This window comes from Nerophis ophidion, linkage group LG28 (assembly GCF_033978795.1).
Source record: "Nerophis ophidion isolate RoL-2023_Sa linkage group LG28, RoL_Noph_v1.0, whole genome shotgun sequence".
Classification (NCBI taxonomy): Eukaryota; Metazoa; Chordata; class Actinopteri; order Syngnathiformes; family Syngnathidae; genus Nerophis; species Nerophis ophidion.
The window spans coordinates 19,041,937-19,108,855 of NC_084638.1; the positions used below are offsets into that span (position 1 = coordinate 19,041,937).

Here is a 66,919-nt window from a genome sequence, read left to right on the forward strand (position 1 = left end):
CATACGCAAATGTGCGATAAAATAATTGTCGGTGTTAATAGATTGATGAGTTAACGCGTAATTAACGCATTAATTTGCTCACCCTTAATACATATATATATATATATATATATATGTAACCGGTGGTCTTTTCCTCTGCGTTGTGTGTTTTTTATGGATTACGACCGACACCATGGGTTTCTCCACTGCACTTTACTGATAACACAGAATACAATCGTCATCAAAACTTTGTGCCATCGTCGAGCCCCTCTCCCGTTATCGCAGACCAAAAAAAAAGGGCATGCATAGTTACATACACAGTAAAATAAAAACATACCTGATAAAACAGAATACAATCGTTATCAAAACTTTGTGCCATCGTCGAGCCCCTACACAAATATATAATAATGAACAAGAAATGAATTAAAGTTCTTAACAAGACATTTTCTGTCGTCGCATGAACGCCTACCTCTCCCGTTATCGTAGACAAAAAGGGAAGTTGGAGGGCGTGTCTAACGCATATAAAAAGACAGGTGTCACAGTAATTATTGCAGTAGGAGGGACAATGAGACAATGGTTCCACATTGACAAAACATCAAACAATATTCAGGTATTTACATGTAACTTACATATTTTGTGTAATTATAACAATAATAAAACTTTAGAAAATAAATTATCTACAAGACGTAATTGACCCTGTTACATATATATATATATATATATATATATATATATATATATATATATATATATATATATATATATATATATATATATATATATATATATATATATTTATATATATATATGTATATATGTATATATATGTATATATATATATATATATATTTATATATATATATATATATATATATATATATATATATATATATATATATATATATATATATATATATATATATATATATATTTATATATAGGCAAAGATTAATAGATATAATATATATAAAGCCAAAGGAAATTCAAAAAGAACATGAAAACCTTCCACATTCTAAAATAGATTATAAAAACGGAATTAATTAATATACTTTTTTTTTTTGCTTTCCTTATGTTATTGTCATTTCAAAACTTTGAGAAATATTTGAATATTTTTACGAAAATAAGCCGTATGTATTTCTTTTGAAAATTTAAAATGGACAAGCGTACTTTTATTTTCAGAGTAAGTAAATAGTATACAACAAAATAGTTTTACCGTCTGGTTGTAGTTATTTCTCTCGCGAGATCTGGAAAAGAGCTGGTTACTTGTTTCTCTCGCGAGATCTGACAACACTGCGCGCGAACCAAACACGGCGAGGATAAAGCAAGATGGCGTCTGACGGTGAAGACGTTATTGCAGTCGTCATAGATTCTAGTAAATAGTGTAAACATCGTTAAAATCTGTTTGCATCCGGTTATATTAGTCTGAGCGCACTTTGATTCTTCTCGAGCTAGCTTAGCTTGTTAGCTGCTAACAAAGAGAGGCGGAAGTGATCAAAACACATCGCTAAGCAGAGATCAAGTGTGAGTGTAAAGTGTTGTGATTGTGTGAAAATGCGCAAAAGAACGATAGCAGAGTACGAGGAGGAACTTTGTCCAACAAAAGAGGAGAAAGAGCGAAAACAACAAAAACATCAAGTTGTGTTACACAGAACAGGTTTGTTTACTTCTTACTCTCTTATCTTTACTAACTTTATATTTCATTATTAACACTATTATTGAATAGATTGTCTATAGGAAGATGAATTGTCATGTGAGGATGACGCACTGATTGTTTTACATTGTTCATAAAAAGGAGACAGTTTCAGACACACAATATTTATGAGAGGTTGATGTTCCTCTCAGTTTGTAACAATGTGTATCAACATGTTTACACAAAACTCACACAGTCACTGGGGGAATATTCCACAGAGCAGGTTAAGTGCAAAGTCCTGAGTATGTAAAGCTCGAGAGTTTTACCTCCAAAAATAAGAGAGGTAAGACAAAGTCAGAGTCAGTTACCATGGTAACTGACGCTGTAAACCTAGCTTGCTAGCTGGCAGGTTTGACAAGTTATATATGTGTGTAAAAGCTATACTGACCTGCTCTTTCCTTCATATTGGTGCAGCCATTAACCTACTACAACACCTACTACATCCGCCTACTCAGTGGCCTAGTGGTTAGAGTGTCCGCCCTGAGATCGGTAGGTTGTCAGTTCAAACCTCGATCCAGTCATACCAAAGACTATATAAATGGGACCCGTTACCTCACTGCTTGGCACTCGGCATCAAGGGTTGGATTTGGGGGTTAAATCACCATAGAAATTATTCCCTGGCGTGGCCACCGCTGCTGCTCACTGCCCCCCTCACCTCCCAGGGGGTGATCAAGGGAGATGGGTCAAATGTAAAGAATAATCTCGCCACACCTAGTGTGTGTTTGACAATCATTGGTACTTTAACCTTTTAACGTGGCAGTGATTGTCAAAAAAACACAGCCTGATCTAAAGATGACATCTTGATCTCATACCATCTCAAACCAATTGGCCGTTCATTATTAAGTGAAATGTCTTAAAGTCGCTTAAATTTCTCTTCAACCAAGGAACATTATGCACTATCCAGTTACTCGATTAATCGAAAACATTTCCAGTAGAACACTTAATTAATAACATTTTCAATAGCCACAGCCCTATATTTCATGTACGATTTAATATTTAGCATGTAGGAGTTAAAATGTGTTTTGTTTGTGTCCTGTAGACATCCATCAGCTGATTGAACACCAAGAAGAATCTCTCCCTCATCTGCAGGGGGACAGTTTCACTTTAGAGGATACACAGCCCTCACACTTTAAAGGGGGCGAGGAGGATCCACAGCCCCCTTATTTTAAAGAGGCAGAGGGGGGAGAGTGTCATGTAGGGCAGGAGGAGGCTGATCTCAGCAAGTTTCCACTGACTGTTGTCTCTGTAAAGACTGAAGAGCATGAAGACAAACCACCTGAGTCCTCACAGCTGCATCACAGTCCAAGTAAGCACAACATCCACATATCATCTAATACAATGTTTGTGACACATGTTCACCCGGGGGCCACTTTTATTACTAAAGATGGAGATATATTTGCTTTTTAAAACCACCATTTAAAAATCAATCATCAACAGTGTAATTGCTGGGGTGTAACCATGTGACCTGGAGGCCGTCCTTCTTACTCACGTGGTCAAATGAAGGCAAACATTCAATATGGCTACTGTTTATTTACCTTTAGCACCACGTATGTCAGCATATTTCAAACGTTTAGTGGTGAAGATAAAAGATGTATAGCAAGTGTAATTTTTTTTTAGTACTGGTTCCTAATTATGTTGTCCATGAGGGCCGTGAAGATTCTGGACTAACGACACAACTATTTGTATTTTTAATTCCAGCTGACTGACATAACTATGACACGATGTCACATTCAGTTTAGCTGCCGCTGCTACACATTACAATCACCTTTGAATAATGACAAATAAGGAAGCAACAAAAGATTGATGTAAGTGTTATAAACAAGAAGATGACATAACTGCATTTCAGCTTGCTCTGCACACATAGTTGACTTCTATAAGACTTCAAATAAACAGCTGTTGATAAAAGACTTCCCTGCTCTGAGATGTTACAGAACATCATGTTGGAGGTGTTCAACCTCTTGTGCTAATAGGAATGCTATTTAAAATGCCTTTTTTCCCCTTTTTTATTTCCACAAATTACATGTAGTACCGATAAATACAGGTATTGATAAGGAATATTGATTGGGTATCATATCGATAAATTCTTAACGATTTATATCCCTACTGAAGATACAAACCAGATATCTTAAAAGCGCTATATAAATATAATTCACTTCACTTCTCATGTTATCTTGTTGTTCTATTTTCTAATAACTGCACTTTTTGAAATCATTCACAGTCCCTACGTGAGTTAAAGTTAAGGTCCCAACGGTAGTCACACACTAGGTGTGGTGAAATTATCCTCTGCATTTGACCCATCCCCAAGTTCACCTCCTGGGAGGTGAGGGCAGCGGAAGCCGCGCTCCGGAATCATTTGGTGATTCAACCCCCAACCCTTGATGCTGAATGCCAAGCAAGGAGGTAATGGGTCCTGTATTTATAGTCTTTGGTATGACTCAGCCAGGGTTTGAACTCACAACTTTCCAGTCTCAGGGCAGACACTCTAACCACAAGGCCACTGCGCAGGCGAATGGTTAATGCATCCTCAATAGAAAATGAACCTTAGCAAAAGTTAACTCACAAGTGAGTCATTGGTAGCCGCTCTATTCTGCCTATAAAGTGCTCTAAAAACATCCTAAAACCCCCTTCAACATTTTAAATACACACTGTAAGTATATATGTAATGTAGTAACATTCTTAATAACATTTCATATTTACATATCTTGCTCATTTTAAGCATACAATGTCTGCTCTCACTGGGATGCCGACTGATGGGATGTTCATATCTTCCCGTTTAGATGAAGAATTCATCCTCGCAAATGGTTAAAAAGGGTGGGTACAAAAGAGCATATTATCGTGCCTTTCTTGCCATCACCAGGTCTAAGTTGGATGTCAAAGTTGACCAAGTTCTCCGGTTTATGTGGACATTACACTACAGGCTCTTCTCACAGACATTCTTACATACGTCACATACTGTCACGTCATACGTCACATAAGTATACGCCCTCGCGGTGCAGAGAGGTAGCAGCATGGGTAATGTTAGCTGTGATGCTAGCAGAGCCGTGCAAGTGGTGATACAAGAGAAATAAGTTAGAATTAATTCCCAAGAAAAACAGCAGGGGGTCCATCGTCTGACAGTGGTTTGGCTTCAAGTGGGAATATGTCGAACAGACAACCGTAATTTGTCAAGTGTTGGCCAAAAGCATTGCTACAAAAATGGCATTACTGCTTATATGTAGTAGGGCTGGGCGATAAAACGATAACGATATATATCGCGATAGACATTTGATCAATATCAATAGAAAATTGGGTCGATAGAACGTTCGATAATTTCACTGAGTTCTGTTAGAAAAAAATAGTAAGAAACGCAGAGCCGGAACCGCACGGCATTCTGGGGGGTGTAGGCAACGGGAGGGCTTTAGCCTCTCGACCTATCACGGCCGAGCCTGAACCGCAAGGCAGCAGTGCCATACGACAAAAATTCAAAAAATTATAAAGAAATAAGGGATGCAGTGGTGTATCAATTAGCGAAGGACATGCTACCGCTCAGCATAGTTGAGAAGTCTGGGTAAGCATTTATTTAATGTCAATATTTGCACATCGACCAGTATTTTCATTTATTTGACTGTTTTTCTTAATGCTGACCTCGTTCTAAAGGTTAAAGGTTACATTTAAAATAAAAGTATTTAAATTCATCCTTTTTTCTCCTGGTCATTATTTAGAATAGTTTTTTGTTTTTTTTATCGATAATTATCGATATCGACTGATATGAAACACTTATATCGTGATAATTTTTTTTGTCATATCGCCCAGCCCTAATATGTAGCATCATTTGAAAAGTCACCTGCTACAGAATGAAGAGCGGTTACTCCGCATGTCAACATCTCCATTCGGTGCCACATGCCCACACCATCAAAATGCCGAGGTAAGCATTTCCAGATCAACACCGTATGAACAAAACAGTCAACAACAGAATTTAATAACGTCCGTAGTAACCTACCACATAGCGAAGGACAAACACTATTTGATTTCCTATTATGCAGCTCACTTTTAATTGACACTTAAAATGTTTCTGACAATCTTGGACTTCCTGTTTTATAATCAACATGAACGTTTATGCCATTGTTTAATAACTGAAAATACAGTTTTGGTCAATTGACTTAGTTGTGATTTCCTTCTCTGCATTAAAGTTTAAAAGTAGCATATATTAATGCAGTATGAACAAGAATGTTTTAATGTAGACACATAGAATCATCTTACTGCTGTGATTATATGCATCAAGTGTTCATTCAAGGCTAAGACAAAATATTGAGATATATATCGTGTATCGTGTTATGGCCTAAAAATATTGAGATATTAAAAAAAGGCCATATCGCCCAGCCCTACTGGAAATGATGTAATTCTTTACTGCATATTTTAGCAACTAAATTAGGAGCATGCGTATCCTGTTTTAAAATAATTCTATTAGTAAATCAATATGAAATAATGTATGGCAAAATACATTTTAAAGTTAAAAGTTAAAGTACCAATGATTGTCACACACACACTAGGTGTGGTGAAATTGGTCCTCTGCATTTGACCCCATCCCTTTGATCACCCCCTGGGAAGTGAGGGGAGCAGTGGGGAGCAGCGGTGCCGCGCCCAGGAATCATTTATGTTGATTTAACCCCCAATTCCTACCCTTGATGCTGAGTGCCAAGCAGGGAGGTAACGGGTCCCATTTTTATAGTCTTTGGTATGACTCGGCCGGGGTTTGAACTCACAACCTACCGATCTCAGGGCGGACACTCTAACCACTAGGCATATCGTCTATCCATAATAAAAAGTCCTGTCGTCCTGGTTTGTGTTTATTTACCTGTAAATAATGTTGTAAAGAGTAGCGTGTTTGTGCGTCACTGAGATTTCAATACAGTTCATACGATAACTTGTTTTTCCCAAGTGCATGTAAAAGTAGTGAACGGATTGTGTGACTGACCAGAGATGGTGTGTTTGTCTTGCAGACTTTTTTGAAGAAAATCTTCACCATGAGCAACAGAAGTGGAGCTTCAGGATGCAAACTGAGGAGCCACAGCCTTCCCACATTAAGAAGGAAGAAGAATACCACCTGATCCCCCATTTTAGAAAGGAAGAGGAGGACCCACTGACACCCCATTTTAAAGGGGAAGAGGAGGACTCACTGACACCTCATTTTAAAGAGGAAGTGGTGGATCCACTGGGAACTCACATTAAGGAGGAAGAGGAGGAACACCGCATCAGTCAGCAGGGAGACCATCTTGAAGGACTGGAGGAAGGTGATGTCACCAAGATGCCAGTGACTTGTGTCCCTGTGAAGAGTGAAGATGATGAGGTCAAAGGTGAAAGTGAGGAGAAGAGAAAGGCAGAGCCTCCAATCAGCAGCTCAACACAACACATGACAACAGAAGCTGATGGAGACCACTGTGGAGGATCACAAGCAGACAAGCTCTTAGCTCCACTATCAGATAGTGAGGACACAACGTCACACTCTCCTGACACTGATGATGAAGACTCTAAAGATGATAAGACATGTCACACTGACAACACTCACTTCACATGTTCTCACTGTGACAAAACTTTTAAATCTCCTAGTAAATTGAAAAGACACATGAGAACACACACTGGAGAAAAACCTTTTTTATGTTCAATCTGCAGTAAAGATTTTACTCATAGGCACGACTTGAAAATAAATATGAGAATACACACTGGAGAAAAACCAAAAACCGTTTTCCTGCTCAGAATGTGGTAAAAGTTTTGTAAGAAATCAAAGTTTAAAAGCACACATGAGAACACACACCGGAGAAAAACCTTTTTCATGTTCAATCTGTGGTAAAGATTATATCCATAGGCAACATTTGAAAACACACATGACAACACACACTGGAGAAAAACCTTTTTCTTGCTCGGAATGTGGTAAAAGTTTTGTAAGAAATTAACGTTTAAATGTACACATGAGAACACACACTGGAGAAAAACCTTTTTCGTGTTCAATCTGCGGTAAGCACCATTTGAAAGTACACATGAGAATGCACATTGGAGAAAAAACTATTTCAGGCTCAATCTGCGGTAAAGATTTGATTCATAGGCCACATTTGAAAGTACACATGAGAACACACACTGGAGAACAACCTTTTTCATGTTCAATCTGCGGTAAATATTTTGCTCGAAGGCACTATTTGAAAAAACATATGAGTACACACACTGGTGAAAAACCTTATACATGTTCAGTATGTTGTAAAAGTTTTATACAAAGTATGCATTTGAAAAGACACTTGAGAATACACACTGGAGAAAAACCTTTTTCATGTTCAATCTGCAGTAAGGATTTTACTCAAAAGCACCATTTGAAAGCACACATGAGAACACACACTGGAGAAAAACCTTAAACTTATTCAGTGTTTGTAAAAGTTTTATACAATGTCCACATTTGAAAATACACATGAGAACACACACAGGAGAAAAAATGTTGAGTTGCAGTGTGTGTGGTGAAATATTCTCTTCTAAGTACCAGTGTAAGAAACACAAGTGTGCTGGTGAGAACAGCAGCAGCAAATGAAACTGCAGGATTTGAAATAAACTGTCAAAACTTTAACCTTGACATTCTAACATCAGCACATATAACATGTGTGACATCATTATTGTGTGTGTATGATTCTAACATTTATAGATTAAACACTTCAGATTAGTGCTTTTATTTCAGTCAAGTACATTAGTTAATATACACATTTGTGTACTTTAAAATGAACAACAATTTGACTGAAAGGGTGGAAATAAACAGTACATAAAATATGTTACATACAATAAACATTTAATGTGTATATATTCATAATTCACTTTTATACTTACTCATAATAGTGTTTTAAATATGTTTTTGAAATAATTACATGATACATATTTTATTTTCTAATAGTAGATGATTCCATAGATTAACTCCTTTATATGATGTACATATTTGTTTTACATGAGTTCATACATTTGCTTTTGAGTACATGTAAATCCCTCTTAGTTCATATTTACTGGTTCACATCTGAAACATCTTCTGGACCACTTCTGGAAGCTTATTATTATTTACTTTAGACATCATTTGAGCAGGTGTTTTTTATACAAGATGATTTACTTTTAAAACGTATGACTATGAATAATTTGTTGGTTGTCGATAATCCTTTCTATTAATCATATTTTTTACTTTCTTGTGTAATATGAATATTGTTGTGTGAATGTTTTATATCTTTGTCCCCAGACCTTTATGCAATAAATAATGTATGCTTCAACTAAAGGTGGGTACAATAATTGTAGTTAATATTTATAAATATGTATTTTATTCTAGTTATTACTGCACTCCCTTTTTTAATGTTTTCTTTATATGACTTATATGTAGTGTCCAGCTTACTTCATCATCTATAATGACTCCTAGACATGTGATTACCTTTACTCCTTTCATTTCAATATTATCCATCATAATTTGTGTTTTACGTTTTTACAATCTCAAAAATTGATACAGGTGCAGGTCATATTATTAGAATATCATGAAAAAGTTGATTTATTTCATTTATTCCATTTAGAAAGTCAAACTTGTAGAATGTATACATTCATTCCAAACAGACTGATACATTTCAAGTGTTTTTTGCCAAAAAGGAGATGATTATAGCTGACAACCAATGAAAACCCTAAATTCAACATCTCAGAAAATTAGAATATGGTGAAAAGGTCAGATATTGAAGACAGCTGGTGACAAACTCTAATCAGCTAACTAACTCAAAACACCTGGAAAAGCCTTTAAATGGTCTCTCGTTTTAATTCTGTAAGACACACAATCATGGGGAAGACTGCTGACTTGACAACTGTCCAAAAGATGACCATTGATACTTTAAAGAAGGAGGGCAAGACACAAAAGGTCATTGCCAAAGAGGTTGGATGTTCCCAGAGCTCTGTGTCCAAGCATATTAATAGAGAGGCAAAGGGAAGACAAAAATGTCGTAGAAAAAAGTGTACAAGCAAGAGGGATAACCGCGCCTTGGAGAGGATTGTCAAACAAAACCGATTCAAAAATGTGGGGGAGATCCACAAAGAGTGGACTGCAGCTGGAGTCTGCTTCAAGAACCACCAAGCACCAACGTATGCAAAATATGGGCTTCAGCTGTCGCATTCCTTGTGTAAAGCCACTCTTGAATAAGAGACAACGTCAAAAGCGTCTCGCCTGGGCTCAAGACAGAAAGGAATGGACTGCTGCTGAGTGGTCCAAAGTTATGTTTTCAGATGAAAGTAAATTTTGTATATCCTTTGGAAATCGAGGTCCCAGAGTCTGGAGGAAGACAGGAGAGGCACAGAAACCACGTTGCCTGAAGTCCAGTGTCAAATTTCCACAATCGGTAATGGTCTGGGGTGCCATGTCATCTGCTGGTGTTGGTCCACTGTGTTTCCTGAGGTCTAGGGTCAATGCAGCAGTCTACCAGGAAGTTTTAGAACACTTTATGCTGCCTGCCGCGGACCAATTTTATGGAGGTGAAGATTTCATTTTCCAACATGACTTGGCACCTGCACACAGTGCCAAATCTACCAGTACCTGGTTTAAGGACCATGGTATCCCTGTTCTTGATTGGCCTGCAAACTCACCTGACCTTAACCCCACAGAAAACCTATGGGGTATTGTGAAGCGGAAGATGCGAGATGCCAGACCCAACAATGCTGAAGATCTGAAGGCCACTATTAAAGCAACCTGGGCTCTCATAACACCTGAGGAGTGCAACAGACTGGTGGACTCCATGCCACGCCGTATTGCTGCAGCAATTCAGGCAAAAGGAGCTGCAACTACGTATTGATTGCCGTACATGCTGAAACTTTCCATGTTCATACTTTTCAGTTGGCCCACATTTCTAAAATATATTTTTCGGTACTAGTCGTAACTGATATTGTAATTTTCTGAGATACTGAATTTGGGATTTTCAGTAATTGTCAGTACTAATCATCAAAATTTTAAGAAATAAACATTTCAAATATATCACTATGTGTGTAATGAATTGTAAGTTTCACGTTCTGAATATAATTACTGAAATAAATCAACTTTTTCATGATATTCTAATAATATGAACAGCACCTGTATATAAAACGACATATATGTGCACATATATGCACTGATTACAAATACAGGACGACATTGCCCACGTTTAGACTTTCTCCATCTAATGCCATCTTGCGTTCTCCTCGTTCTTCTTCTTCTTTCTATTTCCAACAGACAAGTAGAACATCTTAGGTGTATTGCTGCCCTCCACAGGCTTTTAATAGGATTTCCTCCTTATGTCCTATGACCCACACTACATTCTACAGTCTGGTAGGTGTCAGTATGAACTTTTTAAGCCATGGCTGCAAACTGCCAGTAAGAAAAAGAAGTAAGAGAGCTGGTTGCTTGCTTCTCTCGCGAGATTTGACAACATTTTTAAACAGAACAATTGACAAACAAACCAAGTCATCTTCAATACATCTCAACATTACACACATCCTCCAGGCTGAGTTAGTCCAGATAATGAAGTAAGCTGAAAACTACATGAAAGTCATCTAAAGAAAACATTTAAAAAATTGACTGCGATACTAAATAGAATAAAATACATACCTACAAATAATAACTACATTTATTGTAACCAACTTTAGTTGAAGCATACATTGTTTATTGCATAAAGGTCTGGGGATATACATATAAAACAATCACACAACAATATTCATGATACACAAGAGAGAAGAGTAATAAAAATAATTCATAGAATGGATTATAGAGACCCAACAAATGATTCAAAAAGTCACACATTTTAAAATTGTATACAAGACAACTGTTCAAATGATGTATAAAGTAAATAATAATATGCTTCCAGAAGTGGTCCAGAAGATGTTTCAGATGTGAACCAGTAAATATGAACTAAGAGGGATTTATGTGTACTCAAAAGCAAAGGTATGAACACATGTAAAACAAATATGTACATAATATAAAGGAGTTCATCTATGGAATCATCTACAATTAGAAAACAAACTATATAACACGTCAATAATTTCATAAAACATATAAAACACTATTATGAATAAGTATAAGACTGAATTATGAATATATACACATAAAATGTTTATTGTACGTAACATATTTTATGTACTGTTTATTCTCACCCTTTCAGTCAAATTGTTGTGTTCATTTTAAAGTACACAAATGTGTATTTTAACTCATGTACTTGACTGAAATAAAAGCACTAATCTGAATTGTCTAATCTATAAATGTTAGAATCATATTAACAAGATTGTGTTACACACACAACAATGATGTCACACGTTTTATGTGCTGATGTTAAAAAGTCAAATTTAAAAGTTTTGACGGTTTATTTCAAATCCTGCATCTTTATTTGCTGCTGCTGGTCTCCCCAGCACACTTGTGTTTCTTACACTGGCACTTAGAAGAGAATCTTTCACCACACACACTGCAATTCAACACTTTAGAGTGGCCGTGCCAGTAACCTGAGCGTTCCTGGTTCAATAGGCTTCTGGCATCCTAATCATGTCTGTTGTGTCCCTGAGCAATACACTTTACACTTGCTCCTGATGGGTGGTGGTTAGGGCCTTGCATGGTAGCTCTTGCCATCAGTCGGTGAATGGTAGAATGTAGAAATAGTGTGAACGTGCTTTCAATACCTTGAAAGTAGAAAAGCGCCATACATATATGACCCATTTTCCATTTACAATGGAGACCCCAGAACAACCCAACTGTACATCAAGCAAAAATGGGAAAGAATTCCACCTGAAAAGCTTCAAAAATGTGTCTCCTCAGTTCCCAAACCTTTACTGAGTGTTGTTCAAAGGAAAGGCCATGTAACACAGTGGTAAAAATACCTCTGTGACAATTTGTTTGCAATGTGTTGCTGCCATTAAATTCTAGTTAATGATTATTCGCGAAAAAAATGTATACGTTTCTCAGTCCGAACATTAAATATCTTGTCTTTGCAGTCTATTTAAATGAATATGAATTGAAAAGGATTTGCAAATCATTGTATTCTGATTTATTTACCATTTAAACAATGTGCCAACTTCACTGGTTTTGGGTTTTATAGATTCATAATACAATTTTAGACTTATTCATAATAGTTATTTTTAGTAGGTTTTTGAATTTACTGAAGTGTTACATATTTCTATATGTAATTGTTAATAATCCAATAGATTAGCACCTTTATATGATATACATATTTACTGGTTCACATCTGAAACAACTTCTGGACCACTTCAGGAAGCATGTGATTATTTACTTTATACATCATTTGAACAGTTGTCTTTTATACAATTTAAACGTGTGATTTTATGAATCGTCTGTTGGGTCTCTTTTGTTTTTACAAATTTACATTTGTGGATTAAAAAAATCCTCATTGTTGTGTTTAAAACATGTTTTACCTTTTGTTTTAACATTTTTAACATCCCCAAAACAATGTCAATGTCAATCAAAGTTTGGAGTGTCAGGCAAAGGCCAATATTGTACAACATCTAACAGAGTTTACTTTGCATACATTCATAAAAAAAACTGTTTATTTTGTTTCCCTATCACAGAACGAACAAGTGTTGTCTTTGTTTCACTCTGGTCCGTTATGTTCCCAACCATAAAGAGTGGACGGGTAGAGTTGCTCACTTCTACTTTATTGTCAACTTCAGTGCAGTTACAAGCCAAAGTGGCTCACTCACACTAGTCCGCTTACTTCCTGTACAGTGTGTCTCACTCTAAACGTTCCCCCCTGCAACATGTATTAATATGATGGAGTATCAACGTAACAATCATATTGTAACAGGGTATATCACTGAAAAAAGGTTGAGAACCACTGTTCAATCGCATAATTTTTTTTTAATGATGATATTTTTAAACGAAGCACTTACTGTAACCTAGCAACAAAGTATTTTACATTTTTAGATTTCTGTAATAAATTATTATAAAATAGTAAAAAATCGATGTATTTTCCATTTAAGGCTGCTGAACACATCTTTCAGGTTTGTGTACAGATCTGTGCAGTTTGAAAATGAACACCGTCTTTTCAATAACGTTGGTTTTGTATGTAATGGTTTATGATGACATTGTTATTGAAATACAGATGACACAAAAGAACCATGGTAAGTAAGTGTGGCAAAACAAGTTGGCGGAAGTGACGTCCGTACGCGCATGCGTGGACCGATCGGTTGATAAAGCAAGATGGCGTCTGACGGAGAAGTCCTAAACGCGGGCATTATATTTCTGTATTCTTACATATATGTTGTTTAATAGAGTACACACGGTTAATAATTGTTTGTAGCCGGATACATTAGTCTGAGCGCACTTTGACACTTCTCCTGTTTGCTAGCTTCACTTAAGGTAGCTTGCAGCTAGTTTAGCTGGCTAGTTAGCTTAGCTTGTTAGCTCCTAACGAAGAGACGCGGAAGTTATTTAAACATCGCTAAGTAGGGAACTAATGTGAGTGTAAAGTGTTGTGATTGTGGGAAAATGTGCGAAAGAACGATGGCAAAGTATGGGGAGGAACTTTGTCCAACAAAAGAGGAGGACGAGCGACAACATCAACTACTGGATGTTTATTATAAGAAACATCATCAAGTTGTGTTACACAGAACAGGTTTGTTTACTTCTTACTGTCACATCTTTACTAACTTTATGTGTGATTATTAACACTATTCTTAAATATATTGTGTATAAGAAGTTTGGTTGTTTTGTGAGGATGATGTACATACAGTCGTGGTCAAAAGTTTACATACACTTGTAAAGAACATAATGTCATGGCTGTCTTGATTTTCCAATAATTTATACAACTATTGTTTTTTTCTGTCACAGAGTGATTAGAGCACATACTTGTTGGTCACAAAAACATTCATGAAGTTTGGTTCTTTTATGAATTTATTATGGGTCTACTTAAAATGTGACCAAATCTGCTGGGTCAAAAGTATACATACATCAACGTTATATGCAGTACTATATATACAGCAATGTTAGTATATCAACAGCAATGACGGTGGGAATGGTGTTCCTGGACTTAAAGGCCTCACCTTTTTTTCCCCTCCAAACATATTGCTGGGTAATTTTTGTTACATCTGACATCATATCGATAAAGATAAGACCTTCTGGAGTAAAGTTCTGTGGTCAGATGAAACAAAAAATGAGCTGTTTGGCCACAATACCCAGCAATGTATTTGGAGGAGAAAAGGTGAGGCCCTTAATCCCAGGAACACCATTCCCACCGTCAAGCATGGTGGTGATAGTATTATGCTCTGGGTCTGTTTTGCTACGAATGGAACTGGTGCTTTAAATGAGACCATGAAAATGAAGGATTACCTCCAAATCCTCCAAGACAACCTAAAACCATCAGCCCGGAGGTTGGGTCTTGGGCGCAGTTGAGTGTTCCAACAGGACAATGACCCTAAACGCACGTCAAAAGTGGTAAAGGAATGGCTAAACAAGGCAAGAATGAAGGTTTTAGAATGGCCTTCCCAAAGTCCTGACTTAAACATGTGGACAATGCCGAAGAAACAAGTCCATGTCAGAAAACCTGCAAATTTAGCTGAACTGCACCAATTTTGTCAAGAAGAGTGGTCGAAAATTCAACCAGAAGCTTGTGGATGGCTACCAAAAGTGCCTTATTGCAGTGAAACTTGCCAAGGGACATGTAAGCAAATATTAACATTGCACCTTTCGCTTTATCCAAGCAGTAATGACATTTTCTCACCAGTATTTTGTCTTTCTTTGTCTAAGCATGTCAGCATCATCCTCCATCTTGTCATTGATGATACGGCCTAAGTATTTAACATTGTTGCACACAGACAGGGTTTGACCAGACAAATAGAAACCTGGGAAATTAAGATGTCGATCCTCCTTGGTCCTAAATATCATTACCATACTCTTTGTTGCATTATACTTGATGTCAATCTTGACTCCATAGTCTGAGCATATGTTAAGAAGCTGGTGGAACCCTGCACTACTGGGAGATATAATGGCCCAATCATCAGCATACATAAAGTGGTTGATTAAGGTGTTTCCCATGATGCATCCTGTTCTGCATTCTCCCACTGCCTTGACAGGTCATCCATAGTCACAGGCTAAATAGGCCTGGTGATAGAAGCCCACCCAGCCGTACCCCATTGCCAACTCGAAAGGGAGAGAATAAACTACTCCCCCATTTTACCTGCTTCGTCTGCCTGTTGTACCAATATGCCAGAATATACCCAGAACATCCCTATGCTTCAGATTGGTGAAGAGTTTGAGATGGTTGATTGACAAATGCCTTAGATGCATCAATAAACCCTACCAACATTGTAGGGCCCCGCGCTCTGTATTTTTCTACTGCTTCTTTTAATGCATAAATACACAAGTCAGTGCTTTACTTGCTCTTAAAGCAAAATTGGTTGTCTGCGGTGCAAATAAGATCCCCAACTCTGTATATTAGCACACTTTCCACTACTTTAGATAGCATTCTGGCTCGGGTGATAGGTTGATAATTGTCCATAGTCCCTACCTTACCAGCCTTGTCTTTAAGGACAGGTATTAAAATAACTGTCAGCATAGCAGCTGGCAGGATGCCATGCATTATCAACCTACTGCATGTACATAACACCTTAATGGATGTGTTTGGATGTTTTTTAAGTTCTTTGTAGGCAGAATAGTGCGACTATAATAGCCTCTAATGTAAGCATACTTTTGATCGCATTTACTTACTACTTAGAATGCATAAAAAAGAAAAAATGTGTGTTCCTGATAGGCAAAATATATAAAAAAGTGTGGTTCCCTTTTAAGTGAAGTGAAGTATATTTATTTAGCTCTTTTCTCTATTGATTCAGAGCGCTTTACATAGTGAAACCCATGATCTTCACGGTGGCAGAGGGGTTAGTGCGTCTGCCGCACAATACGAAGGTTCTGCAGTCCTGGGTTCAAATCCAGGCTCGGGATCTTTCTGTGTGGAGTTTGCATGTTCTCCCCGTGAATGCGTGGGTTCCCTCCGGGTACTCCGGCTTCCTCCCACCTCCAAAGACATGCACCTGGGGATAGGTTGATTGGCAACACTAAAATTGGCCCTAGTGTGTGAATGTGAGTGTGAGTGTTGTCTGTCTATCTGTGTTGGCCCTGTGATGAGGTGGCGACTTGTCCAGGGTGTACCCCGCCTTCCGCCCGATTGTAGCTGAGATAGGCGCCAGCGCCCCCCGTGACCCCGAAAGGGAATAAGCGGTAGAAAATGGATGGATGGATGGATGATCTAAGTTACATTTAAACCAGTGTGGGTGGCACTGGGAGCAGGTGGGTAAAATACCTTACTCAAGGACACAACCCCAGTGACTAGGATCAAACCTGCAACCGTCGAGTTGCTGGCACGGCCGCTCTGCCAACCGAGCCACGCTGGCCTTAGAATGTATTAAATTGTATCAAAATCTCATAAAAATTGTAAATACATCCTAAACATGTCTAAATACTTCCATGAACAATATTTTTATTTAGGAACTTTCTAATGTAATGTGTTTCTATTTACACTTCTGTTAAAATTTAATAATCACTTATTCTTCTCTTTTGTTAAAATGTAAAAAACACTTGTTTTGTTGTTTGATACTTTATATTTAAGAGCTTTAGCAGGGTTTCTGTGGATCATTAAAAATCATTAAAAGTCATTAAATGGACTTTGCCTAAATTATGGCCTGAAATTGTATTAAAAAGCATTAAATACGATGTCCAGAGGCATTAAAATATTAATGCAATCGTAGGGTTGGACCGATATAAATGAAAATAAACCTAATAACTTAATTCTTGCCGTCATCAATACATTGCTATGTCTGTGTGTTTCCTTCTTGGTCTGTGGATTTTAAACTAGACTGAGAGGTCTCACTCTGTGCATCGCTCTAAGCACCTGAGCATGTTTATTCCACAGTAGACTTACATGAACAAAGTGAGCCTCTTGTCACTCATTCACAGTCTTTGTTTCGGCTACTTGCAATTCTTCTCCACACCTTTTCCTGTGTCCAGTAGTGTTAGCGACACTCACGTTAATGTTGGAGATGGAAATAGTCATTTTAATACAACGCTGTAATACAGGCCCCCATATAACTGCCCAGGATATACCTGCTTTATGATTCTTAAATTTTGGAATTTTTAGAATTAACATGTTTTCGTCCATTTGGTGAAGGAGGTGAAATTAGGTCTGAAAACCTTTTGACAAGTTGACTTCATGTCCATTAGGACTTTTCAAAGTGTAGAATACCATCCGCCTTAACAGAATATTTTACTTTGAAAGTAAACTAGATCGTTTATTGTGTGTTCATGCATGACATCCTGTCCCACACGAGCAGATTTTAGCTCAATTGAACTGCCTCGTGTCGACCGCTAAATATACAAGCCTGGCGGTGGAAACTAACACATTGACTTGAAAACAAAAAAAACATAACAAGTCTGTCGCCGTGGCGCCACCGTTCCACATCCAGTGGAAATCCCCGGTTACACTTAAAAACGTTGCTTGTCGAGATAAACCAAGAAACCATATTTCGGGTTCAAGGCACGAAGCAAAAAGAAATACACTTTCAACCTACATCACTCGCAGTGAGCGAAGTCGACCACAAGATGGTGTCATAGCAGAGATAACAATACAGAATACAGATTTACACTGTAAACGACCTCATCTTTTCTCCATGTTTTTACATCAGTAAATTACATTAAAATCACAAGGGGTGCTGGAGCCTATCCCAGCTGCAATCAAGTGGAAGTGTATTTATTGCAATATAGATTATAGGCCATATTGCCCACCCCTCGTAAAAAGTGGTCTTCTGTTCCTGTGAATAATATAAAGAGCAGTGTGTTTGTTTTCAGGCCAATTCATATAATAACTTGTTTTTTTTAAGTACATGTAAACGTACTGAATGCCTCATGTGATTGATCAAATCTGGAAATTTCTCATGCATGTTTGTCATTTTGTGTCCTGCAGACGTCTGTGAAGAACAACTTCTGCCTGAAAAACAGGAGTGTAGCTTCAGGATGGTGAAGGAGGATCCATCAAAGAGGAAGACCAGGCGCTCCGGACTCTCTGGCGTCTCCTTTTCCTCTTTGACAAGGACCATTCCCTGTAAAAAGGAAGAGGAAGACTCACCGACGCCCCACAATAAAGAGGAAGAGGAGGAACACGGTGTCAGTCAGGAGGGAGAGCATTTTGAAGGACTGATGGAGTTCCCAGTGACTGGTGTCCCTGTGAAGAGTGAAGGTGAAGAGGTCAAAGGTGAAGGTGAGGAGAGGGGAGGGGCGAAGCCTCCAAGCAGCAACTCAACACAACACATGACAACAGAAGCTGATGGAGACCACTGTGGAGGATCACAAGCAGACAAGCTCTTAGCTCCACTATCAGATAGTGAGGACACAACGTCACACTCTCCTGACACTGATGATGAAGACTCTAAAGATGATAAGACATGTCACACTGACAACACTCACTTCACATGTTCTCACTGTGACAAAACATTTAAATACCATTGTCATCTGAAAGTACACATGAGAACACACACCGGAGAAAAAACTTTTATCTGTTCACTCTGTGGTAAAGGTTTTGTAGAAAGTCACAATTTGAAAGTACACATGAGAAGACATACTGGTGAAAAACCTTATATTTGTTCAATCTGTGGTAAAGGTTTTGCACAAAGTTCATGTTTGGTAAAACACAGAAGAAGACACACTGGAGAAAAATCTTTTATCTGTTCAATCTGTGGTAAAGGTTTTGTTATAAGTAACAATTTGAAAGTGCACATGAGAATACACACAGAAGAAAAACGTTTTAAATGTTTAATATGTGGTAAAGGTTTTGTAGAAAGTCGATATTTGAAAGTACACATGAAAATACACACTGGTGAAAAACATTTTTCATGTTCAATCTGTGGCTTATCTTTTACAAGGAAGGATATTTTGAAAGTGCACATGAGAACACACACTGGTGAAAAACCTTTTTCCTGTTTAACATGTGGTAAAGGTTTTACACAAAGTCGTTGTTTGAAAAGACACATGAGAACACACACTGGTGAAAAATCACATTCCTGTTCAATCTGCAACAGAAGCTTTTGTGACCGATCAAACCTTGTTGCACACATGAGAACACACCCAGGAGAGAAAGTGTTGAGTTGCAGTGTGTGTGGTGAACGATTCTCTTATAAGTACCAGTGTGAGAAACACAAGTGTGCTGGTGAGAACAGCAGCAGAAAATGAAACTGCAGGATTTGAAATAAACTGTCAAGTCTTTAATTGTGACTTTCTAACAACATCAGCACATAGAACATGTGTGACATTGTTGTTTGTGTAACAATCTTTTTCATATGCTTCTACATTTATAGATTAAATATTTTATATTAGTGCTTTTTTCAGTCAAGTACATGCATTATATATGCAATATTGTGTACTTTTATTCAAAGATTAACAGAACAATTTGACTGAAAAGGTGAGATTAAACAGTACAATGTTGCGATCTGCTGCTCAGATCTTCACGTGTTGGTTTTTTCATTCTCAGTCTGACCCGTTTATTTCCTGTTTTTGTCCATCACTATGGTTACACATCAGTCCACCTGTTAGTCTCGCCCCGCACACCTGCTACTAATTTTCACCCTCCTTTTTAAGCTCACCTTTTCTGTTTACTCATTCTCGGATCCTAATTTGCCCACGCGCATCAGTGACGACTCTCATCCTTCGTATGTATTTTCTCGCTAGCTCTCACGCTAAGCCACTTTATATTCCAGCTTTCATGCTGAATGTTTTTGTTTACTCTTTTGTGTCCTCGTACCAAGTTTTAGTTTTCCTTGTGTTTTATCCTAGCTTTCACGCTAGCGTCTTTTGTTTACCTTTTCTCTTTACATCAGTGTTTTTGTTCATAGCCTTTTGTTATTAAATAAATACCTTATATCTTACCTTTGCTGTGTTCTGCTTCGACGCATCCACGGGAAAACTACACCGGCATTACCATGCCGAAGAAGAGTCTTCACATACAAGACATATTTTAGATACAATAAACATTGAATGTGTATATATATATATTCATAATACAATTTTAGACGTATTCATAATATAGTGTTTTTATATGTGTTTGAAATATTGAAGTGTTACATTTATTTTTTTGTAAATGTTAATGATCCCATAAATTAGTACCTTTATATGATATACATATGTACTGGTTCACATCTGAAACATCTTCTGGACCACTTCAGGAAGCATATTATTATTTACTTTATACATAATTTGAACAGTTGTCTTTCATCCAATGTTGAAATGTGTGACTTTATGAATCATTTGTTGGGTCTCTATAATCCATTGTATTAATTTATCTTTATTACTCTCTTTTGTGATATGATTATTGTGTGTATGTATGTCCCGAGACCTTTATGCAATAAAAAAAAAAGGGTGACAAAATGGCTGAAATGTTTTACAAATTTACATTTCTGGATTAAAAAAAATCCCCATGGCCTCAATAGATAAACAGGAAGACCCAGAGAGTATTTTGGACTGCATGGTATGCTTTGATACACAATCAACTAAATTATTTATTTAGTCTTTAATCGTTTGTTCTTCTCTTTAACTACTCAGCAAGAGGAACATGAGCAAAAAGAAGTCGAAAGCGAAGCCATGAAAATGATTTCAACCACAAGAAAGCTGCTGATTTACTTTATAATTACTCTTTTTTTGTGGTGTGTAAAACATTTAGTTATTTCATTTTACATCCTCTCATTTATTTCTTTTTTCTCACCTAGGTCTTCGACATACTTAGGCTACTTTTGTATTTCTCTCAGTGTTGGGACGTTTGGTTTGAGCATCTTCTTGGTTCAATTTGTGTTTGGAATCACAGAAATACCCGCACACTTTCTGTGCATCCGGTTTTTGGAGTTGCTGGGAAAAAAAAAAGTTGTGATTTTAAACAACCTGGCAGGTGACTTGTTCAGTCTTCTGACCGTGGCTTTCTCTCAAGGTGACTCCATCATTTTTCACAGAAATGATGCCTTAGCTTGGACATATTAGACCCACATATATTTCACTTGTTCCCATTCCAGACAATGCTGTTGCTATGACGGCTCTTGTAACGACAGCGAAGTTCTTCTTCTTTCGGTGTGTAGGGTCTACTCTCAGGAACTGTTCCCCCCTTCAGTCAGGTAAGCAATATATACGTGTATATATATATATATGTATATGTGTGTGTGTGTGTAATGTGTATGAATGTTCTCATTCATCCAGGTCATTGTATTCTCAGGGCATTCAATCGATCGCAACTGGACTGGTTGGTTTGTCTTAGAAGACTATTTGCCTCTGACCTGAGTAGGTTTCAACAGTTCATGCTCATAGACTTATATTGGTCAGATGTAGTCTTAGACTTATATTGGTGAGAACTAGTCCAACAGCTAGGGCCAAAACCCTAAATATTTATACCAGTCCAGTTGCGATTGAGTGAATACCCTGAGATCAACATATATTCTGTGTATTCTTCTCAGTGTCATGGGGTTGTGAGGGCCATGACTCTGTTTTAGTTCTCAAAGTACAGCAGGGATATTAAACTTAATTGTTTTGGGGCCCACATTTCCAGAAAGCTATGAACTGAGGGGCTTCTGTCTTCATTATTAGTCCCATTTTGTATATTCTAGAGAACCACCGTCCTCTACAATAGACATTTGATTTTGGTTCATTTATTTTGTCAGAGTTACAGTAGCACTGTGCTGTTTTTAAGGACTTTCTGCAAAAAGCTAGTCAATTATTTGAATGAATAAATATATATACTGTATATATTAGTTCAGTCTATGTATATCCATGTTGTCTTGGTGGCTACTGGGGGCTTTCCTCCTTTTACGACGGTCCTGCGTATAACATATTATATTTTTTTCCAAGTTTGTGTCAAACATTTTATTCCCAGTGTTTTGTACTTCCAGTTCTACTCTTCTTTCTCCTCATGCAAACAGCTTTTGGATTATTGTCCATAGCTGGCAAGTAGCTGGTGTCCTCTTTCCACCAATCAACATGTTGGCCTTTTATCACTGGTTCCTACCCAACATTGTCTTCGGCACCCTCGCAATGCTTAGTGGAGTCCTGGGCTTCATCCTCCCTGAAACCAGGGGCAAAGAACTGCCGGATTCTACCAGTGAGGTCGAGGGCAACAAGTAAGCCAACTAATGGATCTGTTTGTAGCATATAGTCTATGCTATATTCTGGTGTTGGTGTGTTACGACAGTGAAGTGTGGTGCCGTAAAGCAGTTTGACCCGCGCCTTTTGGAAGTGTCATAAATAAAAATATAAAGTTGTGTTAGCGCACAGTCGAGTCTGTGTATCCTTGGATATAACTTTGGCGACAAGGATGTGCTTCCTTTTTCTCCGTAGCCTCCCTTTATTTCTCTACTTGGCGAGCCGCCTATCCCTTGGTCCTGCTGGCATTTGTCTTTTTAGCGGCCATCGGGCTAACAACGCTAGGCCATTCTAATTCACAGCCTGGGTAGCGAGGGTTAAAGGATTTTTAACACTCCTGGACCTGTGCAGAATTAAGCGGACTGTGTAGCTTTGCTTACCGGACATTTTGCTTGTACCTTGGTGTTACACACAGGTACTTTGATATAGGCATGTACCTTGGTGTTACATACATGTATTTTGATATAGGCATGTACCCTGGTGTTACAAACATGTACTTTGATATAGCTCCGGTTCGCCATGAGCAGAGGTGGGTAGAGAAGCCAGAAATTGTACTCAAGTAAGAGTACTCTTACTTTAGAGATGTATTACTCAAGTAAAAGTAAGGAGTAGTCACCCAAATATTTACTTGAGTAAAAATAAAAGTATGTTGTGAAAAAACTACTCAAGTATTGAGTAACTGATGAGTAACCTATTCGTTTAATGATGACGGTAACAAATAAAGCACAAAAACATAAAAATAGTAATGAGCAAATTCAGAGCCGAGAATATCTCTTAAGCAACTAAAACAATAATATATGTTAAAAAATAATACATTAACATAAAAAAAATCGAGGCAAATTGAGCCACAATAACTTAACAGCAGCATGGGCTCAGTAGGCAGAGATTACAACGGAAAATAACAAGTTCGCCTTTACGCAAATCATAAACTCTGATAGGTGTGGGCTGCACCTTGGAACACGTGCACTTTTGATTGCTGTTTGTATGCATGCGTGAGTGTGTGTGTCTCTGTCTGTCTATGAGGCTGCAGTGCGTTAATAAATGTCCCCACACGATACACATTTGACAGTGGTATATAGCAGGGAGGCTGCAGTGCGTTAATAAATCTCCCCACACGATGTACATTTGACAGTGGTATATAGCAGGGAAGCTAACATCAGCCTACGGTGACAAACAAAATATCTACTAACGTTACTTACCGCGATGTGCTTCCTCAAATTTGACGTTGAGTTCATGTAAGCTTAGGCTTGTTGTTTGCCGCTGAAACTTTATGTGCAGTTAATCATGTGACCGCCTGGCTCTGTTTGATTGGTGAAACTGAGTCAAAAGTCACCAGTGACTGCATTTGATTGGTGAAACATCACCAGTGACTGCATTTGATTGATGAAACGCAGGCATGCGATAGATCCTACTTTGAAGTTCTGTCTGACAAACCAAAACAAACAAAGCGTGCATTAACAGATCGATAAAAATCAGTAGCGAGTAGCGAGCTGAATGTAGATAAATGGAGCGGAGTAAAAGTAGCGTTTCTTCTCTATAAATATATTCAAGTAAAAGTAAAAGTATGTTGCATTAAAACTACTCTTAGAAGTACAATTCATCCATAAAGTTACTCAAGTAACTTTAGGGATGTAACGGAGTAAATGTAGCGCATTACTACCCACCTCTGGCTAGGATTGGGTATCGTTTGAATTCGAACGATTCCGATTCCGATTCTTTGTTTCGATTCCGATTCCTAACGAGTCTCGATTCCGATTCTTTCTTTAAAAAAAAAAAAAAAAAATTGGGATATTTTAAATGAGCTAGCTAACTTACAGTCTTTCTGAATGAAATAGTCTGACATTCTCCATCAATTTTAATTCTGTTAACTTTTTATGAACTTTACTATAAATTCCTCACAGGGCTGTTTTCGACTAGAATATAAACATCAAATTTATGAATTTGAATATAAATATTATAAATTATGAATACATTTTCACAGGGGTACACTTTCCTCAAGTGAGCTTTATTTTTGAAAACCTCATGAAAACACTGTGGAAGACTGTTGCTTCCGGGTTCTCCGGACCACCAGAGACAGACATGACAGGCTTTGTTCACTTTTGACAAGACTTTTTTTTTCAATAAATCTCTTTTTGCTTTCCAGCAATTGTGTGTCTTTTTGCAAATGTCCTTCTGCTTTTCAGCAACTATCCGTCCGTCTCTCTCCCCCGCCGCCTCCCAACTGCGGCCTTTTACAGAGCGACAGGTGATTGAAAAACACTTTCAGCTGTGTCATCCAATCACCTGTCGCCAACCTCGAGGCCGGCCCTGCCACACCCCGCTTCCCCGCAGGCGCACAGGCCACGCCCATCACATACCTCCACCGCCCGACTCAGGCCGGGACGCCGTCCGGCCGCACCAACTCCCCCCCTCCTCCTGGAAGAGAGCGGGACAGGAAGTCGGCCACAGCCATCTGTGCACCCGGTCTGTGGATCACTCTGAAGTGGTAGGGTTGCAAAGCCAGATACCAACGGGTGATCCGCGCGTTGGCATCCTTCATGCGGTGGAGCCACTGGAGGGGTTTGTGGTCTGAGCAGAGGCTGAATGAACGCCCCAGGAGGTAGTATCGGAGGGCCACGACGGCCCACCTGATGGCGAGGCACTCACTCTCTACTGTGCTGTACCTGGCCTCCCTTTCAGACAGCTTACGGCTGATGTAGAGGATGGGACGGTCGACGCCCTCCACCTGCTGGGTCAAAACAGCTCCCGGTCCTCTGCCCGACGCATCAGCGTGCAGACAAAACGGGAGGAAAAAATCAGGCATGTGTAGAACCGGCTCCTCGCAGAGGGCCTTCTTAACCCTCTCAAACGCCTGCTGGCACCGATACGTCCACTGGACCTGATCTGGGGCACCCTTTCGGGTGAGGTCAGTTATTGGGCTGGTCAGGTCTGCAAACCGGGGGATAAACCTCCGGTAGTACCCCGCCAGACCCAAAAACTGCCTCACCTCTTTTTTCGTCTTGGGGTTTGGGCAGGCCGCAGTTGCCGCTGTTTTATCTACCTGCGGCCGCACCTGCCCTCCTCCCAAGTGGTACCCCAAATACTGTACTTCCCTCCGGCCAACTGCCCACTTCGCCGGGTTGGCGGTGAGCCCCGCCTGCCTCAGGGACTCGAGCACTGCCCCCACCCGCTGCATGTGTTGTTCCCAGCCGCTACTCTGGATGATGACATAATCCAGGTAGGCGTCCGCGTATGCAGCGTGGGGTCGCAGCACCCGGTTCATGAGGCGCTGGAACGTGGCAGGCGCAGCGAACAAGCCAAACGGAAGTGTGACAAATTGGTACAAACCTTCCGGAGTAGAAAAGGCCGTTTTTTCCTTGGACTCTGGTGAAAAGGGAATCTGCCAGTAGCCCTTGGTCAAATCCAGTGTCGTGAAAAAACGAGCAGTGCCCAGTCGATCCAGGAGCTCGTCGACCCGAGGCATGGGGTGCGCGTCAAATCGTGATACTTCATTCACCTTGCGGTAATCCACACAGAACCGCACAGACCCATCTTTCTTCCCTACAAGAACTATGGGGCTACACCAGGCACTGTGGGATTCTTTTATTACGCCCAATTCCATCATGGATTCTAATTCCTCCCAAACTATTTTTCGTTTGTGTTCGGGGAGCCTGTATGGCCGAGAGCGCACCGTAACCCCCGGGCTGGTCTCGATATGATGCTGGATGAGATTCGTGCGGCCGGGCCGAGAGGAGAACACGTCAGAGAAGCGCCGCTGCAGCTTAACAACATCCGCTTTCTGCGCTAACGTGAGCCGGTTATCACAGGGGTGAGGAGGGGGAGGGACAGAGCGCGGGATCTCTGGTCCCAACTCCTCCTCCGCTCTCACTACCATTACCATGGAGACAGGCTCAGCCTCCCTCCATGCCTTCAACAGGTTTAAACGGTAGATTTGCATGTCCCCGCCCCGGTCCGAGCGTCGAACCGTGTGACCTCAAAGGGTCCTTGCCACTTTGCAAGTAATTTTGAGCTGGATGTTGGGAGTAATACAAGGACTTTTTCTCCCGGTGAAAATTTTCTTAGCCTGGTCCCCTTGTTATACGTGCGCTGTTGTCCTTACTGGGCACAGAGCAAATTCTAACGTGACAAGTGCGCCACCGTGTGGAGTTTTGCTGGCATATCCATAACGTACTGCACTTCATTTTTGCTGGAGCTTGGACCTTCCTCACAACTTTCTTTAATTACGTCCAACACTCCGCATGGTTTTCTGCCTTATAACAGCTCGGAAGGCGTAAAGCCAGTGGAGGATTGGGGTACCTCCCACATCGCAAACATGAGGGAATCAAGCCATTTATCCCAATTTGGTTTGTCCTTGTGCGTAAACATACGGATCATGGTTTTTAGCGTTTTGTTTAGTCGCTCTACCAGCCCATCCGTTTGTGGATGATACACGCTGGTGCGGATCGCTTTAATTCCCAATAATCCGTACAGTTCCTTTATCGTGCGTGACGTAAAGGACGTGCCCTGGTCAGTCAAAATCTCTTTCGGGATTCCAACCCGGGAAATGACCTGAAACAGCGCTTGCGCTACACTCTTTGCAGAGATGGAGTGCAGCGGCACTGCTTCGGGGTAGCGTGTTGCGTAATCCACTAGGACTAACACAAAGCGATACCCCCGTGAGCTTGGGTGAAATAGTCCGATGAGGTCCATCCCAATTCTGTCGAATGGCACCTCCATGAGCGGCAATGGGCGCAAAGGGGCCTTCGCGGTGGCCGCTGGGTTCACCAGCTGGCAGTCCGGACAGGCAGCACACCACCGGCGCACGTCTGCCCGGATGCCCGGCCAATAGAACCGGACCATGACCCGATTGAGTGTTTCATCATACCCCAAATGTCCAGCCATTAGATTAATATGCGCCGCCTGGAAAACCATTTCCCGGCTGCATTTCGGCACCAACAACTGGGTGATTTCCTCTCCTGTTTGAGTGTCACGGGTCACTCGGTATAATCTATCTCTCATAATGGAGAAGTGAGGGATTACCCACGCTGTTCCCGGGCGCATCGGCTGACCGTCAATGTAATCTACTTGGTCCCAGGCCGCGCGCAAAGTTTTGTCTCGAGACTGCTCGAGGGGAAAATCCTCTATAGGACGCCAATAGGGGGCCGGGGAGGCTTCCCGCGAAGCATCCGCCGGTTCTCGCTCGGCAGTGTCGGATGGCCGCGCCTCGCCACTGAGAACTGCGCGGATACTCCCTTTTCCTACGGTCCGTGAACGCACCCCTACGCATCGTGTCAGTAAGCGCCAAAACCCCGGCCAATTTATGCCCAAAATTACGGGGTGCGAGAGGTGTGTACTTACAGCTACCTCTACCCTATGCTTTTGGCCCTCGTACCAAATTTCTACTGGCACCATCTGGTATTCGTGCACATCCCCATGAACACACCATATTTTTAGCCGTGTTGCATGCCTCAAAGCCTCGGGTCGAACCAGGTTTTGGTGGATCATGGTCTGCCCGCGGCCCGAATCCACCATCGTCTGGTATGTACTCTCTTGTATCGTTACCTTGATACCGTACGTCTCACCTGGGTCGGGGGAGGGCACTGAAGGGCCGGCCACCGCGGCTACGCGCCCCACCTCCACCTGCTGAGGTCCCTGACGCGCGCGACCGGGGCGCCCACGCCTCCAGCACGCCTGCCCACGCGTTTGAGGGACCGTCTGCGCGGGAGATGTTCTGGGAACAGCAGTCGGGACCTGCGGGGAAAGAACAGACAGGGAGTCATGCGGGTTAAGGCGGGGAATGTGCAGCGCTCTCTCCTCATCTCGTGCGCTCCGTCCGTGCGCCATTGGTGCGGGTTGCGTCTCGCGGTGGACAGCCAGGTGATCCTCAGCGAGGGTCACCCCAGCTGCCAGGTCACGTGGCCGGTGGTACCGGACCAAGTCGGCCGTCTTCATGGGGATCGCTTCCAATAGCTGCTCCCGGATGATCTGATCCAGCAGTCGGCCCTCTCCCTCTCCTGGCTGCAGCCAGCGCGTCGCTGCCTCTTGGAGCCGCTGGGAAAAGGCGAATGGCCGGTCCTCCTTCCCTAGACGCATGGAACGGAACCGGCGTCGATATTCTTCAGCGGTGTCTCCCGTCTGGTCCAGCACCGCCCTCCTCAGGTCAGTGAAGCGCACCCTGGATGCCGCCGGCAGGATGAGCGCCGCACGCTGCGCCTCCCCTGTCAGGATCGGTAAAAGCCGCACACCCCACTCTTCCTCCGGCCACGCGCATGCTATCGCCGTGGCCGAAAAAATGTCCAGAAAGGCATGGGGGTCCTCTTCATCCCCCATACGGTGCATGGCGACGGCCGTTGGCCCTGGCCGTGCCCTGTCCATCTGGTCCGCCAATGCCCGCAGAACTCGACACTGTTGGCGGCTGCTTGCTGCCACTTTGGCGAGCATACTCGCTAAATTTATCAGGGGGTCGTCTTCCCCTGCATCTGGTGATCCTGCCAGATTGGGCGCCAAGTTGTGGAAGACTGTTGCTTCCGGGTTTTCCGGACCACCAGGGACAGAAATGACAGGCTTCGTTCACTTTTGACAAGGCTTTATTTTTCAATAAATCTCTTTTTGCTTTCCAGCAATTGTGTGTCTTTTTGCAAATGTCCTTCTGCTTTTCAGCAACTATCCGTCCGTCTCTCTCCCCCGCCGCCTCCCGACTACGGCCTTTTACAGAGCGACAGGTGAATAGACAAACACTTTCAGCTGTGTCATCCAATCACCTGTCGCCAACCTCGAGGCCGGCCCTGCCACACCCCGCAGGCGCACAGGCCACGCCCATCACAAACACATTTACAAAATCAGAGACAGTTCTTGTTTAGGAAAATGACCATATCCGCCTTCTCAGGCAGGATGCGTGAGCGTTCTGGACAGATAGTGTCTCCTGCTGTGGAAAATACACGTTCGCTGGGTGTGGAAGAAGCTTGAATGCATAAATAGGAGAAAGTGAGATCTGACAGCAAAGGATAAGTCTTTTGTTGGTTCCACCACCATGCAGCAGGGCCGTCAGACATAGGTATCGGTGGAACTTCCTGGTACATCTGCAGTTCCCTCTCCACTCGTTTCTTGATGGACATGGAGCTCTGCTGTGACACTATGCTCTGTGCCTCTTCCTCAGCAAACAGCTCCTCCAAGGGAGTCTTCTTGGGCAGTTTGCAGGGAGGCTGTTGCTATAAAACAAAAGGTTAATCAGTATTGTCACTAAAAAAGGGAAAACATCCATTAAAGGCATGATCATTATTTGGATTTAAAACCTATATAATATCAGCTATTAAACTTACACTCTCCTGCTCATCCTCGTTCTCCTCATTTGCCTCATTCTCAGACTGCATGGTGTCCCCATCAACTCCACAGACTTCCTCTGTTGACTACAAAGAACATAATAAACCTTTAGATCTTAGATTTTAATAGCTGAAAAGAACAGTTATGCATGAATGACATTTCACCTGTTCAATCAGCTTTCTCTGGATCTTGTACCAGATGGTGTCATCATCCAATTTATGTTTAAAGCGTGGATCCAACGCACTGGTCAGCTGGAGAAAGGCCCTGATCTCATCATTCTGTAAAACACATGGTCTTTAATTGTTTTAACAAGCCACAGGAGATTTCTATTTTTAACAGTTTCTTTTCAGATGCCCTGCCTCTGTCACTTACCTGGTAGCGCTTGGATAGGTTTGCCCAAACCTGTTTTTTGAGGTTTGACACGAAGACTGTGTCTCCATCTTTTACAGCCAGGTGTGCCTCAAGCTTTTTGAGGATAGGCAGAATCTGTCGCCGTGTGGGCTTTTTGGAAGACACGCAGAGTGTTGACGTTTAAAGCACCTTCATTAGGCTGATGAAGTCCTCAGCTTTCCTAAAGTCCTCCTCAGTTAGCCGAGCAAGTCTGTATGAAAAATAATTAAGAACACATAGATTCAAGTTAGAAATATTCTCTTTTATCTAAACAAAACACCTAACATATGCACTCCCTACATTAGCACTTTCACATTCACTCTAATACTGTTCTTTGAATTTGTATTCTGTTGCGTACTGGTATTTTTTGTCTAAGCTTGTCCACCTTTCCTTTCCATGTTTTTTCTCAGCCGTTTATCCAAGGTGGCTGCTTGAATTGAAGGGTACTGCTCTGTGAATCTCTCCAGCATTAGGTAAAGAGAGTTCCACCGTGTTCTCACATCAAGTATTAATGAGTGTCGGGGCAGCTCTGATAAAAACAAGAACATCAATTTTAAGTCATTTAGCAGATGCTTTTTATCCCAGGACACAAACAATACTTTTGTAAAATTGGACTCATACTAAAGTATGACTCTGCAGAGCTCATAAATATAATAAGACATCAGACATATAAAGTCATTATGTGTCAGTGCACAACAGTTAAATAAAGTGAATTTTATGTGTCTTACGTAGAAGTTCTTGCTTCTCTTTGAGGACTACCTTGGCCATCAAGCACCTCTTCATCCACACAACAATGGCTCGGACCCTGGCCACCCACTGACTCACTGAATTTAGGTAGTTTACACTCTGTGTTTCTAGATTAAGTGTTTGAGCAAAACAGCAGAGTTTCGCAAACTGCAGGCGCTTTATGGCCACATCCATGTTTGTAGCGTTATCTACCGTGACTGCTATGATTTTCTCAGATAGAGCAAACTCTGATAGGACATCACTTATTTCTTCTGCAACAATAAAAAAGTCTGTGCTTTGTACACAGCCTTTGTTTTTAGCACTTTTTGCTGCATTTTCCCCTCAATGATGTAGTGTGCTGTAATGGTGAGAAAGTGGTCCTGTGTGATGCTACTCCAGCCATCACATGCCAGTGCTACAGAGCTGATTTCACTGAGCTCTGTAATGATGTTACACTTCTCCACCTGCGTTTGACAGGTAGTCCCTGGAAGGTGGTACGTATTTTGGGTTGAGAGTTTTCACCATATCCCTGCAAACATAAACAAACATGTAATGTTGCTGTTACTGTTTAGCCCAGTATAAATTAGCTTAGCTCTAATGTTATTGCTTAACTAACCTAAATGTTGGAGATTCCACCTCTGAAAAGGGATGCAGTCTTTTGATTATGTGTGCAGTGACCTTTCTGTGGCACTCTTCCGTCTGTGGCACCGACATCTTCTCCATTGCCGCTACGGTGACCGGAGTACGCTGAGCACATCGCGGAGCCTGGCTAGCAGGTTGTAAATTGTCTATGAAGAAATACGCGGGATAATTTGTTAGCTGCCTCAACGTTGGCGCAAAACACATTATTTATTGCATATATATTGTTTTACTTACCGGATTCGGACTGCAGTGCAGTCACCGAGGTGCCAGTCTGGGTGTTGGAGCCGCAGCCAGAGGAAGAGGCAGAGGAGGACGGTCGGCGCAGCGCGTCGAAGACAGGACACATATTTATTAGAACTCCATGAACTCGGAGGTGCTTCATCATGTTCGACGTGCACCCTCCTGAGCATGAAACAGTCCTGTCGAACATGTTGCATTTCGCCGATATTTCATGTTTTTTTGTAAAATAAAGCCACACTTTTGACCGCCGACGCCCGCTATCCATGCTTGACTGACTCGTCCGGCTACATAGGCTCGGCTATGCTAACAGACATTCTTTTTTTCCGGTCGGCGGACTGGGTATCGAAACTAGGGATCGAAATTTAAACTTTTGAACGATTCCGGGAGAATCAGAAAGTTAGTCCCGGTTCCAATCGATACTCGGTACTCGATACCCAACTCTAGCTTTGAGTGTCGCAGGATATCCACACATCTCTGTGCCATCTCTGTCGTAGCATAGCTGTCGTCGGTAAAGTGTGCAGAACAAACGAAGGACTTTCGCATCTTTTGGCCACTGGTGCAACTTGAGTCCGTCCCTGTTCGTGTTGTAACATCCTCCGACAACACACCGACGAGGCATGATGTCTCCAAGGTACGGAAAACAGTCGAAAAACGAAAAATAACAGCTGATTTGACTTGGTTTGTGTAATGTGTTTGAGAAAATGGTGGATTGCTTAACGTTGTGACGTCACGGGTGAAAGGTCATTGCTCCGACAGCAAACAACTGAAAGGTGTTTAAATCGCCAAATTCACCTTTTTAGAGTTTGGAAATCGGTTAACAAAACATATGTTTTTTTTTCTCCAACATCAAGGTATATATTGACTCTTACATAGGTCTGGTGATAATGTTCCCCTTTAAATTAAATTTTTCTTTTAAGAATGTATTTCACGTTTTTTTTTTAAAGAATTGTATATTCTTGACTAGCAGGTTATAGTTTGTTTTGTGTCTAATTTTAGCTGTTTGCAAATTCCCTATGTTGTGGAATTTCAGTATTTTTGATTCAATAAATATATCCCTCTTGGTGCCAAGGCAAATATAAATTTTGGCTTCCGCCTATTCATTTTTCCATCATTCTCTTTCTTTTTTTGTGTGTGTAAATGTGTATGATGGAAAATATGTATAATATTTACTGTTAAACTCATCACACAAAATGGTTGATGGTAGATTATATAACGGAAATTAACTTATTTCATTAAAAAAATATATATATATATGGGATGCGGGTTGTCTTACGTCAGCACCGAAAGTGGTAAAATCAGCTGCTCACCTGGTGGGTTTTTTGGGGATGAATAGTATAAGTCCTTCTTCAGCTGCTGTCTTGTTTTATCATACATTGCTGCCTTTGCACCTGTCAATGTTCTTTTTTGTATGCACACATCAACAAAAAATCTTGACCTTGGAGCAATGTTCACTGACTCTAGTATTTGGCTCTCTATTAGATGTAACAGTGTCTACCTCTTTAGGCCCACACTTTCTAGATATATAAACTAATTAATACTAATAACCAATTAACCAACATTAATTTATTCATACTATGCAAATATAAAAAAAGGTACGCTTTTAGTTAATTTTAATAAGATTTGTTTTAAATGTATTGTTTGTAATTGGTTTTTAATATTCATTTACTTCAAGTTAGTACAGTATGTCTCTGTATACATATTTATTATATACATTTTGGCTAAAGGAGGCACATTTCAATTTCTTACTCACACTTGTTATTACATATGTTGGCCAGAGGGGGTCCACTTAAAACTTTCATACACATTTCTTATTTCATATGTTGACCAGAAGGACAGCAATTTTAAAACCGACGCACAGTCATCTATCCATTTTCTACCGCGTATTCCCTTTTGGTGCCTATCTCAACTACAATCGGGCAGAAGGCGGGGTACACCCTGGACAAGTCGCCACCTCATCGCAGGGCCAACACAGATAGACAGACAAAATTCACACTCACATTCACACACTAGGGCCAATTTAGTGTAGCCAATCAACCTATCCCCAGGTGCATGTCATTGGAAGTGGGAGGAAGCCGGAGTACCCGGAGGGAACCCACGCATTCACGGGGAGGACATGCAAACTCCACACAGAAGGATCCCGAGCCTGGATTTAAACCCAGGACTGCAGGACCTTCGTATTGTGAGGCAGACATACTAAACCCTCTTCCACCGTGAAGCCCGACGCACAGTCTATTTGAAAAATTCCTCCTTTTTTTTTTTGGGACCACCCTAAATTGGATAGATTTCACCACAAGTGGTGCAAATGAGACATTCTCCATTAGATGCAAAGGTTTTCCGTATTGGGACCATGATGTATGTCCTAACTTGTTCACAACTCCTCATATGGGAGGTACTTTTCCTTGTTGGTGTCTCAAGAAGGGTAGAAATACAAGAACAAATAAGTGAATGCATACAGTGGAGTGTTGTAAGGTGTCCCCAGTTAAATGACAGATAGTTAACAGCAATGGAACCCTCACTGGGTCCATTTGTACACTCTCAGTTACATTAACATTGATATTATACATGTGGACCAATAGACAGAAATACTGTTAAATGTAGCTTCAATGTGGCAAGCTACTTTTGCAGTGTAGTGTGTAGTGTAGCTTGCTACAATTCTCTGAAGATAGCTTAGCTACATTTAATTGAGAGTAACTTGTAGCTTGGCTTACTACATTTTCCAGGTCGCTTGCCCATCACTGTCTATTTGGCCTACCTCACATGTGAATAGTTTGAATACTGCAAACTTCAATACAGTAACACCTCATTTGTGTTTTATGTTCTGCAGACGTCCAGCAGGTGTCAGCAAAGATTCAGGAAGAGATTACCTCCAATCAGCAGGAGTGGAGCTCCAGTGTGGGACAGAATGAGCTACACGCCCCCTACCACATTAAAGAGGAAGAGGAGAAACTGTGGGAGCAGCCTCAAAGGTTAGAGGAGGCTAATGATGAAGATGAAGCTCAGTCCTTACGGCTTCATCACAGTCAAAGTGAGGAGAACAGAGGGGCGGAGCTTGTAAGTCAACACATCACAGAAGCTGATGGAGAGCATTGTGAATATATAAAGTCAGAACCAGACAGCATCTTTGCTCCACTGTCAGACATGGACCACATGATGTCAGACTCTTCTGATCACTGTGACCACATCCAAAAACCTTTGGAGAGTAAAAATGACTCTAAAGGTGATACAAGACATCACACTAACAACAAACACTTTGACTGCTCTGAATGTGGGAAATCATTTAGACACAAGACTAGTTTTACAGTACACATGAGAAGACATACTGGAGAGAAATATTTTACTTGCTCTGTTTGTAAGAAGAGTTTCTCCACAAAGCAATGCATGGACACACACATGAGAACACACACTGGAGCAAAACCTTTTACTTGCTCTGTTTGTAAAAAGAGTTTCTCCAGAAAGCAACTCATGACCACACACATGAGAATACATACTGGAGAGAAACCTTTTGCTTGCTCTGTTTGTAAGACGCATTTCTCCAGAAAGATTGACATTACCAGACACATGAAAAGACATACTGGAGAGAAACCTTTTGCTTGCTAAGCTTGTGCTAAACGATTCAACACTAAGTATGAAATTATATCGCACCTGAGAACACACACTGGAGAGAAACCTTTTACTTGCTCTGTTTGTAAGAAGAGTTTCTCCACAAAGCTTGTCATGACCAGACGCATGAGAACACATACTGGAGATAAATCTTTTACTTGCTCTGTTTGTAAGAAGAGTTTCTCCAGAAAGCAACACATGTCCACACACATGAGAACACACCGGAGAGAAACATTGTACTTGCTTTGTTTGTAAGAAGAGTTTCTCCACAAAGTCTAACATGTCCACGCACATGAGAACACACACTGGAGAGACACCATTTAGTTGCACTGTGTGTGATAAGATGTTCCGGTATAATTATTAGGTCAGTAAACACAAGTGTGTAACAGTCATGGAAGCTGCAGGTATTTTAAAACACTTAAACAGTGATTGTGCTAAATGTACTTTAAAAACATAGCATTTTTAATATGAATGAAAATAATGATGTTGCATGTAGTGCTTCTCATCTTCCAGTGTTATATGTTGGCCTGTAGTTACTTTTTAAGTTGTGTGCATGTATTGAATATTATATATGTAGCTACTATTATTTTGTCTTCTCATCTTTGAAGACAGGATATGTTATTATTTTCATTTGTTTTTGTTTCTTATAAAATCAAAAAAGTTGTCCATTGCATTTTATTGATATTATTTTCCAATTATAAGTATGAATGAATACAATTGTAAACAAAACGTGGACTCTGGTAGATTAGCAGCATTGTTACATCATGGATGTTAACTACTGCAAAACATCAACGAAGGAGAAAAAGTCTGAAGTTAGCAACACATCACTGAACTTTAGAGCCATCGTGAGTGGAGTTGGTTGTTTGTTTTATTCATCAATAAATACAACTGGAATGTAGGAAATGTACTTTATAGTTGCAATGCATACAGAGATGACATATGTGCCATTTTGTATTTTACATTCCAGCATCTATTCAAGCAGCAAGCAGCAGCACATTTACTGCTGAGAAAAAGACCTAGCTCCACACATTTCATTTAGAAAAGAGTAAGGTTGGAAACTTCTCTTGTTGCCTTATTTGTGTTTAATCTTAGTAAATGTTGGCGGAGATTTTCATTGAACAAAACAGTTTTTTAGTATTTTGTTTTGAAAGTAAACTGGATAATTATTATTATGTTTGAGCGTGACTTCCGATCCCACAGAAGCAGATCTGAGCTACATTGACCAGCCACATTGTGCCATCTGGCAAATATAGAAACTCTGCTTATATTTAGCGCATGGTTGTGGTACGGCACCGACAAAGGGTTCGGCAGTAGTGGAAATCGACACATTGACTTGAATTGAAATTTAAAAAGTCCTCGCCACATCCAGTGCATATCCGGGGTATCAGTATGTGGATTTGTTTTGTTTGCACACACTGTTTAGCTGTGACAATCCCATTCAAGAGCAGACAAACATTACAGGGAGACGGAACAGGTTCATTGATGGGTCTGACAACTTCTGGCGGCCCTTACAAAAAAGGTGAGAAACGGGTAAACGCTAGGGAGAGGGGTGAGTAAAATGAAAAAAATATTCAGTCAAAGCTTGGGCCCCTGGAGAAGTGGTCCAGTCTGAGGCCGAGGGAAAAAAGAGAAAAACCTCATAGCCATAGCACACATAAACATGTGTGTAAGAGGGAAACATCAAAGAACACAAAGCACATCAAAAGAGCAGAGCTGATGCACCCAGCTGACACTCCAGCAGTGCTATTGCTACGTACTGCTACAAAAGTAAAAGTAAAATAACAAAAACTACAACAAATGATTAAGCAATAATATATATTGCTCACACACGATTTCACCCTGCATTGACAAGCAACCAAACAAAAACATAATTTCAACACCCATATACACTGTGGGGGACTCTGCTGTGTTCCACGCTATCATCTGCTGGGGTGTGAGGAGCATGGCCAGAGACAAGAGTAGACCCAACAAAGCAACCAAGCGAGCCGCCCACCAACTCTCGCCAGTGTCCAGTCCGCATGGATGAGCGAGGATGCGTGCAAGAAGACCGAGGTGTCCGATACCTGCTCATTCAGCCAAGACACTGAAAGTTGTCCGTCCTGACGCTAAGCGCCAGCTCCGCAGCCCTGTCTCTTCATCTGCATCTCCTCCAGTCTCTCCAAATGATTTCTGGTGTAGCAGAGACCCAGCAGCTGGTAGGCAGATCCAGAAGTTCACAAAAAAGCACCGAAGAAGTCACGGTCCCAGAGGGTCCCTAACCAAAAGGCAAACAAACCCCACATGAAAACAAGAAGGAAACAGCAGGAACAGAAAAGGATGACACAAGAGCACAGAGCTCCTGCCACCAGCAGCCACTACAGCGGCGCCATCTTAATGACATACTTGTAAGTATTAGTAATGTGTTTATAAAAAATAATATCTTACCTGGGAGTAAAAGGGAACAAGAATATGAAAATGAACAAGGTGTATCGCCACAGTTTCAAACACTTTTACGTTTCTGTCATTATAATGAATGACGCACAGGGGCGCCACTAACTCCCATCGCATAATTTATTTTTTAAATGTTTTTTTTTTTTTTTAAACAAAGCACTTACTGTAACTTAATAAAACAACTATTTTACATTTTCAGAATTATGAAATAAATAAGTCATTATAAAATATTAAAACATCGATTTATTTTCCATTTAAGGCTGCTGGACACATCTTTCAGGTTTGTGTACGGATCTGTGCGGCTTCATAATGAACACCGTATTTTTAATAACGTTTGTTTTTTTATATAATGGTTTATGATGACATTGTTATTGAAATACAGATGACACAAAAGAACCATGGTAAGTAAGTGTGGCAAAACAAGTCGACGGAAGTGACGTCGTTAACGCGCATGCGTGCACCGATCGGGTGATAAAGCAAGATGGCGTCTGACGGAGAAGTCCTAAACGCGGGCATTATATTTCTGTATTCTTACATATATGTTGTTTAATAGAGTACACACGGTTAATAATTGTTTGTAGCCGGATACATTAGTCCGAGCGCACTTTGACACTTCTCCTGTTTGCTAGCTTCACTTACGGTAGCTTGCAGCTAGTTTAGCTGGCTAGTTAGCTTAGCTTGTTAGCTGCTAACAAAGACACGCGGAAGTCATTTAAACATCGCTAAGTAGGGAACTAATGTGAGTGTAAAGTGTTGTGATTGTGGGAAAATGTGCGAAAGAACGATGGCAAAGTATGAGGAGGAACTTTGTCCAACAAAAGAGGAGGACGAGCGACAACATCAACTGCTGGATGTTTATTATAAGAAACATCATCAAGTTGTGTTACACAGAACAGGTTTGTTTACTTCTTACTCTCACATCTTTACTAACTTAATTCTTGATTATTAACTCTATTCATATATATATTGTGTATAAGAAGTTTGGTTGTCTTGTAAGGATGATGTACATACAGTCGTGGTCAAAAGTTTACATACACTTGTAAAGAACATAATGTCATGGCTGTCTTGAGTTTCCAATAATTTCTACAACTCTTTTTTTGTGATAGAGTGATTGGAGCACATACTTGCTGGTCACAAAAACATTAATGAAGTTTGGTTCTTTTATGAATTTAGCGCTTTGAGTGTTTAGAAAAGTGTGATATAAATATAAGTTATTATTATTATTATTATTATGGGTCTACTGAAAATGTGAGCAAATCTCCATCCATCCATCCATCATCTTCCGCTTATCCGAGGTCGGGTCGCGGGGGCAGCAGCCTAAGCAGGGAAGCCCAGACTTCCCTATCTCCAGCCACTTCGTCTAGCTCTTCCCGGGGGATCCCGAGGCGTTCCCAGGCCAGCCGGGAGACATAGTCTTCCCAGCGTGTCCTGGGTCTTCCCCGTGGCCTCCTACCAGCTGGACGTGCCCTAAACACATCCCTAGGGAGGCGTTCGGGTGGCATCCTGACCAGATGCCCGAACCACTTCATCTGGCTCCTCTCGATGTGGAGGAGCAGCGGCTTTACGTTGAGCTCCTCCCGGATGGCAGAGCTTCTCACCCTAGTGAGCAAATCTGCTGGGTCAAAAGTATACATACAGCAATGTTAATATTTGCTTACATGTCCCTTGGCAAGTTTCACTGCAATAAGACACTTCTGGTTTTTCACCCCTCCTCTTGACAAAATGGATGCAGTTCGGCTAAATGTGTTGGTTGTCTTGTAAGGATGATGCACATACAGTCGTGGTCAAAAGTTTACATACACTTGTAAACAACATAATGTCATGGCTGTCTTGAGTTTCCAATAATTTCTACAACTCTTTTTTTTTTTGTGATAGAGTGATTGGAGCACATACTTGTTGGTCACAAAAAACATTCATGAAGCATGCTTCTTTTATGAATTTATTATTGGTCTACTGAAAATGTGACCAAATATGCTGGGTCAAAAGTATAAATACGGCAATGTTATATATAGTATATATACAGCAATTTTAGTGTATATACATCAATGTTAGTATATATACAGCAATGATGGTGGGCACGGTGTTTCTAGTATATAAGGGCCTCACATAAACCTCACCTCCAAACATATTGCTGGGTATTGTGGCCAAACAGCTCAATTTTTTTTTCATCTCACATCACAAGGACAAAGAAAAGACCTTCTGGAGTAAAGTTATGTGGTCAGATGAATCCAAAATTGAGCTGTTTGGCTTCAATACCCAGCAATATGTTTGGAGGAGAAGAGTTGAGGCCTTTAATCCCAGGAACACCATTCCAACCGTCAAGCATGGTGGTGGTAGTATTATGCTCTGGGTCTGTTTTGCTGCCAATGGAACTGCTGCTTTAAATGTTACAATGAAAAAGGAAGAGTGCCTCCAAATTTTTCAGGAGAACATAAATCCATCAGCCCGGAGGTTGGGTATTGGGCGCAGTTGGGTGTTCCAACAAGACAAGGACCCTAAACACACGTCAAAAGTGGTAAAGGAATGGCTAAATCAGGCTAGAATTAAGGTTTTAGAATGGCCTTCCCAAAGTCCTGACTTAAATATCTGGACAATGCTGACATGCTCTGTCTAAGCATGTCAGCATCATCCTCCATCTTGTCATTGATGATGATAAGTTGTTGATCCTCCTTGGTCCGACAGATCATTACCAAACTCTTTGTCAAACTTGACTCCATAGTCTGAGCGTATGTTAAAATGCTGGTGGAACCCTGCACTACTGAGAGATATAATGGCCAAATCATCAGCGTACATAAAGTGGTTGATTAAGGTGTTCCCCATGATGCATCCGGTTCTGTATTCTCCCACTGCCTTGACAGGTCATCCATAGACAGGCTAAATAGGCCTGGTGATAGAAGCCCACCCTGTGTTCCCCATTGCCAACTCTAAAGGGAAAGGATAAACTACTCCCCCATTTTACCTGCTTTGTCTGCCTGTCGTAGCAATATGCCAGACAATACCCAGAACACCCCTATGCTTCAGATTGGTGAAGAGTTTGAGATGGTTGACTCTGTCAAATGCCTTAGATGCATCAATAAACCCTACGAACAATCTAGAACCCTGCGTTATGTATTATTCTACTGCTTCTTTTAAAGCATAAATACGCAAGTCAGTGCTGTACTTGCTCTTAAAGCCAAATTGCTTGTCTGCAGTGCAAATAAGATCCCCAACTCTGTATATTATCACACTTTCCAGTACTTTAGATAGCATGCTGGCTTGGGCGATGGGTTGATAATTGTCCATAGTCCCTACCAGAGGTGGGTAGAGTTGCCAGAAATTGTACTCAAGTAAGAGTACTGTTACTTTATAGATTTATTACTCAAATAAAAGTAAGGAGTAGTCACACAAATATTTACTTGAGTAAAAGTAAAAAGTATGTTGTGAAAAAACTACTCAAGTACTGAGTAAATGATGAGTAACCTGTTCGTTTAATGATGACGGCAACAAATAATGCACAAAAACATAAAAATAGCAATGAGCAAATTAAGAGCCAGGCATATCTTTTAAGCAACTAAAACAATAATATATATTAAATAATAATACATTAAAATAAAAAACATTGAGGCAAATTGAGCCACAATATCTTAACAGCACCATAGGCTCCGTAGGCATTGATTGATTGATTGATTGATTGATTGATTGATTTATTGATTGATTGAAACTTGTATTAGTAGATTGCACAGTACAATACATATTCCGTACAATTGACCACTAAATGGTAACACCCCAATAAGTTTTTCAACGTTAATTAATTACTTAATAAATGACCAGGTCAAGCTGATCTACCTCATATATACATACACACACATATCATACATATATATATATATATATATATATATATATATATATATATATATATATATATATATATATATATATGTATATATATATATATATATATGTATGATATGTGTGTGTATGTATATATGAGGTAGATCAGCTTGACCTGGTCATTTATTAAGTAATTAATTAACGTCATGGGGGTGGAAACATCATACATATATATATATATATATATATATATATATATATATATATATATATATATATATATATGTATGATGTTTCCACCCCCATGCTTCACAGTAGGTGTGGTGTTCTTGGAATGCAACTCAGTATTCTTTTTCCTCTAAACACGACGAGTTGAGGTTATACCAAAATTGATACATGGATGATACAGCAGAGGATTGGGAGAATGTCATGTGGTCAGATAAAACCAAAATATAACTTTTTGGTATAAACTCAACTCGTCGTGTTTGGAGGAAGAAGAATACCGAGTTGCCTCCCAAGAACACCACACCTACTGTGAAGCATGGGGGTGGAAACATCATGCTTTGGGGCTGTTTTTCTGCTAAGGGGACAGGACGATTGATCCAAGTTAAGGAAAGAATGAATGGAGCCATGTATCGTGATATTTTGAGCTAAAACCTTCCATCAGTGAGAGCTTTGAATGGTTGACCAAATACTTATTTTCCACCATAATTTACAAATACATTCTTCAAAATTCCTACAATGTGAATTCCTGGATTTTTTTTCCATGATATTGAAGTTATGGTATTGACTATGTCATTACAAGATTGTGGTTAAGTTAAGAGATAAAGTTTAGCTGTCATAGACAGGATACACAATAACATATTTACACACTTTACATCAGTGTGTGTAAAGTTAAGAATGCCTCAATCAATGCTGCCTCTTACTTATAAAAAAGCTTTCCAATTTACCCCCATCAAATTTTCAAGGCTATTTTTGTACTCACTTTTGAATTAATTTTAGTGTCTGGGACAAAAGGAGATATTCCCCGTGTTTTTATTGGTTGTTTTGCTAAGCACTTTTAACACAACACACGAAAGAACACAAATCATGACAACAGTGTCAGTCAAAACCATTGATATTCTCTCTTTATCTTATTTACTTATTTACCCAACAGATGTTCAGCAGCCCCCCCACATTAAAAAAGAAGATGAGGATCCACAGCCCCCCCACATTGAAGAGGAGGAAGTTTGGATCACTCAGGAGGGAGAGTGTCTTCTAGGGCAGGAGGAGGCTGATCTCAGCAAGTTTCCACTGACTGTTGTCTCTGTGAAGACTGAAGAGCATGAAGACAAACCACCTGAGTCCTCACAGCTTCATCACAGTCCAAGTAAGCACAACATCCACATATCATTTTATTCTCAGGGCATTCAATCCATCACAACTGGACTCTTCACTTTGTCTTAAAAGACCTTTGTCCTCTCCTCCAAGTAGGCTTCATCCGTTCATGCTCATAGACTTAAAGTCTTAAATCTAATCATTTGAATTTAGAGGCGAGCTGCACTTTTTTGGGGAATTTTTCTATCGTTCACAATCATTATAAAATACATGACGATGGATATATATATATTTTTCTGGACTAAATACGTTTTTGCCCCACTGTATATATGTATACATATATATACAGTGGGGCAAAAACTGTATATATGTATATATGTATACATATATATACAGTGGGGCAAAAACGTATTTAGTCAGCCACCGATTGTGCAAGTTCTCCTACTTAAAATGATGACAGAGGTCTGAAATTTTCATCGTAGGTACGCTTCAACTGTGAAAGACAGAATGTGAAAAAAAAATCCAGGAATTCACATTGTAGCTATTTTTAAGAATTTATTTGTAAATTATGCTGGAAAAAAAGTATTTGGTCACTTCAAATAAGGAAGATATCTGGCTCTCACAGACCTGTAACTTCATCTTTAAGAAGCTCTTCTGTCCTCCACTCGTTACCTGTATTAATGGAACCTGTTTGTCCACAGCCTCAAACAGTCGGACTCCAAACTCCACTATGGCCAAGACCAAAGAGCTGTCGAAGGACACCAGGAAAAGAATTGTAGACCTGCACCAGACTGGGAAGAGTGAATCTACAATAGGCAAGCAGCTTGGTGTGAAAAAATCAACTGTGGGAGCAATTATCAGAAAATGGAAGACATACAAAACCACTGATAATCTCCCTCGATCTGGGGCTCCATGCAAGATCTCATCCCATGGGGTCAACATGATCATGAGAACGGTAAGCAAAAATCCCAGAACCACATGGGGGGACCTGGTGAATGACCTGCAGAGAGCTGGGACCAAAGTAACAAAGGTTACCATCAGTAACACACTACGCCGACAGGGAATCATATCTTGCAGTGCCAGGCGTGTCCCCCTGCTTAAGCCAGTGCATGTCCAGGCCCGTCTGAAGTTTGCCAGAGAGCACATGGATGATACAGCAGAGGATTGGGAGAATGTCATGTGGTCAGATGAAACCAAAATATAACTTTTTGGTATAAACTTAACTCGTCGTGTTTAGAGGAAGAAGAATACTGTGTTGCATCCCAAGAACACCATACCTACTGTGAAGCATGGGGGTGGAAACATCATGCTTTGGGGCTGTTTTTCTGCTAAGGGGACTGGACGACTGATCCGTGTTAAGGAAAGAATGAATGGGGCCATGTATCATGAGATGTTGAGCCAAAACCTCCTTCCATTAGTGAGAGCTTTAAAAATGAAACGTGGCTGGGTCTTCCAGCATGACAATGATCCCAAAAACACTGCCCGGGCAACGAAGGAGTAGCTCCATAAGAAGCATTTGATATTCCTGGAGTCGCCTAGCCAGTCTCCAGACCTCAACCCCATAGAAAATCTGTGGAGGGAGTTGAAAGTCCCTGTTGCTCGGCGACAGCCCCAAAACATTACTGCTCTCGAGAAAATCTTCATAGAGGAATGGGCCAAAATACCAGCTACTGTGTGTGGAAACCTGGTAAAGACCTATAGTAATTGTTTGACCTCTGTTATTGCCAACAAAGGTTATATTACAAAGTAGTGAGTTGAATTTTTGTTAATGACCAAATACTTACTTTCCACCATAATTTACAAATAAATTATTTAAAATTCCTACAATGTGAATTCCGGGCTTGGGGGTGGTAGAAGGGTTAGTGCGTCTGCCTCACAATACGAAGTTCCTGCAGTCCTGGGTTCAAATCCAGGTTCGGGATCTTCCTGTGTGGAGTTTGCATGTTCTCCCCGTGAATGCGTGGGTTCCCTCCGCGTACTCCGGCTTCCTCCCACTTCCAAAGACATGCACCTGGGGATAGGTTGATTGGCAACACTAAATTGGCCCTAGTGTTTGAATGTGAGTGTGAATGTTGTCCGTCTATCTGTGTTGACCCTGCGATGAGGTGGCGACTTGTCCAGGGTGTACCCCACCTGCCGCCCGATTGTAGCTGAGATAGGTGCCAGCGACCCCAAAAGGGAATAAGCGGTAGAAAATGGATGAAAAATGGACAATGTGAATTCCTGGATTTTTTTTTCATATTCTGTCTCTCACAGTTGAAGTGTACCTATGATGAAAATTACAGACCTCTGTCATCATTTTAAGTGGGAGAACTTGCACAATCGGTGGCTGACTAAATACTTTTTTGCCCCACTATATATATATATATATATATATATATATATATATATATATATATATATATATATATATATATATATATATATATATATATATATATATATATATATATATATATATATATATGAACTCCGTTTCCATATGAGTCAGGAAATTGTTAGAGGTAAATAAAAACAGAATACAATGATTTGCAAATCCTTTTCAACCCATATTCAATTGAATGCATTACAAATACAAGATATTTGATGTTCAAACTCATACACTTTATTTTTTTTGCAAATAATAATTAAGTTACAATTTAATGGCTGCAACACGTGCCAAAGTAGTTGGGAAAGAGCATGTTCACCCCTGTGTTACAGCACTTTTAACAACACTCAATAAACGTTTGAGAACTGAGGAAACTAATTGTTGAAGCTTTGAAAGTGGAATTCTTTCCCATTTTTGTTTCATGTGGAGCTTCAGCCGTTCAACAGTCCGAGGTCTCTGCTGTCGTATTTTACGCTTTATAATGCGCCACACTTTTTCGATGGGAGACAGGTCTGGACTGCAAGCGGGCCAGGAAAGTACCCGTACTCTTTTTTACGAAGCCACACTGTTGGAACATGTGCTGAATGTGGCTCGGCATTGTCTTGCTGAAATAAGCAGGAGCATCCATGAAAAAGACGGCGCATAGATGGCAGCATATGTTGGTCCAAAACCTGTATGTACCTTTCAGCATTAATGGTGCCTTCACAGATGTGTAAGTTAACCATGCTTTGGGCACTAATGCACCCCCATTCCATCACAGATGCTGGCTTTTGAACTTTGCGTCGATAACAGTCTGGATGGTTCGCTTCCCCTTTGGTCCGGATTACACGATGTCGAATATTTCCAAAAACAATTTGAAATTTGGACTCGTCAGACCACAGAACACTTTTCCACTTTGCATAAGTCCATCTTAGATGATCTCGGGGCCAGAGAAGCCGGCGGCGTTTCTGGATGTTGTTGATAAATGGCTTTGGCTTTGTATAGTAGAGCTTTAACTTGCACTTACAGATGTAGCGACAAACTTTATTTTGTGACAGTGGTTTTCTGAAGTGTTCCTGAGCCCATGTGGTGATATCCATTAGAGAATTTTTGATACATTGCTGTCTGAAGGATCGAAGGTCACGGCCATTCAATGTTGGTTTCCGGCCATGCCGCTTACATGGAGTGATTTCTCCAGATTCTCTGAACCTTTTGATGATATTATGGAGCGTAGATGTTGAAATCCCTGACTTTCTTGCAATTGCACTTTGAGAAACGTTGTTCTTAAACTGTTTGACTATTTGCTCACGCAGTTGTGGACAAATGGGTGTACCTCATCCCATCCTTTCCTGTGAAAGACTGAGCAATTTTGGGAAGCTTTTTTATAGCCAATCATGGCACCCGCCTTTTCCCAATTAGCCTGCACACCTGTGGGATGTTCCAAATAAGTGTTTGATGAGCATTCCTCAACTTTATCAGTATTTATTGCCACCTTTCCCAACTTCTTTGTCACGTATTGCTGGCATCAAATTCTAAAGTTAAGGATTATTTGCAAAACAAATAATGTTTATCAGTTTGAACATCAGATATGTCGTCTTTGTAGCATATTCAACTGAATATGGGTTGGAAATGATTTGCAAATCATTGTATTCCGTTTATATTTACATTTAACACAGTTTCCCAACTCATATGAAAACGGGATTTTGTATAATTTTTAATATATTAAATATTTATATATTCTACAAATATTAATATATCCTATATATAAATATATGTATTCATCCATATATAATTAAACATATATAAATATATATATTCATTCATATGAATTAACCATCCATTTTCTACCGCTTATTCCCTTTGGGGTCGGTGGGGGCGCTGGTGCCTATCTCAGCTACAATGATAAAGTCTATACATATGCATAATTTCATATATTTACATAAATGTATACATTTATACATACATACACTATACATATATATATACATTATATACATATACATGCATATATATATATACACATTATATATACATACAAATATATATACATATATACACTTGTGTATATACATGTGTATATACATGTGTGTATATATATATGTGTATGTGTCAAATTATTATCCAATGACATACTCATTAATATGCAGTAATATACATGTGCATGCATACATAATATAATATAGTATGAAGATGCGCATGATAACAACATATATACTGCACTCAACCATGCATGAGCCACAAGTTTCTAAGCTTCGGAGCCACAGAGCCATAAATGGTGATTATGTGGTCTCTTTTGCCATCCAGTGGACAAACTAGGCCATCGCAGTTTCAAAGGCTTTACATCAGGGGTGCTCACACTTTTTCTGCAGGCGAGCTACTTTTCAATTGACCAAGTCGAGGAGATCGATCTCATTCATATTTATTATCTATATTTATTTATTTATGAAAGAGACATTTTTGTTAAAAATTTAATTTTGTTTGATGATAATACAAGCATGTTTAACACATATAGATTCCTTTCTTTCATGAATACAAGAATATAAGTTGGTGTATTACCTGATTCTGATGACTTGCATTGATTGGAATCAGACAGTGGTGCTGATAACGTCCGCATTTTCAAATGGAGTAGAAAAAAGTCCTCCTTTCTGTCCAATACCACATGAAAGTGTTTGGTTTTGGCATCTCGTTTGTCCAACTTGCATACTCATTTTTAAACACTTTGTTATGACAGTAGCATGTGTGTGTGTGGCCCTTTAAAGTCTGACAGGAGGTGAGTGACGTCAGTGAGTGTGTGGGCGAGAGGGAGCGGGTCGCTGAGGGCAGGGGATAAATACATTGGCATCAAACTCCGTAGCTTCCTAGCTTGTGCACGCTAGCTTTCTGAGACTCTTATTTTGTTAGCACAGGCAGGATGAAGCAGGTCTTTTATGGTGAAGACAGGAACTGTGCAGTCAGTCTTTAGAGTTTTGACAGTAGGTACGGCCCAAGAGTCTGTTAAAATAAAAAGTGTTTCTCTCGTCCTGTCAGTGATTTTTTTTTCTTAATAATGAGCTCGCAGCAGCCAGCGTCATCTCACAAGAAAGTCAAACGACTGACGAAAGTGAAGTCTTGGTGAAGATTGATGACTGCTCATTTTTATGTCTATTTTTTTAATGCCTGACTTGTGATCGACCGGTAGCTTGTGATCGACCGGTAGCTCGCGATCGACGTAATGGGCACCCCTGCTTTACATAAACTACGCGTGAAGGGAAACCCCGTCAACGTGACCAATTATCTCTCAATTCAAGCTAAAGCATCTCAATTTAGCATCCGATGCACCAAACGTGCAGAAGTAGCAAGACACGACATTCAGTCCAAATGCTGTAACACTTTATGACCAAACTTACATTTAGTCGTCAACTCAAACAAGGCCGCCTGCCACCATTGATCCAAACGGGCTATTCTGACAAAGATGTGCTTGATGGGGGAAATGACATCACAGATTGACCTACCAACTTAAAGGCACAGGAACATTACAGAACTGGTTAACGGCACACAATAGGCTTTCGTACAGCTATATATACAAAAAGTAGCATTAGTTCAATATTCAAGTTACTATGGTGATCATAAAATCAGGAAGTCCTGCATTTTTGCTCAAACAAAACTTTTATAAAATATTTTAAAATCAAGCGTTAAATCACAGGCATATAGCGCAGTGATTATAAACAATACATTGGAAGCAGACACCACAATTGACGTTCTTCACATAAAAGTCACAAATTTTCCATGATTGTTGTTTCAAAGCTCTGTATTTGCTGACGTACATTGCGCCAGCGGGAGTGTGTTAGAAGCCTGCTGGTGACTAAACACTGCATGAATGTAGCGGCCGAGTGCATTAAATATGGATGCAAAATTGCCCTAAAAATATACCTTGGTTGTAAGTTCATGAGCTGAAGTACAAGAATAATTACAATCATAATTATCAGGAAAACTAACATCAAAATGACTCAGTTGGTCCCCAACATGGCGCCTGTTGTTTGGTTGTCCACACTCTTCTCTAGACACCACTCTGGTCACCTTTACTAGAGAGCGCCCCTTGTGGCCACGTCAGGTAGATGCTTGAGTGGCTTTTCTGGGAAATCACGTGACCCGACGAACACAACAGGTGTGTCAAGTTTGCAGCCAAGCTTCCTCATCAGATGTTTTTCTTCAACTGAACCCCAACCTATTCATTGAACAATTACTTGAAACTAGTCAAACATATGACTTAATAAGACATCTTGAATGAAGATATCTCAAATCAACATCTCTATATCTTGAAATGAGCAGTGCCTTTCAAGCTGGAAATAAGTGTTTTATTCTGAAAACAAGTAGGGAAGGCCAGTTTATTTATTAAGCACAATTCAAAGTGCTTTACAGAACATTACAAGAAGGCAAAAATGTAATGGAATGGAAGTAACCATGAAAAATATTTCAAAATAAAAGAATAATAATCATTATAAAACAAGGTTCTCAGAGCTGGAGATAGTTCTAACATGTCAGAGATGTATTTTGGCACAAGACCCTGAAATGAGTCGTGCACAAGGAGAGCTGTGTAGCAACAGGAAGCCAGGACTGATATGGTCTAATTCGCTCATATTTCCTGGTTCAAGTCGGGACTTGAGCAGCAGTGTTCTGGGTGTACTGCAGTTGCTTTACAGCTGGTTTAGAGAGCCCAGTGAAAAGACCATTACAGTATTCTAAACTGCTGGAGACAAAGACTTACTCTTTCTAAGTCTGATTCAGACATTATTCCTCTAATGTTGGCAATGTATTTCAGGTGGTAAAAGCTGCTGATGATATTGACTTAATGCGGCTGTTAAAGTTCAAGTCAGAGTCCATTTTTACCTCCAGATTTATCACCTGATTATTAAGTTTCAGTGAGAGTCTCAAGGTGACTAACAATAGTTTCTCTCTGCTAAATCTAAATTGATGTAGTTTAAGTCAACCACATCACACAACATTTTAGTCAGCAGTACGTTTAGTTGACTCAAATATAAAGTATAAAAGATAAGGTCTCTTTAAAGTTGATTTGAAAGCAGGTTTATCCAGACGATTGTACCTGCAAAGCATTTGTTAAACAAAAGTAGCATGATCTTAAGACTTTACTAGGTTTGAAAAGTGAAATATTTGGCCATTTCTGTGACATTAATGAGATTTTAAAGGACTTGTTAATGTTGACATGCTAAAAACCTCTTCCTTGTTTATAAGCTACAATCGGGTTGGCAGTGCCGACCCGATTGTCTTCATCTCTACTGGCATGGTGATTTTTCTGTCTGTTGGCTTGTTTTTGCCTTCTTTATTTATGTGTGTCAGAAAAATTGTATGTAAATTATCATAAAACTTTCCGTTTTCTGAGTTTCCAGTGAACAGACGAAAGCTGTCTTTGTTGCACCAAGCCAAAGGCTTGGAAAATACCGCTGTGTACAATGGGCGGAGACGGGAGGGGTAAGCTATTGTGATCTAAAGTTTGCCCAAGCTCGATCCAGGACCAGTCCAAGCCTGATGCATCGTTTTCTTTTGTGTTAATGTGACCAAAAACACAGGCTGTTTACATACCCCCCATTACTTTAGAAACAGCTGTTATGTAAACAGGGACTATCTAAATATAAGAAGAGACATGAACCTTTTTCCGTGAGAGCGTGGGTGACACTGTAAGAGGTTATAGATCGACACGTTTTTCCTCAAATTGAGCAAAATTCTGTCTGTTTATTTAATGCTTCTTGTCTTGTTTAATAGATGTCATCAACGTGACAATGTGAAAAACATGTTTTACTATTTGACTGAAACCTGTATTTAATTAGACACGTCTTGGAGTAATGACAACACATGGTCATAAAAACATGATCAAATAATTTATGTTGGAGTGCAAAATAACACAATTAACAGAGTTAAAACAGTAAATGTCTTTAATTTTTTTCCCATGAGAGGTTGCCACAGCACAACAATCATGATGATTCAGCTCAATGTTTACCTTCCCATCCTGACCGGGAATCATACCCGGTGTGAATCATAGTAGTGTGAATACCATTCCACTACTAGCATCAACAGAAGAACAGGTGAATTATGTTATTTGATTCTCTTACATTTGCTGTGATTTCCACTAAATATTGTATTTTAATAAAAAGTTCTGTATTCTTCATTCATTCTGTTGACATTTGACAAAATATTTTTGATTTTTGATTTTCAATTTTCGGACAAGGTAAAGGCTTAAGATCATTTAATACTTGTTTTGCATGACTGCAAGCTAAAAGTGTTATGTGTGTATTGACAAACCACCTCCAAAACAGAATTGTATTTGACAAGTTTTTACTGAATAAAACAACCAGAATGTACGTGAAACATTGTTCACATAAAACACTGAATATATGAACGGCCTACCTTGTTTACTTTCCAAATGACATCCTCTGCATATTTGGCAATCAAGGAACGGAAATACAGCAAATTGTTTAAAAAACAAAAAATATTTTGCAACACTTTGTCATAAAAATCTTGTGTCACTGTCCCCCTCTGTCACACTAACTGGTAGGGTTGGCGACCGAATTCAGTACTTTTGTAGGTAATGACCGAATTCCCTCGGTACTATCAATTCACGTAAAATCAAACGGTGCCATAGTTCGATACCTTTGTTGCATGTGACGTCATGTCCGGTTTCGGACTGGTCATGTCTGCTTTCAGACTAAACACAGGCTCATGTAAACAATCACTCAAGCAGCACTCAGGCCGGACTCAGCCAAACTCCCTCTAAGTCATGTTGCCATTTTCAACACCAACACAGTGCTTAATGTAAAACAGCGCAAACCTAAAGTAATGCGACACTCTTCCAAAATGCGATAGCTTATTGCAAATTTACATAGGATTTGCCATAGACAGGCTACTATTAACATGAGCGATTTTACATGGCGATTTCAACACTTTGAAATTTGGTAAGGGAAACAACAACTAAGATTATAGTTACAATTTTACAGATTTGTGTAACGAGAACTATTCTTACAGTATTGACACTTTGTAGGGTGCAACCTAACACATTGATTTCCTGAAAAAAAGCTAGTTTCTAGTTTGACAACATACCATAAATAGTTATACAGTGCTGCCATCTAATGGTCTTGGAAGTGCAACTACATTACAAATGAGACTAATGTAATCAGAAAACAAGATATAACAACTGGACAGCAGTTCTCGTAATCATCATTCTTAAATGTTACATAATAAACAATTAACATTAACATTGAACAGTACTTATAATGGTACTATTGTTCCAAAATATTTGTAAAAATAATGACAACATGTGACACAAGGTGATATTCACTGATAAGCAGCTGTCTATTGGTTTGAAAAGGAAAGAAGAAATCCTTGTCAATGTGATGACACTTGAGCCCCAAATGATGACATCACAACTACATGGACACAAAGATCAACATCAACATGATTCACTCTGTCTTCCTTTTTTTCTCTTTCTATCCCCTCCTGCTCTGCACCAAATGATAATATCAATACATTTAATAAAGTCAAATTCAAATAAGGCAACAAGAGAAGTATCTTACACTTCTCTTTTGTAAAGTAAATCTGAACAGCCAACATGGGCATCTACATCAACTATATGATTTGCCTGAGAAGCTGGACAGGACCAAAAAAAAAAAAAAAAAAAAGAAAAGTGAAGAAGAAATCCTTGTCAATGTGATGACACATGAGCCCCAAATGATGACATCACAACTACATGGACACAAAGATCAACATCAACATGATTCGCTGGCAAAATATTGTTGAAAAATGCAGATTGAAGGTGTTTTCTCAGCCATAAACAGCCAAAGAAGACATCATGTAACATGAGGAGCAATTTGTGCAGATGTCAGAGAAATGTCCAAGTGTGATGAGGTCCCTCAGCGATGGAGACATCTCTCTGTGTTCCAGTGCACAAAGTATGCTGGAGGAAGAAGATGACTCAGCACATTCCCAACAAAAGCAGGTGAATCCAAGTGCAGATGTTAGCATGTGGCAGAGTGAACATCATCTTCACACAAAGTCAGAAGAACATTTGGAGGTGCATGAAAAAGCAAAGTCCTCACTGTGTGCCGACTGCTGTGTGTCACTCAGCCTTCACGTCTCTCTGAGAGCTCGTTACCACCGTCACCAGCTGTCGGAGCACAAAACGCACCGTGAGCTGGTTACGCTGCTCATGCTAAGCTGACACCTCACTCTGGTGAAGGAAGTCCATCCAGAAGGTGCATCTTCACTCATATCACATCTTTTTAGCTGGGAATTCAAGAAGCAGAATTATGCTCTTCTACTTCCTGACTAGTCTAAGACTAAGTCTCCAAACAGGTTCAGTCTGGCTTCAAGGCTCATGTGCAACCAGCCTTCCAGTGTCTTAGTCAGGTACGGTCATGGTCAAAAGTTTACATACACTTGTAAAGAACATAATGTCATGGCTGTCTTCAGTTTCCAATCATTTCTACAACTCTTATTTTTTTGTGATAGAGTGATCGGAGCACATACTTGTTGGTCACAAAAACATTCATGAAGTTTGGTTCTTTTATTAATTCATTAAGGGTTTAATGAAAATGTGAACAAATCTGCTGGGTTTAGTTTAGTTTAGTTTATTAAGGATCCCCATTAGTCTACACCGCAGTGGAGACTATTCTTCCTGGGGTCAAAAGTATACGTACAGCAATGTTAATATTTGCTTACATGTCCCTTGGCAAGTTTCACTGCAATAAGGTACTTTTGGTAGCCATCCACAAGCTTCTGCTTGAATTTTTGACCACTCCTCTTGACAGAATTGGTGCAGTTCAGCTAAATGTGTTGGTTTTCTGACATGGACTTGTTTCTTCAGCAATGTCCACACGTTTAAGTCAGGACTTTGGGGAAGCCATTCTAAAACATTCATTCTAGCCTGATTTAGCTATCCCTTTAACACTTTTGACATGTGTTTGGGGTCGTTGTCCTGTTGGAACACCCAACCGTGCCCAAGACCCAACCCCCGGGCTGATGATTTTAGGTTGTCCTGAACAATTTGGAGCTAATCCTCCTTTTTCATTGTCCCATTTAAAGCACTAGTTTTATTGGCAGCAAAACAGGCCCAGAGCATTATACTACCACCACCATGCTTGACGATAGGGTTGGTGTTCCTGGGATTAAAGGCCTCACCTTTTCTCCTCCAAACATATTGCTGGGTATTGTAGCCAAACACCTCCATTTTTGTTTCATCTGATATCACATGGACAAAGATAAGACTTTCTGGAGGAAAGTTCTGTGGTCAGATGAAACCAAAAGTGAGCTGTTTGGCCACAATACCCAGCAATATGTTTGGAGGAGAAAAGGTGAGGCCTTTAATCCCACGAACACAATACCTACCGTCAAATATGATGGTGGTAGTATTATGCTCTGGGCCTGTTTTGCGGCCAATGGAACTGGTGCTTTACAGAGAATAAATGGGACACTGCGAAAAAAGGATTGCGTACAAATTCTTCAGGACAACCTAAAACCGTCAGCCCGGGTGTTGGGTATTGGGCGCAGTTGGTCGTTCCAAAAGGACAATGACCCTAAACACACGTCAAAAGTGGTAAAGGAATGGCTAAATCAGGATAAAATAAAGGTTTTATAATGGCCTTCCCAAAGTCCTGACTCAAACGTGTGGACAATGCTGGAAAAACAAGTCCATGTCAGAAAACCAACAAATTTAGCTGAACTGCACCAATTTTGTCAAGAGGAGGGGTCAAAAACCAAAAGCACCTTATTGCAGTGAAACTTGCCAAGGGACATGTAAGCAAATATTAACATTGCTGTATGTATACTTTTGACCCAGCAGATTTGCTCACATTTTCAGTAGACCCATAATAAATTCATAAAAGAAGCAAACTTCATGAAGTATGTGCTCCAATCACTCTATCACAAAAAAAAATAAGAGTTGTGGACATGATTGGAAACTGAAGACAGCCATGACATTATGTTCTTTACAAGTGTATGTAAACTTTTGACCACGACTGTACATGAAGACAGACACGCTAAATGGATTGTGCTCTCTATTTTGCTCATTTCAGAGACTGCGCAGGTGTTAAGTAGATGAGGTTTGCAGATGTTTTAATACACACAAACCTTTAGTAGATCAGGCCCTTGATGTTCATTATCATGACCACTCATCAAAATTGGCTGTGATACTTTCTATTGCGTGCGCTTACATCAGTATCAAGCTTCTCCTACTGGAGGGAAGCTTTTATTTTCCTGCTAAACTTGTAACACGTGTCTACATCACAGCTTAAAACAGCAAGTTTGCAAGTTGACCCTTACAAAGATACCAACAATCCAAAATGTTGATGGTAACAGAAACAGAAAGTCAATATTATATTGAATATACCTGACATAAAGGTGTATAACAAAGATGAATATGTAATAGATGATATTAATAACTTAAATCTTTGTGGGGTTGAACTTACAAAGTGTGTGAGTGATGCTTCACCACTGCTTTGTTTATTGTTATGGTTTCCAAGAAAGAGATGTTTTACTTACCAGTTGGATCGTATTGGGCTGAAATGAAAGAGAAAGCAGGTGAAATTCACATCTCATGAATGACGGCAGAGACTTTTTGGCGTCTTCCTGAAAGAGGAAACATTTGTGTCCCTCACCTTGTCTGCTTCGGCGACGCTTGATGATGAAGATGATGATGATGGGGGCCGCCAGGAGGACCACCACAGTGAGGACCGCCAGCGTGGCAGTAACGCTCACGTTGCCTGTTGGTATGGTATGATTGATTTGTTTGACAGCTGCTTGATAAGTCACATGAAGGAACATCAGGTGGTTCCATTGACACTATTCAACATGGCCTAGATGTGTCTTTCTCACCTTCATGGCTTGCGTTGCTCAGGATGCTTCTTCTCTCCAGCTTGGTGACCAGGTCCTCCTTGACGCCAGACAGCTGGAACACACATTCGTACTTGCCCTCCACCTCGGCCGTCACCTCCACTTTCAGCTCCACCGACATCTGGAAGGTTCCGTCGTGGTTGGGGAGCAGCTCTCCGTGCTCCACGTCCTCCAAGATCTGCTCGCCATCTTTCCTCCAAAACAAGTCGGCTCGGTCGGGGTAGAAACCTGTCGCCATGCAGCTGACCGGAGAGGATGGCGTATTCTGGAGGAGGAACACCTCTGGAAGCTCTACCCAGGAAGTGACGTGTGAATGGAGGATGATGTGTAGAGAAAGATGGAGGTAAATGGAGAGAATAGAGGTAAAGCTGTAGAGAATAGAAGTGAATAAAAGGTAAAGATGGAGGAAAAAAGGAGAAAATTGAAGTAAAGATGGAGCAAAAGGGAGAGAATGAAGGTAAAGATGGAGGGAATAAAGGTAAAGAAAGAAAGGAGATAATGGAGGTAAAGATAGAGAGAAAAGTGTATGGAGAGACAGAGTGTAATGTGAGTAATGTTCCTATAGGGGGAGTGCTAACATGTGAGAAGGTGAAAGTACAAGGTGTGCTTCTACCTGTTCTCATTAGGACTTTCTTCCCATACTCCACATACTTCTTCAAGTAAGAAGGACATAGCTCAGTGAAATAATACTTATAGTCTGCTCGTAGAAATGTGTCTTGGTCCCACTTGAGTTTGGTGGGGAAGGCTTGTTGTTTTTCTGCGGTCCATGTCCATGTCTTCATGTCCAACGATATGAAATCTTCTCCATCATAACTGTGCTGCTGCCAACCTTTAACCTCATCAGTCTCATCATTCCATTCACATCCTGTCATCACCTGGTAAGTGTGAACACCTGAAACTAACACACAACATGTCTTTGTTGTATATTATTATGGGATGGACAGAGACAAGGTATATCAGTGCAGTAATGTGTGTTTTTAATACACTATCAAAATATCAAATATATTAGAATAGTAGAAAGTTCAACATAAACAAACCTCCAGTTTGGTTGAAACGCTTCTTAAGTATTTCAATGTTGTCTTTGTAGACATGTTGTCTAAAAACTTTCTTCTTTGTTTGTCTCTGCCAGTAGTTTGGATCCTCTGCTGTGATTTTGTTCATCCTGTCCTGTTTGGATTCTGCTTTCCTGATGTTGCTGTCATGGTAACTCATCTCAACTTCATCAACATAACCAACCTCTACAAACTCTGGGAAGTTTGGAACTTGAGAGGATGTAGTGGTGAAATACTGCAGCGTGTGAATCACTGAAAGACAAAAAGGCAGAAAAACAACATTTGATTCTTGAGTTTCATGTTGAACAATTCCTATTTGAAATGATGCTGTCTTCATTTCAACTTCAAACACTGCTGCTTTTCACAGTAAACAATCACTTCCTGTTCCAAGAGACAATAACACCGTTTGTCTTTGATGTCATGCATCTCACATTTATACCTCACTTTAAGACCACACACATGAAGAACTGGACTTATTTCCTTCTACAACTGTAAGTGTCAAATAAATATATTACATTATTGCTGGCAGAGAAGTGAAAGTTGTTTTTCTAGGTGAGGGGAAGTTCAAACTAGTGATGTCACTGCCAAAGCATGGAAATATAGCGCCGCCTTATGGAATGTTGACAATGGAATACAACAACAATATTATAATACTCTTCATTTACATATTAGGACTATTCCCAGTAAAAAAGCATCTAGGAAACATGTAAAGTCACTTCTTAGTCTTAAGAGTTCATATTTCATGTTTTTTTTTCTCTTTTTCTTTTCTTTTATTGTAATTGGATGTGTACTGATATTTTATTTTGTTATTTTGAGAATTTTATTTTTATTTTTCCTTTATTTTATTTGTAACTGGATTTGTGCATTATTATTTTACTCTAAACTTTTGAAAAGAGGATCCCATTAGCCGTTTGTGCGCCAGCTAATGGGGATCCTCAATAAACAAACAATAAACAATAATCCATCCATCCATTTCCTACCGCTTATCCCTTTTGGGTCAATTATATACTCTTCATTTACATATTAGGACTATTACCAGTAAAAAAGCATTTAAGAAACATGTAAAGTCACTTTTTAGACTTAAGAGTTAATCTTTCATGTTTTTTTCTCTTTTTCCTTTCTTTTATGGTAACTGGATGTGCATACTGTTATTTTATTTTATTATTTTTGCGAATTTAATTTAATTTTCCTTTATTTTATTTGTAAATGGATTTGTGCATTATTATTTTACTTTGATTTTTTGAAAAGAGGATCCCCATTAGCCGTTTGTGCGCCGGCTAATGGGGATCCTCAATAAACAAACATCAAACAATAATCCATCCATCCATTTCCTACCGCTTATCCCTTTCGGTTCAATTATATCCATTATTTCCGAATATTTCCCATTTTTGTGTAAATTCAATTATTCTGATCTACATCTCATCTTATTACTGGTACTCCTAATTGTTTCCTCTTTCCTGCATTAATTATTGTTATTTTCCTATTTAAAAGTGAAACCAACGTGTCCGGAAAAGCAAAACTAAAAAGTTTGATGTATGTTGCTGTTAAAGTGAGACAACTTGAACAAGTTTAACTCGTTAAAAGTTTGAGCAACAAATGAAGATGCAAATTATTCACTGATTGATGTTGGTGAGAAGAGAAGAGCGTCAATAATAATGAGAAGAAATAAATGAGAGTATTTTTATGAAATGAGCATGTAGGAATGAGGTGTATAAACTTGTAAAGAAAGTGGACTTACCAGGCGTCACGCTGTGTGTTTGTACAACTAGGAGGAAGAAGGAAAGCAAGTTCATCATTAAATGTCACAAAAGTGCAGAAGTCAATAAAAAAAGTTTCTAGTTTTAATCCTCGGAGAAAAACAAGGCGACGACAACATGCTTGACGAGTAAACATGAAATGGACGCGAAGGCGGGAACGAACGTTTACAAAATCTCCCCTGAGCCAATGAAAACATTAAGACGTTGTCACCAGGTAAGCTTGTTTGCTTTACACATATATTCTAACTGCTGGGTGGATTTCGGGGAAATCACGTGACTTGAAATAACTTCCTGGATGAGGATACAAATATTTTACAGCAACGCAGTCCCTCCCCTGCAGCTAACACATGAATATTAACAAAATAAAAGTCATATCATTACAAGAATAAAAGTGTCTGAGGTGATGTCATGTTTTTTGAAGCAGCTTTATTATAATACACACACTAACTTTATAGGAACAATACGCAACAACAAGATAAACATTTTACATAAGTGATATTGTAGCGTCTAAGCCTTTAAAACACTCTTTTAAAAGGACAAAAACCAATGACCTATACATCACTTTTGTTTTATTTTTAATTCTTTGTATTTTTGGAATACTTGAACAATTGAACATACATATACAATGCACACACATAACAAGGCACTTTCAACACAATACGATTCAATATTTTATAGCAAGTTAAACAATTACATAGGAAAATAAAATACATCAAATTAAATACAATGCTCATACCAAGCAGACTTTGAAAAAAAACAATACAAATGCGATTAAAACAAAAAAATATATATATTGAATAAAATAAATAAAAACTGGGCTTGTTTAAAACAACTTTAATTTCTCCAATAAAGATAATAATTTCAGGCTGTTTCTACTTTTTACCATTTTCCAAAATTTGATGAATATTTTAAATGTAGGAAATTGGGTTTCACTTTAAGAAAGTGACTTTTGTGTATGAAAAATGTAGCTCGCACGAGCTCGGTTGCATATGACGTCATACCGTTTGTCCATCTCTGTGGCTTAATTGACACGATGGTCAAGCAGCTGGAGCGTAGAAATAAGACAAGTGAGAGTGAGTGTAGAGTTTGAGCACCGAATGTCGTATAGCTGGTGTGATGTTATGAGCCAGGGAATAAAAAAGAACTACGCTACCCAGCATGCAACAGGAGTGACGAGCATGCGTGGTAGCAGGTAAAGGTGGTTGGATGACGATATACGGCATCTTGTATGTGGTGATATGCACGCTCTAAAAAGTAAACGTTAAGTACTCAGCCAACACGCTTCGTCTGCATTATTGATAAATAGACAGACGACACATGGTGGCAGAAGTGGCCGTGAGCAGCGTCGGACGGGATGTTGTTTGTGTGTATGAATAATGAGACTCGAGACAACAGTGCATATTCTAGTAAGACTGTATCCAACTGGCGCCAGAACATCACACACGCCCACTTCCTCTATGCTGCTGGGGCGTACCATTTCACAAGTCGTGTTGTGACAACACAAACCCTATAACATCTCCCCTTTTATAGATGCCAACTTTTACATTGTTGAAAACCTTAGTGCAAACACAGTGAAAACCATTGTTGTTGTTTTTTTTTTTTTGCAAATAATACTTGATGCAAACCAATGTAATACTTTTACATTGTTGAAAACCTTAGTGCAAACAGTGAAAACCAATGTTTTTTTTGTGCAAATAATACTTGATGCAAACCAATGTAATACCAGCCTTGCCACAATCTTTTTTTTTTTTTTTTTTTGTGTGTATGTCAACAATCTTTACAAACCAGTACCAGGTATACTTTAACCAACAAAATTCAAGAGTTCAGACATGCCTAAAGATCAAGTCTGTCAGGCACTTTCACCAACTTGCCACGTGCCATCCTGTGCCCGACTGGCGCAAATAGTGGTGGTGGTGATGTTGAAGGAGGTGGTCACTCTGCCTGAGTGGCCTGACGGCCTGGATACCTGTGTCAGTGTCCATTACTCTGCTGGGTGTACCGCTGGGTTACCCATCAGGTGGGTACACAGTTTTGCTCAGGGTGGCGCTCGGCCACGACCCTCTCCGCTGGTCGCAAATCCACGCGGTTACGCCGATAGAATGTCCCCTCAACATCCACTAGGTACGATCTGGGGCCCACCTGTTGTAGACAAACTCCTCTTCGCCACCTGCCCGTCCTGTCCCCAGGCAGGGGCTTCATCCTTATGTCCTGTCCAATACACAGCTCAGGCAGGTCCCTGGCCAATTTGTCGTACCAGAGTTTGGCTGTCTGGTGTTTTATCCGCAGCCTGTCTGGGACCTCAGTGACCACACGCGGCTCCACAAGTGTGTCAGCGACTGGGAGTGGAGTCCTCAGCCTACGAGACATCAGCCTCTGTGCGGGGCTGCTGAGCATGCCCTCTGTGGGCGTGTTCCTCCAATGTAAAATGGCCAGCCATGGGTCATTACCTGCGCTGGCTGCCTTCTTGCATAGAGCCCTCACTATTGTAAGTGTTGTTGAAAACTTACACTTAATATTTTTTGTTTTAAGGATTAACATTTTTTGTTGTAAATTATTATGGTTCTGAAGTCATGTTATATTTTTTGTAAATAAGACACATTTGGGTTACTATAAAAGGGGCAATTTATTTTCTTTGTCACACCGCTATTCTCGCGAGATTTGGTGTGCTGTTTGGAGTTGCAGACATGCAAAGGACTTTGGGCCATCAGCAGCAGTGGGGAACATTTGGCTAGCTGAACAAGTTGCACAACACTGGAGTGTTTGCTGCACAAGAACCTCCGAAGTGGTAGGTGGCCACGAGTTTTCAGGGCTTAAAACTCAAGTAAAGAGCCCGTCTTTAAGAAACCGAGCCAGTGTTGTCATTTCGGAGCCACAGTGAAAACTCACCCAGCCCAGCGCCGGTGAGAAGGACGTCAAGACGAAGACGCCAGCAGGTGCAGTGGGTGACGGTACCGTGTTGCGACACCAGAGGGCGCCAGTACCAAAGCTCATCACACACAAGCAACTAAGCAATGTATTAAGAATGAGTAAAGTGGAAATTAAGAAAGGACTTTGCTAAAGGAAAAACGAGTGGTTTAAGTCAAGTTTAAAGGTCCACTATAAGTTTCTACAGCATTGTAGATTCCTAAAGTAGCCTTAAGCTTGATGCTCCTCTACTATCACATTCACTCCGCTTGCTGCGGCAACAACAAAACAAAACTCCAGACGTTCTTCTTCGTTTGTATGGTTTACTTGTGATCTTAATAATTCAAGACATAAAACAGTCACGATGTGGGAACAAATGAATGACAAAATAAAGAGAATTTGTTGCAGTACTTGTTAGAAAAAGTATGAATGAGAATAAGTATGAGTGAGGTCAAAAAACTGTGTGGCTCGATTCCACCGCACCTGACAGCAATTACCCATGACACCTTGCGTCCAAAAACACCCTTACCACACAGATCCTTCCGCCATATATGCACTTAAAACAGTTACGTCATCAAATCATTTTGACAAATGTAATAATTACACCTAAAGTGAGATTTATATAATTACTCTAAGCATTCAATATATACATTTTCTTATCATGCAAATAAAGTAAATAGTCCCCTTTTGGCTGAATAAACATAAAGCACCTTCCATAAAATGTAAAATAACTTAAACAGTATTTAGGCTCCTACAAGCATATTTGTCAAAAGTTACTTAATTTTTACTGTACCTCAAAGTGATGCATTGTTGTTGAAATAAGAGTTTTGTGCATTTTGCTTAAGGTCAAAACAGCATTTTAAGTTTCTAAAAAGATACTTCCAAGGTAAAGTTCAACAAAGCGAATTTGAAGAAGTATATTTGGAATTTAAACAGTGTGTTAACCAAACGCTAAAGATGACTGACAAAGATAAAGAAGAGCTACCACTTAACGAAGTTGCAGAACATGATGAAGTGCAAGCTGCAGAACAAAAAACTGTTCGTAGAGGTGAAAGACTAAGAACATTAACCGAAAAAGGTAAAGAACTTCAAGAGGAGAAACTAAAGAGCCTCAAACACAAATAGTCACTTGTTTTTGAAAAATGGAGATATGAAGCAAGATTGAGCAAAGTAATGCTGAGAAAGGAAGCTTCAGAAAGTGAATTAAAGGAATTAATCAATAACGTAAACATCACTTGTAAAGATGTGCAAGTTGTTTATGACCGGTTACGTCAAATACAATCTCCTGAAGCAGAAATTAGGTGTAAAGTTGATGCATGCACGTCACTCTCCAGATTTATAGTCAACAGAGCTGAAAAATGGCTTGGAGGAGACATTGAGGATGACGAAGAATCGTGGCCAGATGTCGGATCATGCTTAGGATCTGAAAGTTGTAAATCAAGGTCAAAATCACAAAGGTCCAAAAGTAGTTCAGGACAATCCCGCTCACAAAAAATAAAAAGAATGGAAGCTGAAGCTGAAGCTGAAGCAGCTGCATCTCAAGAAATACTGGCAGTAATGGACGAGCAGGAAAAGGAAAAGGCTGAACTACAAAATTTGGAACGCGAGAACTTTGCAAGGCAACAAGCAATGGAAGAGCGGCGTAGAAAGATCGACCGCTTAGAAGAAATTAAGAAAATGAATGCTGCTAAAGCTCGCGTAAAGGTTTACGATGAAGTTGAAAGTACTGCTGAAAGTCAAAGTTTGTCACATAGTATTAAAGCAGCAAGTGAAACCCAAGCAATCCCTATCACAACAAGCATTCCCTTTCAAGCTATAAACACAACCCAAGTCTTCCATGCTACAAGCCATGCGTTTGCTCCACACATTCAACAAACTCCTATCATACAAGCAAAGGCCACAAGTCAAACACTCAAAGCATCAAGTCCACCATTCATCCCTCAAGCCACACAAGTTCAAACGGTTGTAACGCAACCACAAGCACATTCTGATCAAGTTGGCATACTAGCAGAAGCAATAAGTGCAAATCGACTTCCAACTCCAGAACCTGCATTGTTCACTGGAGACCCACTGAAGTTCAAAGACTGGTAGTTGTCATTTGAAACCTTAATTGAAAGAAAGAACATTCCCAAGAATGAAAAACTTTACTATCTCAGGAAGTATCTCGGTGGATCTGCAAAAAGAGCAGTAGAAGGATTCCTCCTAGTAGGTACAGATGAAGCGTACGACTCGGCTTGGAAATTGCTGGAAAAGCGTTTTGGAGATCTGTTCACCATAGGAAAATGCTTTAGAGACAAGCTTCATGGTTGGCCGAAAATAAGCTACAAAGATGGAAGTGAGTTAAGGGAATTTGCTGACTTTCTTGGAAGTTGTGAAGCTGCGATACCACACATAAAGGCGTTAGAAGTTCTCAATGATTGTATGGAAATTCAGAGACTCTTGTTGAAACTTCCAGATTGGTTGACTACAAGATGGAACCGCAAAGCCATGAAAATAAGACAAACAAATAATGGAGAGTATCCATCCTTCCGCACGTTTGTGGAGTTTGTGACTATGGAAGCTGACTTAGCGTGCGATCCGATAGCCTCAATGCACGCACTCAAAGGTTTGGACACAAGTAAACTCAAACATTCACGCAGTCAAGTCATTCAAGCCAAAACGTTTGCTACAAACTCAAGTCACTCAACAAGCTCAGGTCACGCAAATACTGTCCTGTCTCTTCTGCAAAAGGAATGGCCACACTCTTGATAAATGTTTCAAGTTCATGGAAAAAATGGTTCAAGATCGTGTCAAGTTTGCACAGACAGAAAAGCTGTGTTTCGGATGTTTAAAGACTGGACATCATTCAAAGAAGTGCGATAAAAGGAGCACATGTGAGAAATGTCAAAGGAGACATCCTACATGTCTGCATGACGACAAGTTCATGGAACGTAAAAGGGCAACACCTGCAAAGAGTGACCATAACTTTCAAGACAAAGTAGACACTAAAGTCACAAAGGATGAAGACAAATCTACCGCAATCTCTAACAGGGTAATTCAAGACATCTCAAACACGTTGACATCCTCTATACTACCTGTCTGGGTCTCATCCACAAACCACCCAGAGAAAGAAGTTTTAGTGTATGCGCTTCTCGACTCACAGAGCGATACATCTTTCGTCTTGGATGAAGTAGCTCAAGATCTCAACACAAATAAAAGCAAAGCCAGTCTGCAGCTATCTACTATGTCCGCCAAGTCAACAGTTATACCATGTGAGAAGCTGGTAAACCTTCAAGTCAGAGGATATAAGTGGGGAAAGAAATTCATATTACCACCAGTCTTTACTAGAGAGTTTATCCCAGTTGACAGGTCACATATCCCGACGTCTGAAACCGCTTTGAAGTGGCCTCATCTGGAAAAGCTAGCAGATAAGTTACCACCAATGCTCGAATGTGAAGTTGGTCTGCTTATCGGCTATAACTGTCAACAAGCTCTTCTACCAAGAGAAGTTCTTGCAGGCAAAGAAAACCAACTCTACGCACAGCTAACCGATCTTGGCTGGAGCATAGTTGGTTGCTCGTATCAAGTACACAATCACAATGATGCCATCGGCACAAGTCACAGAATCATTGTGCGTGAAGTAACTCCTGCTTCACAACCAGCAGTTGAACTCAAGCAAGAAGTGTGTTTTGTATGCAGAACTCAAGTAAAAGAAGTCAATCCAATTGATGTGATAAAGGCTTTGGAATCTGACTTCTCCGAGCATGCAACAGACGACAATCCAATTTCTCAAGAAGATATTTTGTTCATGACAAAGGTGACAAAAGGCATACGACAAAAAGAAGACGGTCACTACAAACTTCCACTACAATTCAAAACAGACAATCCAAATCTTCCAAACAACAAACAATACGCTGAGCACAGATTGTCCTCATTGGAACGTAGACTCAGAGGGGACGAGAAATACTACAAGTATTATGTCAAGTTTATAGATGACATCATAACCCGCGGAGACGCAGAAAGAGTCCCAGTACAAGAGCTGGAAAACACGACAGCGTGGTACATCCCTCACCACGGGGTTTACCACCCCCATAAGCCTGCAAAGATCCGTGTGGTTTTTGATTGTTCTGCCCGTTTCCAGGAAACATCTCTCAACGATCATCTTCTGACTGGACCAGACCTCACCAACACATTGGTCGGAGTGTTATGCCGCTTCAGAAAGGGTCCCATTGCCTTCATGTGTGACGTGGAGAGAATGTTCCATCAATTCCATGTTGTCAAGGAACATCGAGATTTCTCTGGGGGGACAAAGGTGATTTGAACTCCGAACCTTCAGTGTACAGGATGAAAGTGCACCTTTTCGGGGCAGCTTCCTCTCCCGGATGCTGTAACTTCGGACTCAAACATCTCGCATCTAAACGTAAAGACAAGTTCAGCAAAGAGACTGTCAAGTTTATCCAAAGAGGTTTTTACGTATATGATGGACTTGCTAGTGTAACGTCAACAGCCGAAGCCATAAAGCTGGTTAAAGAGTCAAGAGCACTTTGCAAGACAGACAAACCCCGTTTGCATAAGTTTGTGTCAAACAATAAAGAAGTGCTTGAAGCAATTCCCCTAGAAGAACAAGCTCAAGCCAAAGAACAAGACCTGGCTCTTGAAGAACCTCACGTTGAACGCGCACTTGGAGTACAATGGTGTATCGAGGCAGATGAATTCCAATTCAGAGTCAAA

The 66,919-nt window shown here is 40.1% G+C and overlaps 4 protein-coding genes and 2 pseudogenes across 15 annotated transcripts; 4 read left to right on the forward strand and 2 right to left on the reverse strand.

Moving 5' to 3' along the window:
* The first annotated feature begins 1,282 nt into the window (after positions 1-1,282).
* On the forward strand, positions 1,283-8,255 carry LOC133545402 (oocyte zinc finger protein XlCOF22-like; annotated as a pseudogene).
* Positions 8,256-13,842: 5,587 nt separating this feature from the next.
* LOC133545444 (gastrula zinc finger protein XlCGF57.1-like) lies at positions 13,843-20,566 on the forward strand. Its single transcript, XM_061891051.1, has 2 exons — positions 13,843-14,277; positions 18,613-20,566. Exons 1-2 carry the CDS (start codon positions 14,151-14,153, stop codon positions 19,872-19,874), a joined length of 1,389 nt encoding a protein of 462 aa, XP_061747035.1. The 5' UTR covers positions 13,843-14,150; the 3' UTR covers positions 19,875-20,566.
* An 8,799-nt stretch (positions 20,567-29,365) lies between these two features.
* On the reverse strand, positions 29,366-30,646 carry LOC133545504 (E3 SUMO-protein ligase ZBED1-like). Its single transcript, XM_061891163.1, has 4 exons — positions 30,489-30,646; positions 30,281-30,394; positions 30,116-30,202; positions 29,366-30,004 (listed from the first exon to the last, which is right to left on the reverse strand). The coding sequence occupies exons 3-4, from the start codon at positions 30,164-30,166 to the stop codon at positions 29,636-29,638; spliced, it is 420 nt and encodes a 139-aa protein (XP_061747147.1). The 5' UTR covers positions 30,167-30,202; positions 30,281-30,394; positions 30,489-30,646; the 3' UTR covers positions 29,366-29,635.
* Positions 30,647-30,669: 23 nt separating this feature from the next.
* Positions 30,670-36,260, forward strand: LOC133544924 (oocyte zinc finger protein XlCOF6.1-like; annotated as a pseudogene).
* Positions 36,261-38,596: 2,336 nt separating this feature from the next.
* Positions 38,597-45,095, forward strand: LOC133545055 (uncharacterized). The gene is made up of 3 exons (XM_061890360.1): positions 38,597-39,040; positions 43,114-43,326; positions 43,976-45,095. Exons 1-3 carry the CDS (start codon positions 38,914-38,916, stop codon positions 44,476-44,478), a joined length of 843 nt encoding a protein of 280 aa, XP_061746344.1. The 5' UTR covers positions 38,597-38,913; the 3' UTR covers positions 44,479-45,095.
* Positions 45,096-49,390: 4,295 nt separating this feature from the next.
* Positions 49,391-59,513, reverse strand: LOC133545461 (major histocompatibility complex class I-related gene protein-like). 12 transcript variants are annotated; one of them, XM_061891087.1, is made up of 8 exons: positions 59,287-59,504; positions 57,534-57,800; positions 57,110-57,394; positions 56,479-56,787; positions 56,262-56,402; positions 56,146-56,163; positions 53,706-53,773; positions 51,932-53,563 (listed from the first exon to the last, which is right to left on the reverse strand). In XM_061891087.1, exons 1-7 carry the CDS (start codon positions 59,342-59,344, stop codon positions 53,730-53,732), a joined length of 1,122 nt encoding a protein of 373 aa, XP_061747071.1. In that variant the 5' UTR covers positions 59,345-59,504; the 3' UTR covers positions 51,932-53,563; positions 53,706-53,729. The 12 variants fall into 12 exon arrangements, 10 of the variants coding, with proteins under 10 accessions (XP_061747066.1, XP_061747065.1, XP_061747064.1 ...); XM_061891082.1 differs by lacking the exons at positions 51,932-53,563; positions 53,706-53,773 and adding an exon at positions 49,391-49,825 and having other exon boundaries at positions 57,110-57,388; positions 59,287-59,513; XM_061891081.1 differs by lacking the exons at positions 51,932-53,563; positions 53,706-53,773 and adding an exon at positions 49,391-49,825 and having other exon boundaries at positions 56,262-56,399; positions 59,287-59,511.
* Between the last annotated feature and the right edge of the window lie 7,406 nt (positions 59,514-66,919).

Coding starts and splice junctions, on each gene's coding strand:
- LOC133545504 (XM_061891163.1), bottom strand. CDS start 30,166: ATGCAGTCTGAGAATGAGGCAAATGAGGAGAACGAGGATGAGCAGGAG. Junction 30,005..30,115: donor ACGAGGATGAGCAGGAGAGT/GTAAGTTTAATA, acceptor TTTGTTTTATAG/CAACAGCCTCCCTGCAAACT.
- LOC133545055 (XM_061890360.1), top strand. CDS start 38,914: ATGTGCGAAAGAACGATGGCAAAGTATGAGGAGGAACTTTGTCCAACA. Junction 39,041..43,113: donor AGTTGTGTTACACAGAACAG/GTTTGTTTACTT, acceptor TTTACCCAACAG/ATGTTCAGCAGCCCCCCCAC. Junction 43,327..43,975: donor ACAGCTTCATCACAGTCCAA/GTAAGCACAACA, acceptor GTTTGTCCACAG/CCTCAAACAGTCGGACTCCA.
- LOC133545444 (XM_061891051.1), top strand. CDS start 14,151: ATGTGCGAAAGAACGATGGCAAAGTATGGGGAGGAACTTTGTCCAACA. Junction 14,278..18,612: donor AGTTGTGTTACACAGAACAG/GTTTGTTTACTT, acceptor TGTGTCCTGCAG/ACGTCTGTGAAGAACAACTT.
- LOC133545461 (XM_061891078.1), bottom strand. CDS start 59,344: ATGATGAACTTGCTTTCCTTCTTCCTCCTAGTTGTACAAACACACAGC. Junction 57,801..59,286: donor AACACACAGCGTGACGCCTG/GTAAGTCCACTT, acceptor TTTGTCTTTCAG/TGATTCACACGCTGCAGTAT. Junction 57,395..57,533: donor GCGTTTCAACCAAACTGGAG/GTTTGTTTATGT, acceptor GTTGTGTGTTAG/TTTCAGGTGTTCACACTTAC.